Consider the following 72089-nt stretch of genomic DNA (forward strand, 5'->3'; position numbering starts at 1 on the left):
GCTACACCTCTTATGCTCACATCAAAATCATTTATATAAATGATGAAAAGCAGTGTACCCAGCATCAATCCTTGTGGCACTCCACTGGTCACAGGCCTCCAGTCTAAAAAACAACCCTCCATCATCACCCTCTGTCTTCTACATTTGTGCTAGTTCTGTATCCAAATGGCTAGTTCTCCCTGTATTCCATGAGATCTAACCTTGCTCACCAGTCCACCATGAGGAACCACGTCGAACGCCTTGCTGAAGACCATATAGACCATATAGATCATGGTACAATTACAGCATTTAAAAGGCTTCTGGATGGGTATACGAATAGGAAGGGTTTAGAGGGATATGGGCCAAGTGCTGGCAAATGGTACTAGATTAGGTTAAGATATCCGGTCGGCATGGACGGGTTGGGCCAAAGGGTCTGTTTCCATGCTGTATAATGGATAATCCAAGATAGGGACGGAAAATATTTCTGCCCTCATCAATCCACTTTGCTACTTCTTCAAAATACTCAATCAAGTTTGTGAGACATGATTTCCCATGCACAAAGCCATGATGACTATCCCTAATCAGTCCTGCCTTTCCAAATACTTGTACATCCTGTCTCTCAGGATTCCCCCCAACAAGTTGCCCACTAATGATTCAGTCTCACTGATCTATAGTTCCCTGGCTTTTCCTTACCATTTTTCTTAAACAGTGGCACCACGTTAGCCAACCTCCAGTCTTCCGGCACCTTACCTGTGACTATCGATGATACAACTATCTCAGCAATGGGCCCAGCAATCACTTCCCTAGCTTCTCACAGAGATCTAGGGTACACATGATACAGGTCTTGGGAATTTTATGCGTTTCAAGACATCCAGCACCTCCTCCTCTGTAATATGGAATTGTTTCAAGATGTCACCATCTATTTCCCCACATTCTATATCTTCCATGACCTTTTCCACAGTAAACGCTGATACACTGTTTAGTACTGCCCCCATCTCCCATGGATCCGCACATCGCTGCCTTGCTGAGCTTTGAGGGGCCCTATTCTCTCTGTAGTTATTCTTTTGTCCTTAATATATTTACAAAGTTCCTTTGGATTCTCCTTAACCCTTTTTGCCAAAGCTATCTCATGTCCCCTTTTTGTCATCCTGATTTCTGGCTTAAGTATATTCCTAATTGCTTTTATACTCTTCTGAGGATTCATTTGATCTATCCTGTCTATACCTGATATATGCTTCCTTCTTTTTCTGAACCAAAACCTCAAGTTATCCAGCTTTCCCTACACCTACCAGACTTTACTTTCACCTAAACAGGAATATGCTGTCCCTGGACTCTCGTTATCTCATTTTTAAAGGCTTCCCATTTTCTAGCGGCCCCTTTACCTGCGAACATCTTCCCCCAATCAGCTTTTGAAATTTCTTGCTTAACACCATTAAAATTAGCCTTCCTCCAATTTAGAACTTCAATTTTTAGATCCGGTCTATCCTTTTCAATCACTATTTTAAAACTAATCTGAATTATGGTACGTACAGGGAATGCTGGATGACTAAAGAAATTGAGGGTTTGGTTAAGAAAAAGAAGGAAGCATATGTCAGGTATAGACAGGATAGATCGAGTAAACTCTTAGAAGAGTATAAAGGCAGTAGGAGTATACTTAAGAGGGAAATCAGCAGGGCAAAAAGGGGCCACCAGATAGCTTTGGCAAATACAATTAAGGAGAATCCAAAGGATTTTTACAAATACATTAACGACAAAAGGGTAACTAGGGAGAGAATAGGGCCCTATAAATATCAACAAGGTGGCCTTTGTATGGAGCCGCAGAAAATGGGGGAGATACTAAGCAAGTATTTTGCATTAGTATTTACTGTGGAAAAGGATATGGAAGATATAAAATGTAGGGAAGTAGATGGTGACACCTTGCAAAATGTCCATATTACAGAGGAGGAAGTGCTGGATGTCTTGAAACGGGTAAAGGTGGATGAATCTCCAGGACCTGATCAGGTGTACCCTAGACCTCTGTGGGAAGCTGGAGAAGTGATTACTGGGCCTGTTGCTGAGATATTTGTATCATCGATAGTCACAGGTGAGGTGCCATCATGGAATACAGGGAGAACTAGCCATTTGGATACAGAACTGGCTCAAAGGTAGAAGACAGAGGGTGGTGGTGGAGGGTTGTTTTTCAGACTGGAGGCCTGTGACCAGTGGAGTGCCATAAGGATCAGTGCTGGGTCCTCTACTTTTTGTCATTTACATAAATGATTTGGATGCGAACATAAGAGATACAGTTAGTAAGTTTGCAGATTACACCAAAATTGGAGGTGTATTGGATAGCGAAGAAGGTTACCCTCAAATTACAACAGAATCTTGACCAGATGGGCCAACGGAATGAGAAGTGGCAGATGAAGTTTAATTCAGATAAATGCAAGGTGCTGCATTTTGGGAAAGCAAATCTTAGCAGGACTTATGCACTTAATGGTAAGGACCTATGGAGTGTTGCTGAACAAAGAGACCTTGGAGTGTAGGTTCATAGCTCCTTGAAAGCGAAATCGCAGGTAGATAGGATAGTGAGGAAGGCATTGTTATGCTTTCTTTTATTGGTCAGAGTATTGAGTACAGGAGTTGGGTGATCATGTTGCAGCTGTACAGGATATTGGTCAGGCCATTGTTGGAATATTGTGTGCAATTCTGGTCTCCTTCCTATTGGAAAGACGTTGTGAAACTTGAAAGGGTTCAGAAAAGATTTACAAGGATGTTGCCAGGGTTGGAGGATTTGAGCTATAGGAGAGGTTGAATAGGCTGGGGTTTTTTTTCCCTGGAGCATTGGAGGCTAAAGGGTGACCTTATAGAGGTTTACAAAATTATGAGGGGCATGGATAGGATAAATAGACAAAGTCTTTTCTGTGGGGTCGGTGAGTCCAGAACTAGAGGGCATTGGTTTTGGGTGAGAGGGGAAAGATATAAAAGAGACCTTAGGGGCAACTTTTTCATGCAGAGGGTGGTATATGTATGGAATGAGCTACCAGAGGGAATGGTGGAGGCTGGTACAATTGCAACATTTAAAAGGCATTTAGGTGGGTATATGAATAGGAAGAGTTTGGAGGGATATAGGCCGGGTGCTGGCAGGTGGACTAGATTGGGTTGGGATATCTGGTCAGCATGGACGGGTTGGACCGAAGGGTCTGTTTTCATGCTGTACATCTCTATGACTCTCGCTGGCCCCAAAATGCTCCCCCACTGACATCTCAGTCACCTGCCCTGCCTCATTTCCCAAGACTAGGTCATGTTTTGCACATTCTCTAGTCGTTACATCCATATACTGAATCAGGACATTTTCTTGTACACAGTTAACAAATTCCTCTCCATCTAAACCCTTAAAACTATGGCAGTCTAAGTTTACGTTTGGAAAGTTAAAATCCCCTATCATACCTGAATTGAAAATAAAGCTTCCTTGACGCTGTCCCCATCCAACACCCCCAGAATAGGCATAGTTTAGGATTAGATGAATAGTAAAGCTTTTCCCCTACTCTTTTAAAGTGAAAGTACAGCTGTTGCTACACTGTTCCCAACAAATTGATTCCAACTTCAGGTGCCTGTCTATGTGGTGTTTGCACATACTCCCTGTATCTGCGTTGGTTTCCTCCGGGTGCTCCGGTTTCCTCCCACAATCCAAAGATGTGCAGGTTACGTGAATTGGCCATGCTAGGTTGCCCATAGTGTTCAGGGATGTGTAGGTTAGGTGCATTAGTCAGGGGTAAATATAGGATAATAGGGAAGAAAAATGGATCTGGTGGGTTACTCTTCGGAGAGTCAGTGTGGACCGGTTGGGCCGAATGGCCTGTTCCCACACTGTTGTGATTCTAATTCTAATTCTGAACCACCCTATTATTCTTACAGATAACTGAAATCTCCTTACAAATAGTTATAGTCTACTCTGTTAATAAGGTTTAAAATTTTATGAGCATTATGTTGGGGTAAAGATGTATAATAAAGAGGGAAAAAAATGAAATAAATATTTAACTAGTTAATTGACACCCATTTGGTATGGAAGAACAGTTGATGTGTCAAGACTGCAGCACGTGGGAGCTCCTGGATGCAAGTGTGCTCCAAAGCAAACACATCTGCAGTAAATGGCTACCGTTCAGATTCCTTTGGTTCAGAACTTAAGAGGTAGAAACTGAACTACACACACTGCAAATCCTCAGGGAGGGGTACAGTCGCCTGGATATTTTGTATCCAGTCTTTATGATAGGGTCTTCTGATTTGATCAGCAGCCAAATAAAGGAAAGCCTGTGTGCAAATTAGGCAGGCAAGCGAATCCAAAGGGCAGGAGCACAGGAGCCACAGCCTTTTCAATTGTCTAACAGGCTTGAAGAACTTTCTGGGTTTTTTTTTGGTTGAGAGTGAGTGTTCAAGTGTCAGTGAGATAACCAATCATGGCAATACAGTACTAGAAGTCTTCAAGTGGTGAGAACAAAGAGGGAGATAGTAGCAGTGAAGAATAGTATAATGAAGGGGAATTGGCACTGTCCTCTGCAGCATAGAACAAGAATCTAGGAGGCTGTGTTCCAGCCAGTGCCAGGATTCAGGACATCTGTCCAAGGATGGAGAAAATCTTACAGTGGGAGGGGGTGGATCCATTTGTTTGGTCATGTAGGTACCAGTGATATACGCAAGGAGAGAGGTTCTGCATAATCACCATGAGGAGCTAGGCCTCAAACTAAGAAGCAGATCCTCAAAGGTAATAATCTCTGGATTATTCCCTGAGCCACATGCAAATTGGCACAGGAAAGATAAGATTAGAAAAATGAATGTTTGAGTCAAAGGCTGGTGTGGGAAAAGTGGTTCATGGGGTTGTATTGCATAAGTAGGCACTGTATGATTGAGACAGTTTATACCTGAACCACACTGGTGCTAATGGTGGTCTCTGTGCTGATTAAATAGGGAAGTAGAGAGGATTTTAAAATAAATACTGAGGGCAAGGGATCAAAGTTGAGAAAATCTGGTAAATCAAAGAGTAGAGGCAAGCAAAGAGAGAAAAGTATTGAGATGTAAAATGATAAACAGAATTCAACAGGATGGGAGATTATAAATCTAAGAGTGAATGAAAAGGTAAGATTAGTGGTTACAAAATTAATAAGGTCAGAACTGAAGGTTTAATTATTGAACAAATGAATTGAAAGCACAAATAGAAATCAATTAGTATGATCTGGTAATGAGACTGGATGAATTAATGACTTAATAATGAAGGAGCCTGTAAGTAACAAAAACAATGACAGTTTGAATTTTACACCCAGTTTGAGAGAGAAGGGAATGGATCCAATGCTAATGTCTTCAGTTGAATGAGGGAAATTGAGAGGATAAGCTAGCTGAAGTAAATTAGGAGAAGGGATAGGTCAATGGAGGTGCACTGGCCAACACTTATAGGGATATTTCAAAGTGCACAAAAAGGCTATATTCCAATGAGAAAGAACAATTCTAAGAGGAGGACAACCCCCAGTAGTGGTCAATTAAGGAAAATAAAGTCTGTATCTCAAATTTAAAGAAAAGCATGTATTTATGAAAATATATGTGACAGGTCCATAGATCAGACAGAATATGAAGCAAAGTAAATATTATTCAAAGATTAAAAAGAAGGGAAATATTAGAGTAAGAGAATAAATTAGGTCAAAATATAAAACTTTAAGAGTTTCTATACATGTTTTAACAAAGTGAAATTGGGCTAATAGAAAGTGGGTCTGGGGGATTAATAATGGAAAATAAGGCGATGAGAGATGGGTCTAACAGGTATTTTATGTTAGTCTTCACTCATGTGAGAAATAGCTGTAAATCAAGAAATGGAAGGAATGAATTAACTGAAGAAAATTTCAATCACCAGGGAGATGGTACTGTTTGAAGAGGACTGTTGAAGACGATGTTGAAGCTGCTGACTGACAAATTATCTGAAGAAATAGAAAGTGAGATAGTAAATACATTAGTTTTAATTTTCCAAAGTTCTCTTGATCTGAGGAAGATTCCATTAGATTGGCATGTAGAGAATGTAACTCCTTTGTTCAAAACGGGATGAGACAGAAGCAGGAAACTAATGGTCAGGTAGCTTTATACCTTTTGTAGGGAAGATATTTGAAGGCATTATAGAGGAGACTTAGAAGTTCAAGGTAATCAGACAAAGTTAACATGTTTTTGTGAAGGGGAAATCATATACAGCAAACTTATTTGAAGAAGTGACATGAACTGTGGAAAAAGAGGTATATACTGTACTTAGATTTCTGGAAAGTATTAGAAACATCAAAGGTGCCACATCAAAGATTATTCCAGAAAATAAAGTTTCACAGTGTAAAAGGAAATATTTGGCACAGATAGAAGATATACCGGCTAACAGGAAATAGAGTAGGAATATTTTTTCTTCTTCTGGCTTGAAAGATGTAAAAAATGGTGTGCCACAAGAATTAATGATGGAACCTTCACATTTTACAATTTTAGTTGCTGACTTGAATGAAGTTTGTCAAATTTCTGACAATGCAAAGGTAGGTGGGAGGCTAATCATGAAAAGGACATAAGGAGTTTGCAAAGCCATTTGGAAAGGTTAAGAGAGTGGGCAAAGATCTTGAAAATGGATTATTGTATGGGAAAATATGAAACTTCCCATTTTTGCAGAAAGAATTTTAACTAAGCATATTGTCTAAGTTATGAGATTGCAGAGCACTGCGATACAGAGAGATCTAGTTTTCCAAGTGCATGAATTGCAAACATTATACAGTTGGAAGAAATTATACAGTATACAGGTAAAAGAAATTAGCAAAGACAATAAAATATCATTGCTTATCACAAGGGGAAGTGAATAAAAATATAGGGAGGTTATGCTTCACCTATACAGGACATCTTTGTACAGTTTGGTTTCCTCATTTAAGGAAGGAAGTAAAATTATTGGAAACAATTCAGAAGGTTGGCCAGAGTGATACTGGGAATGGGTGGGTGTGGTTTTGAGGAATGTTTTGACAGGTTAGGCTTTTATCTGCTCAAGGATCAGATATTTCTTGATTGATTGCTGTGACATTGTAGCATTATTATGGGTGGCCTATAGACTACTTCCACCAGCGACTTCTTCCCCTTACTATTCCTGATCTCCACCCAAATGGACTCAACATTTTGCTTCTTAGATCCAATATTATCTCTCACTATTACCCTATTCTCATCCTAATTAATCTCGTCACCACCCTGCAACTATGTTTCTATAATGGCAACTACATCATACCTCTTTGTACTGATTTGCACAACAAGTTCATCGTCTTTGTTTTGAATACTACGGGCATTCAGATAATGTGCCCTTATACTTATTGATCCTTTAGAACGTAGCAATCACCTTTTCATTTGCATATGATTCTGTTACCCAATTTTACTTTTTTCTTTTCTGATTTTTCCTCTGGTCTCTGCATTGCTGCCTTCTGCCTGGACTCCCATTCTCTTGCCACTTTAGCCTACCTTTCCTCACAGTTTCTGCTCTTTGCATTGACCTTTACACCAACTGCTATATCTTCTGACCTGATGCTCTGGTACCCAACCCCCTGCCAATCTAATTTAAAGCTTCCCCAATAGCTCTGGCAAACCTGTCTGCGAAGATATTGGTCCCCCTCAAGTTCAGGTGTAACCCATCCCTTTTGTACAGGTTGGCGCCTGGGAGACAACATACCATTCGGATTCTCGTTCTCGTCCACAGAATATCCTGTCTGTTGCTCCAACCAATGAATCTCCTATTATTAGTGCTCTCTTCTTCTGCCCTCTTCCCTTCTGAGCCACAGGGCCAGACTCAATGCCAGAGGCCTTGCCTCTATGGCTTTCCACTGGTAGACTCCCCCGCTGACAGTATCCAAAACAGTATATTGGTTATTGAGGAGAAGGGCCACAGGGGATCCCTGCACTGAATGCCTATTCCCTTTCCCTCTCCTGACGGTCTCCCAGCTACCTTCCTGTAACTCCTCCCCTCAAACTCCCGAATGATCTGGACTTCATCCAGCTCCAGCTGCCTAAAGTGGTCTGTGAGGAGCTGCAGCTGGGTGCACTTCTTGCAGGTCAAGTCAGCAGAGATGCTGGTAGTGACCCTGACCTCCCACATTCTGCAAGAGGAGCATGCAACTGCTCTTGCGTCCATCCATTAATGACGTGATATTCCAAGATCCTTTCTTGGTTTTGTGTGTGTGTGGTTTAGCCTGAATGGGTGATCCTGATGAGAGTGGTTTTCCAGGAGGATTTGGAGTGAGTCAGGTTGGTTTTAAGGTACCCTTCCGAGCCTATACCCCTGGTGGAATGAACAAAGCTAATCCTGAAGAAGGCTACTCAGACACAACTACAAACACCAAATCATACTTCTACCTTTATTACAAGTGAAACAGTTAATTTGGAACAGCCAGCTCTGTGATAGGTTGTGACTGGAAACCTTTGGCTATCGCAGTCATACCCCTGTTACCACTAGCTCATTGCAAAAGAGTGTGGAGAAGTCTCCCAGCTGTAGAAGGACCTGTGCAAGGTGTCTTTTAGAGAAGTAGAACTTCACACCACACCACCATGGCAGGTCAACATCTGTCTTCATTAATCAAGTGAGCTGGTTTAATTGAGGACAGTTCCCTAGTGCAATCATCCAACTGCCTTTACACACAGCCATCAGCTAATCTAGCATGGGAATCTTTGAGTCTGACTTTTTGAATGATAGCCCTTGCTCTCCATGTCACAGGATGCTGTGGTATGTAACATTTTAAATTATATAGAGCTGTGACCCTTTATCTCAATCCCTGGCAAATCACCCTGCCACCATAGCCCACAACTATGTGTTCATCAGGATGAGATTGACTTATTTTATAGCTAGTAATATTTAAACTACCATCTGGAAAGGGTAAAATTATGCCAAAGTGATCGTTAGATCATTCGAGCAACTTCCTTTATGCTCAGCATCACTTCTTCTCTATTCACTGCAATTCCAAGTCAATGGAATATGAGATGAAGTTGATTGCAAAGATCTGATGCAATACCTTTCAGAAACTCAACTGGACTTGTCACATAAACACAGTGGCTATAAGAGCAGGTCCAGAAGCTAAGAATACTGTGGTGACTAACTTACTTCCTGACTCCCCAAAGCCTGACCATCATCTACAAGGCACATGTCAGGAGTGTGATGGAATACTCCTCACTTACCTGGATGGATACAGCAACACTCAAGAAGCTTCACACCATCTAGAACAAAACAACCCTCTTGGCTGGCACTGCGTTCACAACCATCTACTCCCTCCACCACTGATGCTCAGTAGCAGCAAGGTTTACTATCTACAAAATGCTCGACAGAAATTCACCAAAGATCCTTCATCAATACCTTTCAATCCCACGATCACTTCCATGTAAAAGGACAAGGGCAGTATACATGGGAACCATCTGCAAGTTCCCCTCCAAGCCACTCACCACCCTGACTTGGAAATAGATTGCCATTCCTTCACTGTCATTGGTCAAAATCCTGGAATTCTTTCCCTAAGCACATTGTGGGTCAACCCACAGCAAATAGACTGCAGAGGCTCAAGCAGATAGCTCACCACTAACTTTCCAAGGGCAACTAGGGACAAGCAATAAATGCTGGCCAGCCAGTACACCTACGTCCTACAAATGAATAAAAAAAAATGTTGTAAATAATTGTAGTCCCAGCACTGATTTCTGTGAAGCCCTAATGGTTGCAGGTGGCCAACCTAAAAATGAACCATTTATCCCCATTTGCTGTTTCTGGCCCCTTAGTTTCTCTATCCATGCCAATCTACTACCTCGAACACCATGGGCTTTTATCATATGACTTAACCTTTTGTTCATCAAGGGCTTGTGGCTGAAACATTGACTCTCCTGCTCCTCAGATGCTGCCTGACCGGCTGTATTTTTTCCAGTGCCACACTTTTCGACTCTGATCACCAACATCTGCAGTCCTCACTTTCTCCTTTTTGTTAATTTTGTTGAACACCTTCTTGAAGTCCAAATATAATGCATCTACTAGCTCCCCTCTATCCACTCCAGCTAAGACTTCTTCAAAAAACCCAATTAGTCAGGCATAATTTTCCTTTCATAAAGCCATGCTGGCTCTGCTTGATTAGATTAGGTGATGGTATTCAAATAAATCACTGTCTATTCATTAATTTGAAATCTATCTGAAACATGCCATATAGAGTTATATAATTGCAATGTTTTTGTTTCTATGTTCATATATATCTACATGCATCTTCAATTTGACAGATTGTGTTTACAGCGACAATAATGCTGAGAACTAAACAGTAATCGCTTTGAATGCTTACAGTGCCTGCTTCATGCCAGGGAGAAAAAGAGCAAAGCTGAACTACCACAGTGCTTTTTTTTCTCTCTGTTAAATTTGTTTTAAATTCATTTACTTGCCTCCACAGTTGCTTTTACAGGAAGGCAGAAGTAAAGTGGTCAACGGCCATGAATTCATTTTAGTTCTTTCATTTATCAACTTCAGAATTTAAACCTTTAGACTTAGTACCTTTTGTGTCTTTTGTTTAAAAAAAACAAGTTACTTTTGACAAAATTGAAGAGTGCATAATAGCTTTTGCGAAACCACAGAGTAAGCTGAACTATTACCCAGCCTGACATAAATTTCGGTCATAGCACGAACACAGATGAAAGGAGTTGCGTATTTGCATTTTTCCAAGAAAGCTGTGTTTACCTCTATGATCCAGCACAAGCTCTCAACTCAGCTTTGCTCTGACCAATCACAACACTCACACTATTAATGCATTTAGCATGCCAAGCAACATGTTAATGATGTACAATCTCATTTGAATTCTCTGCTGCAATGAAACACTCCACAAAATCCATGGGAAATTGGCAGTAGAGACAGAGCAAAGCCCTGATGGAGACATTACAAAGCCAGATTCAGGAGGCAAAGATTGACAGTTGAAGCTTGACATAATACAGGGAAACATTTTTGGAACAACACAAAAAGTTCCACACTGAATAGTGCAGGAGAGGACCTGGGAGAAAACTGCTTCCTGAAATGTATTAATATTTTCTCAGCTGAGGCTGACTTGTTAGGTAGGGTCTGTTGTTGCCAACAGAGATGAGAAGAATCAGCTGATCAGAAACAATTAAGAGAGAAACGGAGAGTGCACCAGCTATGACTAGTGTGACCTATTTTTATGTCAAAGTGGCTGTAGCAGTAAGATATGATAATCATCAACAAGGAGAAGGTCAGAAGTGCATATTTATTAAAATTAGCTCTTTCTTTTTAATGTGAGTACAATCAGTTAGACAATTACATATGGATGCATGATGGAATTATTCTACTCAGTGCCCAATTTAATCAGCGATGCTGTTTTTGATTCTGATAAACCTCATACTACAGGTTAATAAACAATGATCATGTTGTCCAGAATGTTCACTTCCTTGAGCAAATCAATACAAGCATTAACCTGCATCAAAGTGTATAATAAATAGTTAAACAAACCTAATTACCACGCTCAGATTGTATTAATCAATAGACAACTGGGCTATTTTATGCATACCATCAGAAAGTAATGAACATGAAAAGGTCATTCATCGCACCGAGACCTCTCGTACCAACAGATCAGATAGATTCTATGCCATCACAGAATGTCCTCAATGAATTTAATCCCCTGAAGGGGGTAAACACAGAGAAATGAAACTGGCAGGTTAAACTATATGAAATTATTTCCATAGTCCCTGGGTTAATTAAGTAAAACATCTCAATTTCAACTAAATATCTTGAGAAAAGTTGCTGTTACATTTCTTGCTGTGGGTAACTGAAAGTTTTGACCATGTTCCCATGTGAAAATCATCCCAATGTCAATGCTTTTACTCACATGTAAAAAGCATGCAATCTCCCATCCAAATGACAGACTCTCTGATGGAGCATGAAAATCAATTCTGTTGCTGAGCAACATTTAAATTAAGCAGGCCTTTAAACTTCCTTATCAATGATGGAGAAAGACCAGAAGATAACCATCTAATAACCTGAGGCTACCAGAATGTGAATGGTAAATTAAATGACCAAGAACTGGAGGTTACAAACAATGAAGTTCAGGAAACTGCAGGTATATTAGACAGGCAGAAAGGCACCTTTTTTTTCAAAAGTGCATCCACATCCAATCTGCAGTTGGGATGGAAGGAATCTGCTTAGCAGTGGAGTGTGTTGGTCCTGGAGGGTTGGTAAGGTGACTGCAGGGGAGTTTGTGTCTGGGTGACTCAGAAATGCAGAGGGTTTTCTGTCAGGGGCTAATGGCCCTCCTCTGGGTGAACTTCCAAGGTTGGAGGGCCCAGCCACCAGAGGAGTGTCCTGAATGGGGACTTCTGATAGGGCTGCTTGCATCCTGGCACCACCCTGTCTTCTTATGAGGAAGGGGCACCTGGAGTGCTTGCCAGATTCTCCATCCCCCGCTGCCATGAGAGTAGGCGCATACGTCTCTCCAGCTGATCCTAAGAGTGGCTGATCCTGGCTCTCTATGACAACTGCCAACCTATCCAGGGAGGAAGATAGAAAATTGCACTGCTACAGCCTTTAAGCAATAAAGCCTATTGCATCCCACATACCAATTACAGGCTACTGTTCCTCTCTATGGATGAAATCTCTGATTGCTAACACCACAAGGCCCTAACCTTCCAGGGATTGAGCAGGTGCCTGGTCTCTTATAGCCCTCCAAGTGCCAGTGGCCTGGGACATTGCTCCTTGATCAACTGAGAGATGTCTTATGAAGAGAGATTTGAGCCAATATAAGCCAGTATTGTTTGGAAATTAGAAGAATAAGGTGAACTCCAATAGAGGAATATAAAAGGCAATTTAGCAAAACAGATTTAGAAAGGATATTTCCTCATGTGGGGCAGTCTAGAATGAGAGGACACAATTTTAGAATAAGGAGTTGCAGATTTAAAATAGAGATGAGGAGAAATTCCTTCAAAAGTGGAAATATACAGAGTTTTAATGAATAATGGGTTGAAAAGTTATGGAGAGCAGGCAGAAAAATGGAGTTGAGGCCAAGATAAGATTAGCCTTGAACTTTTGGAATAGTGAAGCGGGCTGGAGGGGCTGAACTGCCTCCTCCTACCCCTAGTTCTTATGTTCTTATTATCCTCACTTGCTTGGATTTATCGAATGATACGTGGATTTTGTCTTGATTAGTATCATTTATCATTAAAGCTATGTTTGCATTTCAGGACAAATATATTCTGTGCAATGTAAAGACAGACAAAATCCAAGCATACGGACAGCCTCCGATTGCAATGGGACTAATTGCAATTAGGTAACTTCTTTGCAGAGCAATGAAATTTCCTATACCTGCATTCTTTCTAATTTGCTACAGCAAGACTTATACATGTCTGCCACTTCTCTCTCTTGGCTTCTCCTCCTCTGTGTCAATATTTCAAATTCAGCTCAGGTGTATGTCTGCAATCTTCAGCTTGAGCTTGGACCGCCCTTCTGGGTTTGAACACGGAATGTTACATAAACGCTCAGTCTGATTCGGAGTTCTGTCTCCGAGTGGTAATATGACAATGTTGATGTGACAGGTTCATTGCACAATTCCAGCGGCAAAATGCGCAATGTTGTGTGTGAATTAGTTCAGTATGTGCCCATTCGGAATCACTCCTCTAATATGTTGCCAATTTGGGGCTTATCTTTTTCGAAGCCACTCTTAATTCACTCTTTAATCAACCTTCTGCAGTAAGCCACAGTCCTCATTTCGGAGAGGTACCTGCTGACAATATTGTCAGGGTAATCACTGGGAATACATTAGGATCTGAATCATGTGAAACGACATTTAACATATCAGAAATTAGCCAACTGGATTAAGTCTAACCACACCCAATCATAATTTAAGATCTGTAAAAATTCTGCCATGAAATTCACGTTAGAAGCTTTATCTTATCACCAATTTCCCGCTAAGGTGGATACGTTCTCAATGCGTAGACCCAATGCCAGAGATTATCACTCCGAAACTGATGTTCGACGTTGTTTAAAAGGTTTTCCGTCATGTATTCAGTCAAATCCCAACAGGCTACTTTGGACCAATATCAAATACCGTCTGCCTGCACCACAAAATAAATCAGAGATAATCATCACAAATACTAATTAGGAAAGCGGGTTGGTTTTCTAATGAATTGAATGTCAATTCATTTGGAGGGGAAAACGATTTCAACGAAGTAATGTTACACTTTTTAAAGAAAATAATGCTTTCTTTCCACCGTGGATTTTGAATGAGGGTAGGTGAAAAAAATCTCACAGCAGGGACAAGTTTAAGATGAGCAAACTATACAATTACTAGGCATCAGATGCTGGACAAAGCACTATCATGTAAACCGCGCGGATTGTTCTTATTCCCCCAAAAATCGGAAAATGAAACAGAACCCTTGCCTTAACATTAATCCTACACTTAACTCTTAAACTCTAATGGAACTTTTATCAATAGCTGGGGTATGCGGTGATCTGCTTGGAAATGTAGCGGAAGAAGGTTCAGTGAAAGCATTCAAGATGGGCGTTCGATGGTCATTTGGATAGAAATAGTGGGCAAGGGTATGGGGGAAGCATGAGATTGACACTGAGTGTTGTTGCTTGTTTGAAGGGCTGGTGCAGAGAGGATGGGCTGAATGGTCTCCGTCTGGGCAGTATCAGTTCTGTAGTTCTGTGTGAGGGTGACTGGGAGTCCTGTTCCTATTGAGAGACTTCAGGCATTTGTATTATTGTTATGGACCAGACCAATCCCCCTCAACATTTATTAATAAGATAGCCGAGATCCCAACTTGTTTTTATTTCAAAGGTAAGTGTAAGGCCTTGTGTTCCAGATGCAATTTGTTTGGCCAAACTACTTGACTTTAAACAAAATACACCTTATTTTTGCACTGCAGTTAAAATACGGCCAAAATAAAAATAAAAGAATTGACTTAACTGTAACTCTATTGACATTCTTAACGAAATAAAATATATATTAACTACTACTAAGCAATTATTCCAATATAGTAACATCCCACAAACACACCCTGACAAAGGCAAATTCAGTAAAATAGATTGTCTCACATATAATTCTAGCAGCAGGAAGAGAGTCCCAGTTTTAGCGGTAACAGAGAGTGGAATACGAGTTTCCACATCCAGCCTCAAGATCCTAGCAAGTGAAGCAAGCTAAAACTAAAAATCCTGGTTCTGTAGGAGCTTGGCACCACCCATTCAGGTTGCTTCTATTGTTTTAACTTGAAAAAAACTTAGGCTTCAAAAACTGTTTATTTTATTGGCTTTCAGCAGACCACATGTCACCTCTATCTCAATATTTCTTCATAAGAAAAAATAAAAATTCATTTTTAAAGCTCTGTATAACCATAATTATAGTTCAGTAAGTGCGAGGAGTTGGTGTGTTTTAATTCTATACAATTAGACAGGAAAGTGTGTTATATCTGCGGTAAGTCATTTAGTGGAAGTCCGTTAACTCAGTTGGAAGGCTGGCTAGTTTGCACGCAGAGCAATGCCGGCAGCATGGGTTCAATTCTTACATCAGCCAAGATGTGGAGGTGCCGGTATTAGACTAGGGTGGACAAAGGTTACCACGAGAAGCTCTCATTCTCAACCTCTCTCCCGGCCTGACCCTCAGCTTAAACGGCCCCAGTACTCCCTCCCTCTCTAATGAGAGATCGGATCAATGACCCTATAGGGCAATCACCACCTAAGGATCAATTATGTTTACCTTACTGTATTTAATGATCTGTTCACACATTTGAGCTAACCCTTCAAATTATAGAACCTCTCAAGCATGCTGCATGAGACACCTAAGATTTGAATTGCTCATGAACACCTTGGTTAAAAGAAAATTGGTATTTGACAATACCATAAGGGTCTTAGCACACCAAGGCACATTATTACCGTCACCACACTGAGCTACAAAACAAGATACTACAAATGCCTGAAAATGGAAATAAAATATAGCGAATGCTGCCAAGACTCAGTGGGCCTGACCCTCAGAACTGAGGAAAGGTCATCGACCTGAGACATTAGTTCTGTTTCTCTCTCCACACATGTTGCCAGACCTGCTGATAGTTACAATCTCTTAGTGTGTTCACGACAGGTCGCTGATGTCTGTATGCCGTATCGCATCTGGTTAACCAGTGAAATCAATTTTAATACCAATACAGAGGATGCAAAGGTTCCTCCCCGATAAAGGAAAAGTAATGTTCTAAATTGTGTTGATAGCATTGTCACAGCTGAATATAACGGCGGAAAAGGTCTCGTCAAACCGCTATCCCAGCAGCAGACTATCAGTGAAATCTGAACTCCTGCAAATCACTCGCTGTCTGACATTGGCGGAAAGATTGGCCGAAGAATCAAGCTCTAATTTCAAAATCGCGTGGCTAACCGTTATTTTAAAACAGAATTAAATTTGAGAAACACAGAAATTGTCTGCACGTCTTGCCGAATGAGGTGGTTTGTTGTTTAGTGCATTTGACAAAAGCTAACTTTTGATATACGTTTTAATCATCGCAACATCTATTTCTAACTCTGGGACAGGAGTCAGCATCCGAAGAATTAGGGTCTGGGTCACCTCGCAGTAAAGAGGTGCTACCGTCTCGCTGCCGGTTTCATTACATCCAAACAACATGGTGAAGTATCTCACTTACAACGCCAGCATTACAAGTGAGTGCGGTTACTGGCTGGGGCTTATAACCCCTCCCAGTTAAAGACACGACATCTATACTGAGAAGACACGTCGTTTCATTGACGTGTACTTGTTTACTGAAAACCTGCAACGTGGAGGAAGAAATAGAGGAGAGTTGATAACTTAAAAGTTCTTTAGATTACAAATGTTTATCAGAATGGAAGTATGCATCTCCCGTAATATTTAAAGCCATTTGTTCCCATTTTCCAATCTCTACCCAGAGCTCGGTCATCTTTATTATGAACCTTAATTGATATGTATGATAGAGAGAGAGAGGGAGACTTTATTTCAAACGAGTCAATCACATATCATTCCCCTGAATTACATTAAGCTGGAATATTAGTAAGTAAAAGTGTATACGATATTCTGTGTGACACATGCTTGAGGATATCAATGGGTTTGATTAGATAAGTATATGCCTTTTCCTTGTGTGCTCCTGGATTTAGGCGAATCGACTGATTACCTTTCTTGTGTCCAGTTTAATTAAAGTAGTTATGATTAAGGTTGGGTTATAGGGACAATTTAAAAAGGGACAATTTAGTGAGCATTTTGGATGAATCCATTCCCTTTCCTCTCATGAGCGGTTCCTCCGTTTACTGGAAGTCGAAAGCAAAGGCCATGTGTTCCACACTTTGGGTAGACAGGGCCTTTTCTCCTCTGACGTGCAAAAGTTAAGAAGATTGGAAAGACTACTTTCAGTTTATCTCTTACATCTTCTTATCTACTCCTGCCCCAAGATTCTAAATTCTCCCCTGAAATTGTGGATTGTGGGTGAAATGAATTCGTACAGCTTTTCACACAAAACTTGACGTTATATATTTTGTGTATAAGAATCGTTCTAGGTCGTCATCTTTGTAACTGATGTGTGTTTTGGTTTCTTGTATTGACCGAAAATTTTCCTTACCCTGAAGAAAAAGTAAATGACTTTGTGAGGCAGCACGGTTGCACAGTGGTTAGCACTACTGTCTTACAAAAAAGGGTCTCAGGGTCTCAGGTTCAATTCCAAACTCGGCAACTGTGCGGAGTGCTCTGGTTTCCTCCCACAATCACAAAATGCGTAGCTCAGGTGAATTGGCCATGCTAAATTGCCCATAGTGTTAGGGAAATGGGTCTGGATGGGTTACTCTTCGGAGGCTCTGTTTGAGCTGAAGGGCCTATTTCCACACTGTAGGTAATCTAATCTCTTCATTCAAATGGGGCCCAGTCTCACGCACTAACCATTTCCTCTCGTTCATACCGTTTTGAGTTCGGAACATTGGACGTGAATCGGAACAAATATTATCATTTCCGCGTTTAGTTGTCCATTTTCGCTCATGTAACTCAAAGAGTTAAGCAAACACGTTTAACACTTCATCCCAGTGGTGTGTTTTGAATCGCAGAGATGCTGTTGAGAACATACATTCCAATATTTCAGCTATTAGGAGGCAAATCCTGCTGGTATTTCCGAAGGAGCATGTGGGGAAGCGTTCAGAATTCAATCTTCAAAATCAAGTGCCGCCCTATTAAAAATGCTAATACTTCCCACTTGGCGCTCCGACCAGCCCATCATGTGTTTTGCCTCTGCACAGTGATAGCATGTTTTGAAGTAGTCACCAAGTGCCAACAACAACATGCAAAATGCGTAAAGGCTGGAGAGAAAAGGGGGGGGGGGGGGGGGGGGGGGGGGGGGGGGGGCGGGGGGAGAAGGGGCCAGTGAAGCGAAGCCCACTGCTCTCTCAGTGGATGTGACTTTGAGATGACATTGACGCTTTGTAGATGAGAGTGACAGCCGGCTGGGCGCCGCACGCTACGTTGTCGCTGGAGGGAGCAGAGAGAGTTGCGCGGGAGCCTCATCCCTCCTTGCTCCCTGCCCCTCCGCTTCCCTCCGCTCGGCGAAGCTAAAGCGGAACACTCGCAGCAGCACACACTCACAGCAACACACTGTTGGGCAGAGAATGCTCTGAGCTCGGAGGGGGAGGGGGAGGGGGCTCGCAAAACTGGGGGGAGAAAAAGCCAGCGGCAACGACAAAGACTTGGTCCTCGACAGGAGTAAGGGACAAACAACTTGGAGCAGTAAACACGGGCTCAGCCCGCGCTGTGCAACAGTAAGTGAACCTTATAACACCCCCAGATATTTATCGATGTGAAAAGAGAAAGAGGGGGAAGGCGGTGAGGGGGTTGGGGAGGGGGAGAGTAAGCGTTAGCTAGATATAACAATTAAGCTAAATTGAATTGAGTTGAGCTAACTTGAAATACAACAAAAATCGCACTTGTTTGAAAACATCCGTGCCACATTGTGCTGCTGTGTCGTGTTACCGATGGATTCCGTAAGAAAACTTTGAATGTGTCAGAATGTGCCGGACTCTGTGGGAATTTCTAAGGCGTTAGAAGGGTCGAGGCGATTTCATCTCCAGAAAATTCAACGGCGGCTGGGATGGGCTTGGGGGGGGGGGGGGGGAGTTTGCTGGCGATCTTTTCCATGGATCAATTCAAAGCGACAAGGGGATATTTTTGATCCATATCAGGAATAGGCAGATTGACAGGTGAAATGTCAGAGTTCGAGGCTCCCCAAGTCCATGCAGCTGTACCTGGGCTCTGCGTAAATGTGACCGCGATCACTCACTTTGTGACAATGTCCAGGAGACGAACACAAGGATTAAGGAAGAGACAGGTCGATTGTGAGGAGCTGACACAGGGCTCGGAGCGAAGGAGCACTGTGGAATGTGTAGCTGGCAGTGAGGGACAGACTTGTGGGCGTGTGGAGGCGATGCTTTCGCGGGTGGTGTCAGTTTCACCTTATCTTTAGTAGCCAGCCCTGGATGGGGAACGGTGTTGAAGTGAGATGCCATTAAGCTAGAGGTGGGATTGTGCTGTGGTATCGATTTCAGAGAAACTCTTAACATGACGTGATATGCCCCAGTTCCAGCAAAACCAGAGTGGAAAAATACGTGCCCGTGGCTGTTTCTATCGTGACCTTGCCTTTCCTTATCTCGTTGCAGCCTCTCTTGGTTCTGACTCAGTCTGGCCGCTCGCTTCCACCGAGTCCGAGCCGTCTCTCTCTCTCTCTCTTCCCCCTGCCTCCAGGCTCCTCTCGGATTGGAGTTGATTTGTTTTCTCTCCCTGAGCTGGTCAGACAGAACCGCGAAGCTGCTTTCCACGTGGTCCGGTGCTGAAAATTTCCGACCGACTCCCCGACGCTCGGCGCCCAAGTTGAAAGGGATGACGACCGACGGCTCGAAGACGCCGGACGGGCAGATTTCCACCGAGCTCCACGAGGCGCCCACCTCGAACGACAAGCCGAAAACTCTGGTGGTGAAGGTGCAGAAGACCAGAACAATCCCGGAGAGGGAGAAATGGGGAGGAAGATTTGACTTCCTGCTCTCCTGCATTGGATATGCCATCGGTCTGGGAAACGTGTGGAGGTTTCCTTATCTTTGTGGGAAAAACGGCGGAGGTAAAGAGATGTTCTCTTCATTATACGCCTTCTAAATAAACCGATACTTCATCGCTCCTGGATTTGAGTTATAGGAAAGAAAGTTAATTTTGCCTCAAATATCAACTGTCTCAAAGGCTTTATGACCCATAGAATATTGTCAGATCCGCATTATTTTTAATATGTAGAATTTGAATAGTCAATTTCAAGTATATATATATATAAAACATAATCCAATACAATCGTTTTAGATCGGAAAAAAAAGTTTCACATATTGTAACGGTGCAATTTGTGTACTCATTGGCATGACCAACCCGTTTACTTTCCGTGTAACATTTTTTTTTGTCTGAAGCATCTAGATCTAACCATATCTTTATTTGAGAGGTCGCCTATTTTCTATCAGTATCTAAAATCCCGTTCACTGTCCTCCAAAGGAGCCTTTCTCATCCCTTACTTCCTGACCCTGATCTTTGCGGGGATGCCAATCTTCCTCCTGGAATGCTCGTTGGGCCAATACACGTCTGTCGGTGGACTGGGCATCTGGAGACTAGCGCCAATGTTCAAAGGTACGGTCTGCAAGCGCGGGGTGAGCACTTGGTCAGTGTGTAAAACAACAGAACACAGCGCTGCCTTTGGCCATCGCTGTTTCCGAGCTCAGTGTTCTCCAGGTAGCAGAATTGCAACCTCAGTTGAAATAATTTCTCTCAGTAGAGCGGCGGTAGTAATGCTTTCGTCATCGCTTCCAACCACTCTGTTGTGTTTATTTATTTTATAAAGCCTGGGCACCAACGTTCATTTCCCAGTGACACATTCCAATCGTTAAAGCCACTATAGTTTAACTGTGTTTCCAAGTTGAAAAAAAAAGTCAGCCACAATCACAGGATTTCCCAGAAACTATTCCCGATGATAATAATAACACGGTGAACAGGTACTTCATACTGTTAGCCCTTGTCCTGCCCCGGCCCAGCCGCCTTTCTTAACAGGCTTCTCCACACTATGGTACAATCTGTTGGCTGAGATGTGCTCTGTTTAACATGTCGGATTTCGCCATATCTCTTGTGCTTTCAGGTGTTGGTCTGGCCGCTGCAGTCCTCTCTTTTTGGCTCAACATCTACTACGTCGTCATCATTGCTTGGGCCATATATTACTTGTATAATTCATTCACATCAGTAAGTCGTTTCTGTTTATTGGCGAGTTCAATTCTCTTGGTTGTAATCTTGTCCTTTACGGACATATAGTCCCTATGCAATCAAACACCGCGTATTCAGTTTAAAATCAACCTGTTTGAGTATGGTATGAAATATGTCGGTGGGTCTTGAACCTGGAGCCTTTGGGGTCAGCGTTAGTGACACTATCACTGCCCCATATGACAGTGCTAAAGGATAGAATACAGCCACTGACAGCTGAGGGGGCGGGGGAGGTGGGTTGGAATGAACCAGAAAGTAAAGGTTACAAACAACAAAGAATCGTTAGTCACCATGCCAGAGTCAAGTGGCTCGTTGTTGAGAATCCAGCATGATGGTCAGCACTGCTGCCTCACAGTACCAGGGTCCGACGTTCGGTTCCAGCCTCGGGCGACTGCCTCAGTGGAGTTGGTACAGTGTCCAAAGATGTGCAGGTCAGGTGAATTGGCCATGCTAAGTTGCTCATAGTGTTAGGTGCATTAGTCAGAGGGAAATGGGTCTTAGTGGGTTACTCTTCGGAGGGTCGGTGTGGAATTGTTGGGCCGGAGGGTCTTTTCCCTGCACTGTAGGTAATCTATTTGCACTGTGTTTTATTCTAACCAGGAACTTCCTTGGCAAAGCTGTGGGAACGCCTGGAACACAGAGAGGTGTTTCTCAAACTACAGCATGACCAATACCACTAACCTCACCAGCCCCATTGTGGAATTCTGGGAGTAAGATAGCCTTTTACGTGTTTGAAATTTTTTTGGCCTTAATATTGCTATTTAAGCTTAACTGTTACAGAAATAGTCGGTCAGGAATAAAACATGCTATTGAGAAACGCGTAACTATATTCACAGACAAAACATGCACCAGTTAACAGAAGGACTGGACCAGCCTGGACAAATCAGACCTCCTCTTGCAATAACTCTGGCCATCGCTTGGGTCCTAGTGTATTTTTGCATTTGGAAAGGCGTCAGCTGGACAGGAAAGGTAAAGTGATCCCTTACTGAAAGAAATTGGTTCTCCAGCGTCGTTAGTGAGCCCTGCGGCATTAAACTAACTGCGACCAGATGGCGTTAGCTCCTCAGCTGAGACACGAAATCATTTGCCCCAAATGCTTACTCCACGCCTTTGGCTGACCATTTGGAGCATGCAGAGAGCGGCCGGATACAGATATTGTCAATCAACCCACTCGAACGCGTTATCACACTTCCCAGGAGCAAGTGGGACTCCTGACCCAGAGATAGGGACAGTACCACTGTACGACACACATTGGGTGTCCAAGGCGGCTATGCGGCCCATCGAGCCAGTGTTAATATTTTTTAAACTACGTCGACGGACAACAGTGGTCTCCCTATTGCTCTGAAAGCTCCATGGACTTTATCAAAGGTAGCCATTCTCTATGAGGCGGGTATAAACCAAATTTCAGGTGTATCCAAAAGTGGCAATGTAAGGCTTTCGGATCCCCAAACAATCCAAGCATCCTCGATCACACTGTATGGAGATCCCCGATCCCCACTTATCGCCACCGTTAGTTTTAATGGATGCAATATGCATATCTTATGCAGAACTCGAATTTTTCTCTTCCTCCTAAATCTAAGAGCTGCTCTCCCAATGGCATCACATAAAAAGTCCTGTTTAAATGAACAGGGAAATAAGTAATAAAGACTTCACGACATTTGAAGCAATTGTACACGTATCAGAGCCCCCAGAACAAACACAGGGATACACCTGACAGCCAGTGTTTGCGCTTCTGTGACATATTTTGCACGAATTTTAGGTCTAATCCTTTACAATACAGAAATAGAAGGATGTGTGAATCAAATCCTGATGTAGATGAAGTGTGTTAAAAGAAACATAAACGTTTACATAATCCTGAAGACTGGTGTCTTTCCACAGGTAGTTTATTTTTCAGCGATATATCCCTATGTTATGCTGCTTATTTTGTTTTTCCGTGGAGTGACGCTGCCTGGAGCTCGAGAAGGAATCTTGTTTTATATAACCCCCGATTTCAGCCGCCTTTCAGACTCAGAGGTACGTCAACGCCCATCTTTATGCTCGTGGTTTTTATTGAGAGAAGTGAAAGTACTATAGTTATCACTTACTGCCTGGAAAATCTCTCTCTCTCAGGTTTGGTTGGATGCAGCCACACAGATATTTTTCTCTTATGGCCTGGGTCTTGGTTCTTTGGTGGCTCTTGGAAGCTACAACACCTTCCACAACAATGTTTACAGGTAATGCTGCCCCAATCCTCTTATCGTTACAGGTTGCACATGTGCAGGCATCATTTTTCATACAGTAAACCGGTGTGGACCCAGAGTCACGCCACAAAGAAGGAGACCATTTGGCCCAGTGTGCCAGCAACAGCCCTTTATATCAGCCTCCCATTAGAACTTTTACTTTCCCCATTTTCTTGAAATACTTGCTTTCCTTTTAAAAATACTAATTGCGTGTTAGCGATCAAAGAGCTTCTACCTGCCCCTCCAGCTCTAATCGCACGACTTTTTTTGCTCTTGTAAACATGTGATATTTGGATGAATGTTACTGTTTGCACTTGCTCCTCCCCACCTCACCAGAACCTTCCGCAGGAGGGGTGCCTCTCCCCATGACCCTACATTTTACCACAGTATCAGCTGAACCACATCTTCCTTGGGGAATGAGCCCATAAATTGTTGCCCAGATTGCTTCAATGTTGTACAGCGCAGAAGGGTAGAACGTTATAGCACTGAAGGAAATCATCCACCCATTGTGTGCGCGCCAATACAAAAATCACTATTCAGTCTCCCTCACCTTCCAGCGCCCGTCCATTCCCCCACACTTATGGGTTAGGGCACTTTCACATTTTTGTTATATAGTTATGAGGCTTTCTGCTTATCCTCATTTGAAAGAGTGATAACGTTCCCCTCTAAACCTCTTCCCTTTTATCTAAATCAATGATCTCTTATTTCTGCAGTTCTGAACCAAGGGGGCTAGGGCCTTCCCCTTCGCTGAAAGAGACCTTGGAGTGCATGTTCATAGTTCCCTGAAAGTGGAGTCGCAGGTAGACAGGGTAGAGAAGAAAGCATTTGATCTGCTTGCCTTTATTGGTCAATGCATTGAGTATATGAGTTGGAAGGTCATGCTGCGTCTGTACGGGACGTTGGTGAGGCTACGTTTGGAATCTTGTGTTCAGTTCTGGTCTCCCTGCTATAGGAAAGATGATGTAAAACTTGAAAGGGTTCAGAAAAAAAAAGAAGGATGCTACCAGGGTTAGAGGACTTGAGTTTGGGCAGTGGCTGAATAGGCTGGGGCTGATTTTTCTGGAGGATGGAAGGTTGAGGGGTGACCTCATAGAGGTTTATAAATTCACAACAGAAATGGATAGGACAAATAACCAACGTCTTTTCCCCAGGGTAGGGGAGTCCAAAACTAGAGGGCACAGGTTTAAGTGAGAGGGGAAAGGTTCAAAAGGGACCTAAGGAGCGACACTTTTTGCAGAAGGTATGTATGGAATGAACTGCCAGGGGGAGTGGTGGAGGTGGGGACAATTGGAACATTTAAAAGGCATTTGGATGGGTATATGAATAGGAAGGGTTTAGAGGGATATGGGCCAAATGCTGGCAAATGAGACTAGATTTACGTAGGATTTCTGGTCCGCATGGGCGAGTTGGACCAAAGGGTTTGTTTCCGTGCTGTACATCTCTATGACTCTAAACCGCTCATGATTTTATACAATTCAGTTTGATCTTCCTTCAGCTCCCGCTTCCAACGAAAAAGCTCCTATATCGTCCAATCTCTTCTCCTAGTGAAAACTCTGCAGCTCAGGAAACATCCTGGTAAATATCCTGGATGGCCTCTGAGGTGGAATTTAGTTAAATCCGGTGGAAGTTAAGTCCCGATGTTTTGTTTGCCCCCTTAATACAGGACTGCCTCACTTCATTACAGCTAGTTAGATTATGCTGAGCAGATGCTTTCAGAAATTTAAATCTTTTAACATCAGTGCTCAATGCGTATCCATTGCTGGTTTACAACGGTGTAGTATTTTTTTGCGACGGTATCTCGTAATAATGTTTACTTCGAACTGACCTCAGTCACTTGGAGGTGGATTTGGCTTCTGCATTATTGGGAGCGGTATGTACCTGCGTCTTACTCTCCCCAATCTACTTAATTGAATGGGATGGAGACCCGTTAGAGAACAGCTTGAAATTTGAAATTATACGATAATTTTTATTTCTAACTACCTCACAATTAAGAGAATACTAAGAGCTAACTCCTGCACAGGAGACAGCTTTCATAGAGTCCCCACAGTGTGGAAACAGACCCTTCGGCCCAACAGGTCCACACCGACCCTCCGAAGAGTAACCCACCAGACCCATTCCCCCTACCCTATATTTACCTTACCTACACGCCCCTAAACGCAATGGGCAATTTATCATGGCAAATTCACCTAACCTGCACATCTTTGGACCGTGGGAGGAAACCGGAACACCCGGAGGAAACCCACACAGACCCGGGTCCCTGGCGCAGTGAGGCAGCAGTGCTAACCTCTGAGCCACCGTGTCACTCCAGCTGACTTGCTTCCCAGCCTTTATTAATGCCATGACCAATTATTTGGATCCACACAGGGACCCTAGATGCTAAGACCCTTTCTAACCCAGTTGTGATATAGTCTCCTGCTGTATAATATGGCTTCATCTGATCTGACATATCAGTTTGGCGAGTCACAAGCGGGAGCTCAATTTCCACTATGGCATGGCATCGCTCCATTCATGTCCATTAGTGGTTTCTAGTCGTTACAACCTTTAGGGACAAAATCAATGTTTCTTTTTCTCTTTCCCTTATTTCAGGGACGCGATTGTGGTCTGCTGCATAAATTCCACCACCAGTATGTTTGCTGGGTTTGTTATTTTCTCCATCGTGGGCTTTATGGCACATGTGACAAAGAAGTCTATCGCGGACGTGGCTGCTTCAGGTATGTTACAGCGTCTTTACGCTGTTTCACAGGTTAACCCAACCTCCAGTGCAAACATTTAGACACACATTGACTTGCTTGGAGCAATAAAGACGCGGGTAATGTCCTCGGCGTCAATCCATGAATATTTGTCGTTGTAGACAAGACGCTATGATTTATTTGCCTATTACTCGCCCTCGAAAAGCGGTTTCGGATGACCTGGCTTTTGAAATCCGGTGATAAAATGATATGCTTCTGATATTGGAATAGTATTGCCCGCCTGTATTCAACATTCTTCCATCCCTCATCTTATAAATACTCAAGAATAGGACAAGTCTCGGTTTATGCAGCTCATTCTGAACAAATGTGAACTAGCCCAAAGGGATCAAATCCACTCTGAAAGAGTTTCATCGTCGTTGGGCCACGGAAGAGGATAGAGTGTCTGAGCTAATATTGCTCACGCAGAAGACAATTTGCTGGAGGCCATTTTCACAAAGTATTGGTGAAGTGATTTGGCCTTTTAGTCAATCTGGAAAAGCTGGAGGTGATCTAACTGCCTGCGTCTCAGAACACATACTCCTCAACCTTCATCAACACGGAGTGTACCGCACTGATAATCCGGGACACTAATCCTTATCCAAATGTGGGCTCAAAGACTTGGAAGTCTCCAGTGATATTCAGAAGGCAAAACCTAACTTGTACAACCTTTATCGCCAATCCCGATGTGAGGTCCAACTTTAAAAATAGAGGCCATGGTGTCGCAGTGAATGAAGTCGCTATACCGAAACGCAACACCAATCTAACACAGCGCAGTACATATTCCAAATGCGTTATTCCTACACAATTCTTCATGTCAAACAGCATGCGGAGATTCAACACTGACAGGTACCCCAGAGGAGCAACAAGCAGCATTCATGCTGTCATGTAAATGAGACTAAACCTAAAAATACCACTTGGCAGATTTTTAAAATAAGTTGGATGAAGGACAACACTCCCTTAATGACCAAGCAAGAAGATCAAGCGAAAAAAACAAAAGGTGCAATTGAAATTTTCAGATATTATGTTTTATTCCTATGTTCCTGGAAGGATTTAAAGATCTCCGGCTGCAAATCTGAAACGAATAGTTTCTCAGTTATTGCTATTATTTCAACTAGGTCACCAATATGTATTAAATCTGTCAGGGTGAATGTGTGTTTAGTACATGTAACTTAATGTTTGGAATTCAGATGTAATGGCAACCAATCGAAATGCAGAGTCATGGTTTTCTTCAAGAAGTCTTCAATGAGGTGCAATATCCAATCAGTAATCGTACATGGTTTCCTGTGAATTCCCTAATAATCATTTGAAATATATCACATCAGACAGAAAATAGCCAAGAAGCCACTGGAGGATAATATAGGATGTAAAGCTTTATAGTTTTTTTTCTGCAGTTTAAAAGTACTTTCTTCTTCTTGGCATGAACTTTAATTGACTTCACCAGTTTCCAGTCTCCTCTCCCCCCACTCCATCCCAGATGCAGCCCTCCAATTCGGCACCACCCTTTTGACCTGTCCTATTTGTCCATTTCCCTTCTCACCACTCCAGGACATCCTCCCCACTGACCTATTACCCCTCACCTGCCTTCCAAGCTACCTCCTTCCCAGCCCCATTCCTCCACTTATTCTCAGCCTCCTTCCCCCTCCACATTCTTGATGAAGGGTTTATGCCCGAAACGTTGATTCTCCAGCTCCTCGGATGCTGCCTGATCTACTGTGCTTTTCCAGCGTCACACTTTTCAACTTTGACTCTCCAGCATCTGTAGTCCTCACCTTCTCCTATGAACTTTAATAGGTTGATTCTTGATCATGAATCTATGCATGGCCTGTGAGCAGTCAATTTCTCTCATTTAGTTCTTTCTAAAACATTGAGTTCATTTTAATAATGTGTGCCCACAGTGAATGTTAGCTTACAGAAATTATATTAGAACATATTTATCATGTAGATATGTTTGCTGTTGAAAGTAAGGCAGATATTATTTCATGTTCTTTTATTTTCAAAGGTCCTGGTCTGGCATTTTTAGCATACCCTGAAGCAGTGACACAATTACCCATATCTCCACTGTGGTCTATTCTTTTCTTTTCAATGTTACTGATGCTTGGGATTGACAGCCAGGTATGTTTCAGTTTTAGCCCTTTTTAAGAATTGTAGTATCTATTGGGTCAGTGATAAGAATTATTGATTGCTAATTTTTGAATAGAGTTTTGAATCGGGAAACTTCAGGCTCTTTTTCTTAAAAAAGTTACAGTTCATTAACATTTTCAAAAAGAATATGTAGAACTGGCTCAACAACAATCTTTATACATGTCCACAATTGATGTGGATGAGGGTATAGAAGGATGGGTTAACAAACTTGCAGATGACAGTAAGGTCAGTGGAGTTGTGGATCGTGCCAAAGGATGTTGTAGGTTACAGAGAGACGTAGATATGCTGCAGAGCTGGGCGGAGAGATGGCAAATGGAGTTTAATGTGAAAAAGTGTGAAGTGATTCACTTTGGAAGGAGCAACAGGAATAAAGAGTACTAGGCTAATGGTAAGATTCTTGGTAGTGTGGATGAGCAGTGAGATCTCGGCGTCCAGGTGCATAGATCCCTGAAAGTTGCCATCTAGGTTGATAAGGTTATTAAAAAGGCATATGGTGTGTTAACTTTTATTGGTGGTGGGATTGAGTTTTGGAGCCATGAGGTAATGTTACAGCAGTACAAAACTCTGGTGTTGTCACACTTGGATATTGGAGTACAGTTGTGGTCACCGCATTATAGGAAGGATGTAGAAGCTTTGGAAAGCATTCAGGGGAAATTTACAAGGGTGTTGCCTGATGTGGAAAGAAGGAAATGCTGAGGGACTTCAGGCTGTTTTTGTTAGAGAGAACATTGAGAGGTGACGTAATTGAGACATAAGATAATCAAAGGGTTAGATAGGGGTGACAGTGAGAGCTATTTTCCTCAAATAGTGATGGCTAGCATGAGGGGACATAGCTTTAAATTGAGGGGTAATCGATATAAGACAATGTAGAGGGACACCCTGCCTGCAACAGAAGTAGACTCACCAACCTTAAGGACATTTAAATGGTCATTGGATAAACATATGGATGAAAATGGAATAGTATAGGTTAGATGGGCTTCAGATTGGTTTCACAGGTCAGCGCAACATCCAGGGCCAAAGGGCCCAAACTGCGCTGTAATGTTCTATGTTCTATGATGTTCTGAACTGCTGTTGCTAATAACATTTAACATTTGTTCAAGCAGTTAAACATTTAAAAGCATGTTACTTGAACAAATTTGAATTGTTAGATTTACAGTATAAAAAGCACTTCACTTTACACACAATGAAAATCAGGTTGATTATACAGGTATTTAATATTATAACACAGAATTAAAACGTAGAGCTGCTTGGTTGAGTCACAGATGCATTCTACAATTTGCTTGAAATATTCTGTGTGATTTAGGGGGATAAACACCAAGAATGCCTTTACTGATTGGATCTGACAGGTACAAACATGTCCTAGCTTTGCTTCAGCCACACATCAGCACTGAACAGCCTCCTGTTGCTAAGGGTAACATTACTGATTAGCCCCTGGCTGTGCTCTTGCTACAATCTCTAGAATGAAGAGCTGTAATAAAAATTGCATTTCTTAGCAAAATCCATGTTTTGTGTGTCAACATTGGTCCAAGCTGGTCTGTCTAAATATGCCAATGTGAAGAATTGTTCCGTTCTCAATTCAAGTTTCCACTGAAAACTGTGCTTCAAAAATAGTCTAAATAAATTCATGCTCGGTCCCTTGGTTGGGAAGATTCCATTTGAAGTAAGAAGAGACAGGCTTTGCAGATGGCAAATGCAGCAGTGTGGTCAACATTTAATAGCAAGAGTGATTGAGACAGGCAGTTTTTTTTAACATTTGCCAGCATTCATGTAGAAAAGCACACAAGACATTCAGCTACAAAGCAGACAATAAAACTGTTTTGTCTCTATATTTTCATATCAATGAATTTATTTATAAATGAACAATAAACATTAAAAAAAAAATTCAAGCTGAGTTTTTTTCCTTTTCACATTGTTCTAGCAAGACAGTTCGATATTGTTCTCGCTGAACCTTGTACTTTGATTTTTCAGCTGTAGGTTGGTATACCAGCATGCCCAGTGCATAATGGAGGAGTTAGATGGAAATTTACATATGCCACTTTTCATGCAATGAGTTGCCAAAGTCAGGTGTGCTAGCAGAAGAAGTTGAGTGAAGATGAGATTCTTTTCCAGGAACCTGAGGAGCAAATCCATCTCGAGTTTGTGTTAATCGCCTTTCATCGTCAAAGCTCAAATATCATTCCCAGATAACATTTCCAATTATAAAATTCATAGACTGACAGAAAATAACAGTAGGGAATTCATTTTCCTATAGTACATAAGCCTATTTTTCAGTACTTTTCTCCACACTTGTTGTAAAACTGCTGTGTGGCCGACCTGCAGATTTGCCCAGTTTTGCTTGGAGGGTGTTGTTAGAGGTAGAATCATAGAATCCCTACGGTGTGGAAGCAGGGAAATCAGCCCATCATGTCCACACCGAACCTTTGAAGAGCTTCCTATCCAGGCTGACCCCCAATCATACCCCTGTAATCCTGTATTTCCCATGGCTAATCCATCTAACCTACATATTCCTGGACACTATGGGCAATTTAGCATAGTCAATCCACCTAACCTGCACATTTTTAGACTGTGAAAAGAAGCACATGAAGGAAATCCATGCAGACATGGGGAGATTGTGCAAACTCCACACAGATGGTCACCTAAGGGTGGAATCAAACCTGGGTTCCTGGTGCTATCAGGCAGCAGTGCTAACCACTGAGTCACCATGGGTAGTCATCAAGATATGTAGAAGATGGCAAAAATTAAACAAGAAGAAAATGTACTTTAAAGGTAGAATAAGTTTAAAGGTCACAAGCCTATTTGGAGAACACACTGCAACTCAATGGAAGCAAAAAATAAATTGTAAATAAAAATGAGAATGAAACATTCGGGAAACTAAAGGGAGACATTGGGTGAGACTAAGAAAATATTTCCCCAGAAAGTTTTGTTTATTATCCTATCTAGACAGAACTCTGCCCTTTCTAAAATGCACTCCCTTTAGATTACTAATTAATTGCCAAAAAAATGTTGTCAGGAAGCTATGATGATTAATGACTTAATAACAGAGGAACACCCAAGTTGGTGTCTTTCATTTTATATTTGTTAATACATTTTGCATTTATATCTAGGCTACTGCTGATTCCAAACAAGGGCTTAATCTGTCTAACAGCAAAATTAATTAATTAAGAAGCACTAATACTCATTCATTTTCAGTTTTGCACCGTGGAAGGCTTTATAACTGCTTTGGTGGATGAGTTTCCCAAATTGTTACGTGGAAGAAGAGAGATTTTCATTGCGGTGGTCTGTATTATTTCATATTTGATAGGACTCTCCAACATTACCCAGGTAAATTACAATAATTTCAATGAAATGGCTTTAAACATGAAATTTTTATGTATAGATCATTTTCATCTGAAAGAACAGCAAATAGTGTAATGGTGTTTGCTGCTGTGGATTTCAACTACGGTGGTGGCTCAGCTGAAATTGAAAAAAAAAAGCAAGTCTGCAACATTCATGTATGAAATTTATATTTTTCACAGATTTCTGGTCTATTCTATATCATAGAGTGAATTTTAATTTCAACCATTCAATGAAAATAGGATAGCAGCTTAAAAATGTAACTGGGTTGTGTGTCCTTGTTTGTTGCTGTACTCCATATGGTGATGGTAAAATCTTAGTAGAAGCCAAGGGGTTCTTGTGTTGTAGTGATAGTGCTCCTATATCTAGGTCAAAAGTCTGGGTTCAAATCCCACCTGCCATGGAAGTGTACCATGGGTTAGTTAAAACTAATATTCTGTGAATACCTTTGACTTGACCATGAGTGCCCACTCCTGTCAATTTTACTTTAAAGTTGGATTCCTATTAAATATGCAAGACTCCACCTGAAAATTTGATGGATAAATAGAGTATGCACCATACAATTGTATCCTTTGTATTGCAATGAAGCAGTATAATTAATGGAACTTCAAACCCCATTAAAACACTCTAGCATGCTACCAGCAACCCATGAATATCAGGACAATCTTCACACCTCCCTCACAAATAAGAATTAATCTCTAACTGAATCAATGTCTCTTAGTGACTACAGTTCAACTTTAAAGAGGCAGTTCCGGTTAAGTGTAGCAATACTTTACCTGGTATCATTATAAAATAGTATATCATGTTATTTCCAATGAACAATATTGCCGCAAGTCTTGCATGGATCATTTCAAATTTAAACAATATAGAAATATAACAAATCCTGAAAGTAGATCTAATTGTTTTGTCAAATCTATACTACTTTACTCTTTCTACAGTAATAGTTTCACTTGATGAATTAATCAAATAGCATAACATTCTTAGAGTTCTGTTCCATTGACCTGCAAAACAGCAGGGAGACTTGCTGCAATTTTTCTGTCTGTAAATGTACAAGGGGTCTCAAAAATTTCTAACTACTATAAAGTGAAGAGCTGAGACACAACCCATGAAATTACCCAGTAATAATATAAATTAAAAACATCATAAGATGGTCATTGCCATTTATTTAAATATTGTGATGTTAATAAAAGATTAATTAATTGTCAAGATTAATAAATGTTACTTTTGTTAATTTAGATTTAGGTTAATTTTAAATGTGCAACTGGATTGTTTAGAGAATTATTAGACTGTCTTTTACCTGGTTCAGAATGAGCAATGAGAGTTTCCTTCCCCTGAGGATGTCAAACAAAATGTGTTTATGTTTTCTCAATCCATCCTTAATGGGTATAAGTTGAGACCACATAAATTGGCTGTATTTAGCTAGTCAGTTATTAACACTACCATTTATACAGATGTAGTCACACTGTATTTATGGAATAGCATTTCTTCTTCTGAGGCTAGCGTTCAGACTTGGACAATATAGATACATTATTTAGTTATAATATTTGAAAATTTGATATGGTGTTCAGATTTCAGAACCAAAGGTAGTGTAGTGAAAGCTTTAAGCAACATCTCACATTAAAAAAAATCTGTACATAAAGTATTCAAAAGCATAAGCCAGATTTTGAAACTATAGGCTTCATTTTCGAATGTACAGAACATAAATGGTCTATCCCACATTGTTTCCATACACTGATCAATGGAAACAGTTACTAAGATTTACTGTATTATAGCTCTTAACATTTTTGAACATCCTGCTCAGGTCCCTCAACCTTCTAAGTATTGTGAAAAGCCCCAAATTCTTAAGATTTATTCATATCTCTAACAAGCACCCCTAATAAAATAACCTTGAATTTCTTCAATATCTTTTAAGTCCTTCCTACAATGGTGGCTAAAATTCTACCCAGTACTCCAAATGGGTCTCATCAATAAACGCTAACTTAACATGACTTGTTTGCTTTTGGATTATGTGCCTCTGGATATAAAATCAAGTGCTCTGTTTGTCTTTTCATGGCTTTATTCACTTTGATTCTCTTTTAATTTTGAAATGTTCTCATTCAGGTTGCTCTTCTTGAACAACATTATTATTTGCACCTTTATTTTAAAACTTTATGTAATTTCCCTAATATTCCATGGTACTCCAATTTGTAATATAACCTGAGATTCATCACATAGATCAGAACTTATGACAGGAAATCCGTTTCCTCATTTTTGCTCATTGTAATGTACCTCGTTTGTTCTCTTTCTAACTCCAATTTAACTATTTCCAAACACTGATTTATGATTCTAATTGTAGCAAAAAACTTTTAGAAAATTGATTTTTGAATGCCTAAACTAAATTTCATCAAGAAAATAGTATGTTTGATTTCTTACATTTAGGACAAACAGGCTATTATTGATGTTTGAATTGAGTTACTTTGATTATAATATAATATATATTTAGTATAGAATTGTCATATTATTATATGGCAACTATTTGTAGAAGTATGCATAATTAGTCACAACTGACTTGGCAAATCTATTATACAGCATTTTCAATGAGTAACTTATTATTAAGACTGTACATAATTGCTTAACTTAGAAATTAAAATGTTTGAAAATAATATGGGCTTGTCCCATAGAAAACTGTACAGGTAAACAATCAGATTACTGGTGACTATTAATCATTGTTAGCATATAGAGTTAATAAGTGTCTATGCTTAAATACTGGAGAGGCATCTGCAGAATATGTATGCAACCACAGAGGTAAATATCTAAACTTCGTCAAAACATCTTTAAAATGTATCAGATATATTGTACAAAATATAATATGGCAATGTTATTTGTGTGTTGTAAAGTTTTGCATATGTTATAGGTTTATTTTGATCAGAATTATCCATGAAACACCTATTGCTCGGATAGTTAATCCACCATTTATATTTAAGGTCAATAAAATGATATAATTAGAATGCCAGATATAATCCACAACATCTGTGCAGAACAAAGAGATGCTGAAGTATCATAAGGACTTAAACATTAAAGTTATATAACCAATGTATTTTTTTCCCCTCTAGGGTGGCCTGTATGTCTTTAAGCTTTTTGACTACTACTCTGCTAGTGGAATGTCTTTGCTCTTTCTTGTTTTCTTTGAAACCATCTCAATTTCCTGGTGCTATGGTAAGAATTATGATTTTTTAAATATGCTTTCATACTGTGAACCATTGTGCTGAAAGTATTTGAGCTGAGCTGAAAGATACCAGCATTTTTTCTTTTTGTGATCGTGAATTCACAATCATTTGTTTCACCAGGCATCGCAGCTTGAAAGGCAAAATGGGGAAAAAGTTTGATACCAGCTAGCTTGATATTGGGTCACATTATTGAAGATCTTGCTCAAATATACTCTGAAAAAGGTTATTAAAACAATTTGGGAATCAAAATTGAGCTAGGTAATTGGGTTTGTTTCAATGCAAAATCAATAGTAACATCCAACCACATATTAAATATTCAGGTTCCTGACTTTGTTTTGCAAGAATTACATGGAATATGTACAATTTAGTTAAATTTAGTCAGAAAATCCTAGACTTTAATCCCAAAGTGTACTATTTTTACATAATTTTACAACAGTTCCATTACTTAGGTGAAACAATGTAGAAGTTGTGTTCCAAAGAAATTGTATTTGTTTGAAGAGTTATGGAATCCCTTAGATTATAATAATTTCAAACCTTTAGCAGAAAAATTCAATTAAGTCTGTTTTCTGAAACATTTTACTCATCTTTTTCAAACATACTTGTTTATATGCTCAGTATGCAAAGTAACCTACACCTAAATTATTAACACAAATGCTTGCTCGTTCACTTGAGATCCAAATTAGCAATCATTACATCAATTTGGAATGGAATTCAAAAATTGACAGGAAAGCTACAATTTTGCATATCTCTGGTCTAACTAACAGTTGACAGTTGGCCTTGTCCATTTTAGCATGTATGAGCCATGTGTCAATAACTTCATTCATTTTTTGCATAAACAGGTTTGTTAAAGGGTACAAAATGGAAAAAATTGTCAACATGAGGATTTTCATTTGGATAGGAATAAAATTTCTAAACACTGTATAACAGACTTCTCTTCAGGAACATGGCAATGATGCTTTTTGGCTTAGAAATAGAACTGTTGTTTGACCGCAATTTATTAAAACAAATCAACAGATCAATACATTGCTATTGGTGCCATAAATAACCTCTATGAACTTGATGCCAATACAGACTATCAATGTCAGACAACTAGAAAAAAAAAATCAACATGTCAGATATTTTAAAGGTTATGTAAAACAAAACATTGATTACTGACTGACTCCTGGCAATCTGAATTTTCACTGAAAGGTGAACTCATTGATATTATAGCCTATTGTCCTGCAAGAGTATTTTCAAGATTTTCCCTGTTTAAGAATATGGACAATTTGCATTATCCACAATCCACAATCCTCTAAACGCAGATCAAAACTAATGGTAAAAACCTGAGTAATTAAGAAAGAACATTCTGTAACTAATCAAAAATCTCAGACCAACAGATTTAACTTGGATTGATAGACTACAAAATACGCTGAACTGTACAATTGTTGGCCTGGCAATTTAACTTCATTAATCTTGTGCTTTTTATCTGCTATCTTGCTACCATTATAAATGGTAACATTCCTCAGTCAATCAACATTTTATACTTTGGTCAAACTATGATGTAGTATTGTTCCATATCTTGGCTTATCTTAAAAGCTTGACCCAGGGCTGTTTTACTGATTTTACATCTCTGCCTTCAATTCATGTATTCACAATCTGGTGAATGGCACACTAATGTATCTCTGCAGGTATTTGAGGAAGAAATGCCCCAGACCTCTGGCACTCAGAGGGCTGCCGGAGACCAGGCACCTTATCAGCCATAGGCAGAAGATTAATAGCTTCATAAAATGCATAGACAGTAACAGGATCAGCATAAATGTTTGAAAGAGAGACTTGGTAAACTGGATCAAAGTTTAGAGGAGTTCATTGACATTATCAGAACAATGCTGGTTCGAGCGTGCATGCACTTGTCTGTCTCCACAGAGACGTTGGCAGCTGCATTGGAAAACCAGGCCCAGCAGAATGCCCAGTGGCTGCTGGAAATGCAAACAGACCTGCACTCTATCGCTTCAGTCATTGGTGCTCAGCATCAGCAGTAAGCCAACAGGGGGACAAGGGACCTCAACCTTCTTGCAGGTAGCTCTTCCTCTCAAAGAGTCAGCATGGTGTCAGTAGGTACTCACACAGAGCAGTGACCACACATAGCTCCCTGCACTTCCCCTACCCTCACCATGAGAAGCACCTCGAAAGACAATACAAATGTACCAACTCATTTACCTCCAAATGGTATTCCCCAACCCTGTGAATTTTACAGCTGAGGAGAGTGAGCCTGCATCTGAGCAGAGCACTCTCAGCACTTCTGTGCTCTGTAGCTAAAACACCACTGGGGTCATATGGCCAAGTCTTCCAGTCCAACAGGCTCCAGTACAGAGCAGATACCTTTCAACCAATTGCCCCTGGATGTAGTGGGGAGTTTAAGGAAAAACAAAACTTTCTGACTACACATAGCTAGCATTGCACTGTAAATGGAATCTTGTGTCTGTGAATATATATTCACATTAAAGCAGTATGGTCTGATCAACTGTAATTTTAGCTGTAAGACAAGGTAATTCAGAATAAAGCAGACCCTTCATACATCCCATCAGAACAGATAATATTGTCATTCTCGAATGTGAGAGCGGCCAATGCTGTAATGCATTCAAAAAGTCAATAAAGGTAACTTTTATTGCACAATAGGGAAGATGAAGAAAGAACAAACAGAGAAACTTCATTTGCTTTTGTGCATAAATAGAATCTGATGCCCTTGCAACAAAAAAATCCACATGTAACAAATGCCTTCACCCAAATCAGATCTTTTGGAAGTGGGTATTAATTAAGTTTAGCTTGATGCACCTGATGCTGCATTGCTGTATCACATGAAAGTAATGTCCTTCACAAATAACCTCCTGATCTTATAACTTGGAAGACCACTGCAGCACTGCCAGCTTCTCGTATCTTCTGATTGCATGCCCTAATTGTTCAGAGCACAGCATGCTAAGCTCATTCAAGTGAATTTTAGGTCCCTCCAGATTAATCCAAGCATCAGAATCTCCTTGAGTAGCTGTATCCATGATGGGCCTAATGGAAAATGGGGCTGCACTGGGATCTGTGCTCCGTCTTGGCCAACCGATTCCATAAAAGCACCATCAGTTATGTTTGGAGAAGGTAATCCTTGAATCCCTGTGGACATCCTTATATGGCATTTAGCCCTTCACATGTGTCAGGGATTTGAATGATATCAAGAATATTGGCATCATGGCAGCTGCCAGGATACCTGGTGCAGATCTGGGATGAGATAGTCTCCCAAACCTTCAAAGCACAAATGCTGCTCCAGCAGATGACAGCATTCTGTAATGGTGCCCCAGGGCATGCTTTGCCTGCATCTGCACTGAATTTAGGTAATGTGAAGGAAATGACAGCAAGGTTGTCAATGCATGAGCCCCACATGCAGAGCAATTTTAATGGCAGATTTCTAATTAGCTTTATGGAAGCCTGGTTGATGCAATAACCTTTGAAGGGCCGATCATCATCCAAAGGAACACACCATCTAACAAAACAAACAACCCTCCCCCAAATGTGAGTGTGCTGGCAGCCATTTTTCATCCTTATTCCATCATTCAGATTTGGTTGAAGTTGAAATGGTGTTCAGGTTGCACTCGTGAGAATAAGTTCCAGGCTCTGCCTAACCTTTCACCTAACCTTATGTATAGCTGTCTCTTCCATCCCCATCTGCTGTGAGGCATCCCCTGTTTCCAGCCAGCCATTTTATTTAATTATCAATATCCCCATATTCCCGAGCTCAATACTGCAATCTATTACTCCCTCATTGACACCACAGTGACAGTAACTTGTGAAAATCTTCCCTCATGCTGTACCCCATATACTCCATACTCTGACAGATCCCATCTTGGAGCTCTTCCCTCATAGTCATTACACCTTCTGCATCCCAGCATAATTGCTCCAATCTCCAAACTTGAGTTACCCATTTTCCCCAGCACAGCATGCCTTTTGATAATCCACCTTGATGTCTACTATCCAAATCCCCAGGACAGACCATAGCCCAACCCTCTAACTGACCTGTGAGGACAGCGCCAACTGAGGATTGTCCAGAGCTCTGACTGTTTTAGTTACAGCTCCCTGGCAACCTTACCTGTAAACCCTGGACTGGTCAAGGCTTGCAGGATTATCCAATCTCTAAAATGGTAAAACACAGATCCATGGACTTTGAGTGTAATGAGGCTGCATTTGCTAACGCCATGGAGCATGTGCAGTATACTCAAGGGAGGTGCTTGCACATGTGCTGAAGACTGAGATTTGTTGAAAAGTGTCTGCATGTACGTCTTTGCCTTCAGAGACATGTCTTCAACCTTTTTGGTTAGAACTTTAGTTATAATTTTTTAAATATAAGATTTTAATTGTTTTCGTCTCTAAAGATTCGGCGGGGGAAGACATTGACAGAGAGAGAGAGATCGAGCATGTGGGACAGAGATCAGACTATGTCTGTTGTGACTTGTGGGCTTAATCATTTCCCTAGCCCTGTCTATTCTCCCCCCCCCGCCACCGCCAGGTCCTTTCTTTCACCCCAGTCCAGGCTCCAGGCTCCAGGTAGCATTCAGAATTTTAAATCAGGAATTAGCATCATCTAGGTTCATGTGAGAACCTTGTACTGCAAATCAACGAGGCAAAATTAGCTAATATTGAAATGCAAATGCAATGAAATAGGGTCCTCAGTAATTACCAGTGAGATTAGACCAAACCATTGGAACCTGATTGGGCAGATCAGACATTATTTTCTCAACGTCAGGGATCTAATCTTTGATTCTTGCCACATTTCCCCCAAATGTTTTTTTTTTAATTTACCTATGGCCTACATGTGTTGCTGGCTGGTCAGCATTTATTCCTGATGAAGAGCTTTTGCCCGAAACATCAATTTTCCAGCTCCTCGGATGCTGCCTGACCTGCTGTGCTTTTCCAGCACCACACTAATCTAGACCCTGATCTCCAACATCTGCAATCCTCACTTTTGCCTAGCATTTATTGCCCATCCCTAGCTGCCCTTGAGAAGTGGTGGTGAGCTGCTCTCTTGAACCACTGCAGTCCACCTGCTGTGGGTTGACACACAGTTCATTAGGGAGGAATTCCTTGATTTTGACCCAGCGACAGTGAAGGAACAGCAATATATTTTCAAGTCAGGATAGTGAGTGGCTTGGAGGGGACTTTGCAGGTGGTGGCGTTCCCATTTATCTGCTGTCCCATCTTACTTTATGGAAGTGCTCGTGGGTTGGAATGTCTAAAAATCTTCTGTGAATTTCTGTAAAGCATCTTGGAGAAAGTAAACACTGTTGTTACTGAGCGTTGATGATGGAAGGAGTAGAAGTTAGGGTGGTATGATGGCTCAGTGGTTGCCTCACAGTGCCAGGGACCTGAGTTCAGTTCTCACCTCAGACGCTTGTCTGTGTGGAGTTTGCACATTCTCCCTTTGTCTGTGTGGGTTTCCTTCGGGTGCTCAGGTTTTCTCCCACAATCCAAAGATGCGCAGGTCAGGTGAATTGGCGATGCTAAAACGCCCATGGTGTTAGGTGAAGGGGTAAATGTAGGGGAATGGGTCTGGGTGGGGTACTCTTCGGAAGACTTGTTGGGCCAAATGGCCTATTTCCTCACTGTAAGTAATCTAATCTAATCTAAGTTTGTGAATGTGTGTAAATCAGATGGGCTACTTTGTCCTGGATGGTGTGAAGGTTCTTGAGTGTTATTGGAGCTGCCTCCATCTAGGCAGCTGGGGACTATTCCTTACTAATTCCTTGTAGATGATGGATAGGCTCTGGAGAGTTAAGTCACAATATTCCTAGTTTCTGACATGCTCTTGTAGCCACTATGTTTATGTGGCAAATCCAGTTAAGTGTTTGGTCAATGGTAACTCCAAAGACATTGATAGTGGGGGATTCAGTGAGGGCAAGGGGCAGTGGTTAGATTGTCACTTATTGGCGATAGTCATTGACTGGCATTTGTTTGGCATTGATATTACTTGTCACTTGTCAGCCTAAGTCTAGATATTTTCCAGATCTTGTTGCATATGAACATGGACTCCTTCAGTATTTGAGGAGTCACGATTACTGCTGAACACTGAGCAATCATCAATGAACATTCCTACTACTGACCTTATGATGGAGGGAAGGTTATTGATGAAGAAGCTGAAGGGCCTAGGACACTATACTGAGGAACTCCTGCAGAGATGCTCTGGAGCTGAAATTACTGACCACAACCATCTTCCTATGTGCCAGATACGACTCCAACCAGAGGAGAGTTTGCCTCCTGATACCCATTGACTCCAGTTTTGCTAGGGCTCCATGATGCTACACTCAGTTAAATACGGCCTTGGTGTCAAGGGCTATTACTCACATCTCACTTCTGGAATTCAGGTCTTTTGTCCATGTTTGAACCAAGGCTGTAATGAAGTTAGGAGCTGAGTGATCGTGGCAGAACACAAACTGAGCATCACTGAAGGGTTTATTGCTGAACAGATGCTGCTTGATAGCATTGTTGATGACATCTTCAATCACTCTCCTGATGATCAAGAGTAGACTGATGGGGTGGTAATTGGTTGGGTTAAATTTGTCCTGCTTTTTTTGTGTACAAGACATACATGGGCAATTTTCCACATTGCTGGGTAGGTGCCAGTGTTGTAACTGTACTGGAAGAGCTTGACTAGTGGAGCAGCAAGTTCTGGAAAGCATAAGTCTTCAGTACTATTGCCAAATGATGTCAGGGCCCATTACCTTTGCAGTATCTAGTGCCTCCAACTATTTCTTGATATCATATAAAATGAATCAAAATCGTTGAAGACTGGTATCTGTGATGCTGGAGGGCCACTGGAGGAGGCTGAGATGGAACATATGGCACTTCTGGTTGAAGATTGCTGTGAATATTGCAGCCTTATCTTTTTCACAATAGTGTGTTGAAGATGGGGATATTTGTGGAATCTCCTCCTCCACTGAGTTATTTAATTGTCCACCACCATTCACTACTGATAGGACTATAGAGTTTAGATCTGAACCGTTGGTTGTGGGATTGCTTAGCTCTGTCTACCATTTGCTGCTTGTGCTGTTTGGCATGCAAGTAGCCCAATTTGGTGGCTTCAGCAAGTTGACACCTCATTTTTAGACATGCCTGGTGCTACTCCTGGCATGCCCTCCTGTACTCTCCATTGAACCAGGGTTGATCCCTGGCTTGATGGTAGTGGTTGAGTGGAAAAATACTGGGCCCATGAGATTGAAGAATGTGCTGGAGTACAATTCTGCTGCCAGGTCCATGCTGCTCAAGGGCTGGGAAGGTCTCCCATATCTTTCAGCTTTTATTCATCGGTTCCACTCTTTCCAAAGATGTAGGTGCATGACCAAGAAGATAAAAGTGAAATTAAATGTTGGCCGATTCGCTTTCAAACTTTTGGCCCAATAAAATGCCTCTTCATTCATATGTGCCCTTTTCTCAATGGAATTGAATCTCAGCCCTGCATTCTATTAACACCAACATGCAGCAGAAAGAAACAATCTGACCCTAAAGTATATCCCAAAGGATTTTACAACAAATGCTAATTGTTCTTCAACTTCATAACTTGAATCATATTTGATAATATCCTTAGATTTACAACAATTTCTGATATTAGATTAGATTAGATTACAGTGTGGAAACAGGCCCTTCGGCCCAACAAGTCCACACTGACCCGCCGAAGCGAAACCCACCCATACCCCTACATTTACCCCTTACCTAACACTACAGGCAATATAGTATGGCCAATTCACCTGACCCTGCACATCTTTGGATGGTGGGAGGAAACCGGAGCACCCGGAGGAAACCCACGCAGACACGGGGAGAACGTGCAAACTCCACACAGTCAGTCGCCTGAGGCGGGAATTGAACCCGGGTCTCTGGCGCTGTGAGGCGCCAGTGCTAACCACTGTGCCACCGTGCCGCCCACAAGATCAGCATATCTTCTTGATATGCTGATCTCACCTCAGCAAGTTGGAACAACTCTCCCAATGAATGGATGAGAAAGTTAGTTGATGAAAGAATTGTTAGATACATAAAGTCTGCCAAGTGTTGGAAGTCTCAGATTGATGGAGGCATGTATAATTTTGTCATTTAAGAAACATTTGGACAGGTACATGGTTGGGATAGGTATGGAGGGATATGGGCTGAAAATGTGTTGCTGGTAAAGTACAGCAGGTCAAGCAGCATCCAAGGAACAGGAGAATCAACGTTTCGGGCATAAGCCCTTCATCAGGCCCGAAATGTCGATTCTCCTATTCCTTGGATGCTGCCTGACCTGCTGTGCTTTACCAGCAACACATTTTCAGCTCTGATCTCCAGCATCTGCAGACCTCACTTTCTCCATGGAGGGATATGGACCAAGCACAGACAAATGGGACTAGATTAATTGTGAAAACTGGGCAGTATGGACAAGTTGGGACTAAGCTGTAAACCTCTATGACTGTATGACACTCCTCTGTGTAATCTTCCAGAAGATGACAGAGTGAATCATACTCTTCAAGTAGGCAGGTCTGCATTATTAAATGTGGATTCAAAGAAATTCTAAACAAATACCAACATATCTACAATATGACTCTGAAAACTTCACTATAGTTCAGGACAACAAATAAACAAAAACACAAGGTATAGGGTCAGGAGAAAATTATATGGCTCATCAAGCATCTTCACCATTCAGGATGGGTCTTGGACTCCATTTCTACTTTTGAGTCAACTCTGCAATTCCTGAATAGGTATGTTCATAGATTGCTAGGCAATAGTGGACCTAAGGCAACTTCATTCTTCGTAGACATGAACAATCTACAGCAGGCATCTTATAGTACAGGAGAAATATCATCAGTGCAGCCTTCACAAAATTCTTTAAATATGGTAGCAGGAAAAATGGCCCAACAATATCATCCTTTCCCAAACCAACTTGTCGAGCATTAATGCCTTCTCACTCAAAAGTAGTTCCATCAGGCAGGACATGTTAAATGTATACTGGATATCAACTCTCAAAGCAATTGCTCTACTTGGAATTCAGCCATGGCAGAAGGTTCCCAGTAAGCTGATGGAAACACTTTAGGGATACCTTCAAATGATCCCTGAAGAAGTCAAACATACCCATGGACTCATGAGAGACCATGGCCTGTGACTGCTCAAAAAGAGAAAGCTGGACCCCTTGCTGTGATACTTGTATCATCGATAGGCATGGGTAAGATGCTGGAAGACTGGAGAGTGGCCAATGTGGTGCCATTAATTATGAAAGGTGGTAAGGAAAAGACAGGAAACTACAGACCAGAGAACCTGATGTCAATCATGGGTAAGTTTTTGGAGGGGATTTTGAGGGATCGGATTTACATGTATTTGGAAAGGTAAGGAGAGGTTGGGATAGTCATCAAGGCTTTGTGCATGAGAAGTCGTGTCTCACTAACTTGATTGGGTGCTTTGAGGAAATGACAGAGGGTTGATGAAGGCAACGCAGGGATGTGGTCAATATGAACTTCAGCAAGGCGTTCATCAAGATTCCACATGGTAGACCGATTATCAAGTTAAGCTCACGTGGAATCCAGAGAGAACTAGTCATTTAGATACAAAATTGGCTTGAAGGTAGGAGACAAAGAATGGTGGTGCAGGGTTGCTTTTTCAGACTGGAGGCCTGTGACCAGTGGTGTGCTGCAAGGATCTTTGCTTTTTGTTATTTGTATAAATGGGTTGGATGTGAGCATAGGAAGAATCATTGGTAAGTTTGCAGATGACACCAAAATTGATGGTGTAGCCGTCAGTGAGGAAAATTATCTCAGAGCACAATGGGACCTTGATCAAATGGGCTGATGGATGAGGAGTGGCAGGTGGAGTTTAGTTTAGATAAGTGTGGGGTGTTACATTTTGGTAAGGCAAATTATGACTGGAATTGTGATAGGGCCCAGGGGAGTGTTGTTGAGCAAAGAGACCTTGGGGTGCAAATTTATAGCTCCATGAAGTGCAGTCTCAGCTAGACAGGGTAAGAAAGAAGGCATTTGGTACGCTTGCCTTTATTGGTCAGTGCATTGAGTATAGGGGTTGGAAGGTCATGTTGCCACTTTGGAATACTAAGTTCAATTCTGGTCTCCTTGCCATAGGAAAGATGTTGTTAAACTTGAAATGGTGCAGAAAATATTTACAAGGATGTTGCCAGGGTTGGAGAGTTTCAGCTATACAGAGAGGTTGATTAGGTCGGGGCTGTTTTCCTTGACTTTTGGAGGCTGAGGGGTGACCTTCTAGAGGTTTATAAAATCATGAAGGGCATGGATAGGTTAAATAGACTTTTTCCCAGATTAGGGGAGTTCAAAACTAGAGGGCATAGATTTAAGGTGAGAGGGGAAAGATTTAAAAGGCAACCTTTTCATGCAGAGGGTGATGCATGTATGGAATGAGACTGGTACAATTACGACATTTAAAAATATCTGGATGGGTACTTGAATAGGAAGGGTTTGGAAGGTTATGGGCCAAACACTCACAAATGGGACTAGATTAATTTAGGATGTAGGTGTGGACGAGTTGGACCGAAGGGTCCATTTGCATTTCTATGACACTATGACATGGAGTGTCTACTCTGTTAAACTCCTTTATAATCTTGTATGTGACAATTAGATCACTTCTCTTTCTTCTAAACTCCAGAGAATACAGAACTATCAACAATGGACAATATCTACATTCATTTTGCACAGTTTTCTGTACAGATCTAAAACTAAACATTTTTTTCATTTGTAACTATTTAAATTCTGATAGAGTCACAGAGTCAGAGATTTGTATAGCATAGAAACAGACCCTTTGGTCTACCCTGTCCATGCCGATTAGATATCCCAACCCAATCTAGTCCCACCTGCCAGCACCTAGCCCATATCCCTCCAAACCCTTTCTATTTATATACCCATCCAGATGCCTTGGTGTCCATATATATAGATATATATATATATATAGATATATATATACCTATAGATAGGGGATAGGTATATGGAGGATAGTGGGTTAGTATAGGTTAGGTGGGCTTGGATCGGCGAAACATCGAGGGCCAAAGGGCCTGTACTGCGCTGTATTCTTCTATGTTCTATGTTCTATGTTCTATGCAACAATACTAGTGTCAGGACAGCCCAGGGATCTGACCTCTACCTCATCTGTGAACATATGGGAGCAAGCTCTGAGACAATTTCCAAAGCTTGTCTCAGGCGTCTTTCCAGTTTGAACTGCTTTACTTATTTAATGTAAATCAGGAAAAACATTGTAGCCTGACTGCAGAGCGATAGTCAGGTTCTGACTCTGGGTTCATGGTAGTTTGCTACTATAGCATAAATATGAGGAAAAGCTACTTGACAGTGATGATAAAGTTGGAGGGTAAATGCTCACAAATGCTGCTTTGAGTTGTTGCTAAGCTTCAGTGTCGGTCAGCTCAGTCTTACGTTAATTACTAATTCTTATAATGTTAGTGGCTGGCCTAACAACATTTTATGGGTACATTCATTGCCACTAATCCCTCTTCTAGGTACTGGGGGTGCAGGAATGAAATCAGGAAACACTTTATCCAATAAACGGTTGGACAAACCTGGTGCTCACGCCACAAAAAGCAATGAATGCTGAGTCAATGAAGATGTTCACTATTAAATTTGATTGATATTTATTAATTAAAGATAATCATGGAAGTGAAACAAAGGCAGGTAAATGAAGTTGAGGTGCAGACTAGGCATAGTCTATATGTATTACAAAGCAGACTTCTAGGGTGGAAAGATCTACTTCTGTGTTCTTACAGCAGCGGAGAAATTAATATGCTTACACTTAAACAAGTTGTTACTGCAAAACGAATCGAGAAAAAACATTCAAGACAAAATGTACCCTGGTATTCTGTGACATAGTTTCAAGGCCATTGAAATAAATTGCTTAATGAACAGAAGGTCAAGGAAAAATGCAGCACAGCATGGCATCTGACCTTAATATGACCAGAAACAATGGAATTCAGATTCAACTGATACTAACAGAGCATCATACTGTGCAGCTAATACTCTAATAATGGCAGCTTCAGTATAATTGCAGTTCTAGGATTATAGTCATAGAAATGGCACCAATATATAATGCTTCCATTAAATTATCTGCAGCTGTCATCAAATTAATACAGCTTTTGTGTGTATGATGCTATCTTATCTTATATTGTCAATCAGGAAATCTATTAGTGATATCCATCTTTATTATGCAGCTGTAGTAGCCATAAATGCAAAAAAGTGAATTGAGGCAAACATTCCATCTTTTAGGGCAAGTTATATGCTTTATTTGAGGATATTTATTCGCGACGAAGAACATTTCAATGTTAATCAGCTCTTATTGCTTTGTCTGCTATGCTTATACTTTGTCTGCTATGCTTATACATTGTGGAGAGGGTGGCTTTTAATTTTGGTGTAAGATCCATGACAAAAGAAGTGGAAACTCTAGCGGACACTTAGCCTTCTCGCAATCTTTTTACCAAGGCAGACTTTAAACAGGACTTTAACTGGGGGTGGCACAATGGCTAGCACTGTTGCCTCACAGCAATAGAGTCCCAGGTTCGATTCCAGCCGCGGGCCACTGTCTGTGTGGAGCTCACACATTCTCCCCATGTCTGCGTGGGTTTCCTCCAGGTGCTCCAGTTTCCTCCCACAGTCCAAAGATATGCAGGTCAGGTGAATTGGCCATGCTAAATTGCCCATAGTGTTAGGTGCGTTAGTCAGAGGGGAATGGGTCTGGGTGGGTTACTCTTCGGAGGGTCAGTGTGGACTGGTTGGGCTGATGGGCCTGTTTCCACACTGTACGGACTCTAATCTAATTTCCCATCCTTTATTATTCAACTCCCTCTGAGAACAAGGCATGATTCAAACCATCAGGATAATCAATCTTCAAAATTGAAATAGAACATGCCGGTAATATTCAATCATTCCTGCAGCATTTATGGAGAGAGAAACATAATCAGTGTTTCTGGTCAATGACGTCTCATCAGAATTTATAGTTGAAAAGCAAGTTGCACATTATTAATGGCATAACATATTCAGTTATTTTAATAGTAAAACTTAAGCAATTTCCTTTTCATTGCTTGTATTGTTAAGGGAAAGGTGAGGGACTATTTTCCACTGAAAATCAGAAGAGAAATGGGTTTACAGAAAGAACCAAAATGGAACTGACATCTAAAACATGGAAGTTTGAAGAAACTATATAAAATAGACAACAGCATTTCAGCTGCCAATTGGACAGAATTGTTTTAGATTAGATTCCCTACAGTTTGGAAACAGGCCCTTCACCCCAACAAGTCCACACTGACCCTCCGAAGAGTAACCCCCCCAGACCCGTTTTTCCCTCTGACTAATGCACCTAACACTATGGGCAATTTAACATGGCCAAGTCATCTGACCTGCACATCTTTGGACTGTGGGAGGAAACCAGAGCACCCCGAGGAAACCCACGCAGACACGGGGAGAACGTGCAAACTCCACACAGTTGCCCGAGGCTGGAATCGAAACTGGGCCTGGTGCTGTGAGGCTGCAGTGCTAACCACTGAGCCACCGTGCTGCCCCACTTTGTAACTGTTCCAATAATGTTTGGAATTTGGAAGAAAGAAATACTCCTGCATAAAATCTCACAGGCTGGGATAGACAAAAATGAAAAAGAATTGAAGAGATTAGTGGCCCAGTTCTAATACTTGGGAATAAAACTGAAAATATAAGGCTGATGAGTTTTTGACTGAGGAAAATTTCTGAATTTGGATCAAGACAACAAATCAGTAACAATCTAGAAATTGTCAACATGATTGTTTACCAGGGATAACAGCCAAGCAACATGAGAACACTACTTTTATTGCAGGACACTTAAGGAAACAATGGAGAATCAAATAGTATCTGACTCAATATTTCAGCCAAAAATCTCATGAGAAATGTCTTCAACTCAGTATTTGCTGTATAGCTCAGTTGGCTGGGCAATGTAGAGTAGCACTAGACAGCATGGTTCAACTTCTACACCAGTTGAGGTTAGCGCAAAGGACTCTCCATCTCAATCTCTCTCCTTGATTGAGGCATGGTGACCCTCAGGTTAAATCACCACCGGTCATCGCTCACTAATGGGAGAGTAGGACCATTGTGACTTTTACTAATTGCATAGCATCATATCACAATATATCGTCTGCACCCTTATGCTTTTCAACTGTGCGACAAGATTGTTCTTAAACAGCTCACCCTTCTTACTTTAAAGCATTAATCCTATTACTCATTCAGTTCATGGGAAAAAATTCTGCTGCTTGCTGCAAACTCCGAGAGGAGCATTCAAAATGATTGCCAATCAAACATGAAATTCATTTGAATGAAACAATGCTTTTTTTTTGCAAACCATGCCTCACGAACTTGCTTGTGTTTTTTGAAGAAATAACGAAGAGGATTGATCAGGAGAGAGCAGTAGATGTGATCTATAGGGACTTCAGTAAGGCGTTTGACAAGGTTCCTCATGGTGAACTGGTTAGCAAGGTTAGATCTCATGGAATACAGGGAGAACTAGCCATTTGATATAGAACTGGCTTGAAGTTAGAAAACAGGGTGGTGGTGGAGGGTTGTTTTTCAGACTGGAGGCCTGTGACCAGTGGTGTGCCACAAGGATCGGTGCTGGGTCCATACTTCTCATCATTTACATAAATGATTTGGATGTGAACAAAGGAGGTATAGTTAGTAGTTTGCAGATGACACCAAAATTGGAGGTGTAGTGGACAGTGAAGAAGGTTACCTCAGAATAGAGCAGGATCTTGATCAGATGGGCTAATGGGTTGAGGGGTGGCAGGTGGAGTTTAATTTGGATAAATGAAAGGTGCAGCATTTTGCTACTGCAAATCAGAGCAGGACATATATACTTAATGGTGAGGTCCTGGGGAGTGCTGCTGAACAAAGAGACCTTGAAGTGCGGGTTCGTGGCTCCTTAAAAGTAGAGTCACAAGTAGTTAGGATAGTGAAAAGGGCGTTTAGTATGCTTTCCTTTATTGGACACAACATTGAGTATAGGAGTTGGGAGGTCATCTTGTGCCTGTACAGGACATTGGTTAGGCCACTTGTGAAATATTACATGTAATTCTGGTCTCCCCCCTATCGGAAAGATGTTGTGAAACTTGGATGGGTTCAGAAAAGATTGATAAGAATGTTGTCAGGGTTGGAGGATTTGAGCCACAGGGAGGCTGAATAGGCTGGGGCTGTTTTCCCTGGAGAGTCAAATGCTGAGGGGTGACGTTATAGAGGTTTATAAAACCATGAGTGGCATAGATAGGGTAAATAGACAAGGTCTTTTCCCTGGGGTGGGGAATCTAGAACAAGAGGGCATAGGTTTAGGGCGAGAGGGGAAAAGTTTAAAAGGGACCTAAGAGGCAACTTTTTCACGCAGAGGGTGGTGCATATAAGGAATGAGCTACCACAAGAAGTCATGGAGGCAGTTACAATTACAACATTTAAAGGCATCTGGATGGTTTTATGAATTGGAAGGGTTTACAGGGATATGGGCCAAGTGCTGTCAAATGGATACTAAATTAGGTTAGGATATCTGGTCAGCACGGATGAGTTGGACTGAAGTTACTGTGCTGTACATCTCTGTGACTCTATGACTCTCAATGTTTATCTAAGAACAAATTCTTAGAAACTAATCGGTTTTCAAATACTGTAGTCAATCTTTGGCATTTTCTTGGCTTTCACTATGTTTATTTGGAATAAAAAGCAATGGAAAGGTATGGTATGATATTGATATACAGTTTGTCACCAGGACTAGAATATCTGACAAACTAATTTCCACCTCAGCCTATTTGTTTCACGATTTGCTGGAACAGAAGATTTACTTTGACTGAGATTCCATTCAGACCCAGTGGGAGGTTACAAATCATGCTATCTTTTCACCATTGAAATAAGACAAAAGTCCATGTTTTGTCTTTGTTCTATGAGAGAAGCAGTTAGATTGGAAGGCAAATAATGGAAGCCAGCAATAATCAATTACAGCAGATAGACACTTACTGATGATCTGAGAGAGTGGAACTGCTGAGCATGTAAATCTAGAATTTTGAAATTAATAACTGAGTGATAAATTTGGGCAACTTTGAAAAGAATAATGGATAATTAATCCAAAAAATGTACCATAATTATCAAATGGTCCATTATTAGTTACTGAAAAGCAGTTTGTTTCATTCACAAGTTAACCATAAACATGCAGTTCAAGTGCACCTTGTTCAGAAATAGTCAACTATGAAAGATTAACCTATTTCTACTTGTGAAAGATATACCTCTGACATCCAGTTTGATAAACAGTCTCTACAAAAATATGTTTGTTTAAACTACACAGTTTACAAATCCCATCTGTTCTCAGAATGTCATTATGCTATATTGATTTGTCCACACTGCTTTAAAAATACCCAGCAATAAATTGTGTGCTATGAAACATGCATATGAGTGCCTACTTAGTTTTCAGATCACATCTTAATTAATCTGCACTGTTGGAGAAAACAAATGCTATCAATATCATATTCAGGTGCAGAATACCTGTTATAACATTTTCACAGTTTTAATTCACATACTGATTCTACCCTTTACACAGAGGGCAGTAACATTTTATTTATTCAGTAAGTTAACAGATTTACTTATTGAATTATTACATTCAAATTAACTCAGTGTTGAGTGTGCTTGTTTCTATAAGGACATGAATGTGCTTCATATCACTATATTTGCTTATTTACTATCTGAATATCAGTAAATTAACATTTTCTTTCTTCAGGCGTGAACAGATTCTTTGACAACATTGGGGAGATGGTTGGCCACAAACCCTGTCTGTGGTGGAAACTCTGCTGGTCATTTTTCACTCCAATTATTGTGGGGGTAAGGCAAAGCTTGCTATCTTAATGTAAAATTATTCATTTTTAGTGAATACAAACTGCTCATGTGTTCCATTACAATCATCACAAAACTTACTTCACAAGTCAGTCATAAGGTCAGTGGCCACAAATTGCAAATGTCTTCAGGACAGCCTCAGTTGCTGGAATAGTTTTAGAGCAGCGTACACAATGGAATGGGTTAGATTCTGCTGGGGCAGGAATGGAGAAGTGCAGAGGGAAACTATGGGCATTGAGTGACATACAGGTTTCCTGACGCATATCCTGGCATCGGTCAATTTCACCAGGATTCAGGAGGCAAGCCTGAGATCATAGCCAATCCATTATTTAGGCCAATTAACATTACTAAAGAGCTCATCAAGCACTTATTCAGGGGGATGTTGTGGTTTACATGAAGGCACACAGGCTGCATACAGCGCCTGGGACTAGCCAGCTGAAAGGAGCAGATACACAGTCATGGTCATCTGAAGGAATTTGTTGGGTCCAGGGTTTGAACCCATGTTTATATTCCAGTGTGGTACCGTGATCCCACCTGCATGTTCACATGGATTTAAAGATTCCATGGCAAGAAGAGCAGGTGAATTGTCCCTTGGTGCAAATCACAAGAAGCAGCTTATCTGGTCATTATCACATTGGGGTTTGTCGGAGTTTAGATTAGATTAGATTCCCTACAGTACAGAAATAGGCTCTTCGCCCTAACAAGTCCACATCGACCCTTTGAAGAGTAACCTATCCAGTCCCATATTTACCCAACACTACTGTTAGGTGCATTATCATTTATATAACACTATTCAGATATATTAAAGCACTAATGCCCTGTGAATGACCTTAGAAATGTTATCACTGTTGTAATTTAGAAAATGCTCTCTATTTTTACTTCAGGATTTTGTTGAACTGTGTCCATTTAATAGCAGTAACTATGATTCAAATAAATGGATTGTGTGCTTTGTAATGTTTTTGCATGATGAAATAAGGTGCTATATGAATCCTAGAATTCTTTGATTCCCAGGGTGTATTTCTCTTCAGTGCTATTGAAATGACACCACTTACGATGGGAAGTTATGTTTTTCCCAAGTGGGGCCAAGGTGTGGGCTGGTTTATGGCTTTATCATCCATGATGTTGATTCCTGGCTATATGGGTTACTTGTTCCTCACTTCAAAGGGCTCTTTAAAACAGGTATGTGAAAACAGTTAATATGCCACATTTGATACATTTTATTGTGAACATAACTCCTGAAAAGTAACCAGGATTCCAGCATCCAAATTGAAAAGTACAAAATTAAAATACTGCAAATGCTGAAATTCTGAAATAAACAGGAAATGCTGAAAACACAAAGCATCACAGGAGATAGAAAGACACAATAATGCCTGATCAGAATAGGACTTTTTTTTTGAGAATTACATTAGATTAGTTACAATGTGGAAACAGACCCTTCGGCCCAACAAATCCACACCGACCCGCAACCCACCCAGACCCATTCTCCTACATTTACCCCTTCACCTAACACTGCGGCCAGTTTAGCATGGCCAATTCACCTAACCTGCACATTTTTGGACTGTGGGAGGAAACCGGAGCACCCGGAGGAAACCCATGCAGACACGGGGAGAATGTGCAAACTCCACACAGACAGTTGCCTGAGGCGGGAATTGAACCAGGATCTCTGGCGCTGTGAGGCACCAGTGCTAACCACTGTGCCACCGTGCCACCCAAACTCATTGGGTTATAAATCCTATGCAAACATCTATGAATTTTATCTTTCCAGCAGTTGTTTTGTTGATAAAACTTAAACATAAAGCTGGCTTCCTTATTCCTGTGTGAACCTTGATCCGGAGAGATCTGCTAAACATTAAATCCTGTGAAGTCTCCAAGTAACCTATATTGACCATATCCTCCTCTTCAGTGAAAGAAGAAAATACCAAAGTTTTTTTTAAAAATGTAGTTGCACATCTTTAATGATAAGCAAGTATCCTACTTGGTACGGAAATTTTCAGGACAGTCAGTCATTCACTTTCACAATCTTAGAGGTTTGGCCTTTTAGACCTCCATTCATTTACTGTACATAACTTGCTGATGTAAATATAAGGGTGGGTGCAAACAGGGTGTGAATTCTGCTGTATTTCTTGCATATTCACTTGCCTATCAGTTGATCCTTCAATCTGAGCTAAAGTGAAAGAGAAGGTATCCCAGGACAGGAAAAGTTGAATTTGAAGTTATCTCAACAGGACGGCATTTCCCCGGGTTCAATTGCCTTTATATGATCATTAAAGACCACTTCAGAATATCAAGTTTATTGAAGTGAATTAAGCATTTCATTTTTCACTTGGATGAAGTGCAAATGTCAACTAGAAAATACGTTTTTTTTTATTTTCAGTTAAACAGGTTGAGAGCTTCATCACATTCAAGATATCCCATTCAAATGTTTCTTATCATTTAATTATAAGATTGATATTGTTTGCTCAGAACAAACAGTAGCTTTGCACTTTTGTTAGCTAGGACTCCAGGCTTTTCCAAAAGAACTCCCATTCTTGACATGAGATTAGTGTTTAATATTTGAAGAATAGCCATTATTGTCCACAAAACCAAGCCTTTAAATGGGTTTTACTTTTATCTTTTTGATTCATAGCGTCTTCGACTTATGACTCAACCAACTGAGGACACAAAGCGCCGGGAGAATGGACCAGACCAGCCAGAGCATGGCAACACTCCAAGCGATGAAGCCTATATGTAGATTATTTATTAAATATAAGATACTAACACTGCCCAGAAAATGAATCTTTCACCGGTTGATCGAGACCAAGGACTGTAGTTACATTATTGTGCACCTACCTCCTATCACAAATATGATCAATAGTTATACAGGCTATAAACCTTTGTTGATGGACATCAGTAAAATGCTTAACAAAAAATGTTTCAGATCAGGTTTTGATAACAATGTAATTTTGGCAGAGAACCATCAATAGAGGCAGACTGTTAGCATTTTTTTAAACTATAGTTTTCTTTTCAAAGAGCTGGCACAGACATGGTGGGCCAAATGGCTTCCTTCTGGGCTGTAAGACCCTTTGATTTTATGGCCACATAGACGTGATTATTTTATACACGTCAACATATTCAGTCTGTCAAGTTTATAGCATTAAGGCCATTAATCAGAATTATGGTTTTGCAATAAAATTATAGAATTTTCTTATCTACTCTTTAATGGTCCTGTCATATTTTCCAGAATAGTACTTGATTTTCTTCCTGTAATATTTACACTCTTGATAGTGGATGCTACAAACTGTAAGAATTCCCTGTCCACTTTACATCCACTTTTTTCAGCCCTTTCCCCATGTTTTCGTCTTCACCTACTGGTCCACCTAAGTAACACTGTCAGATGCCAATGTGAGGATTCACTTTTATTCTCCAGTGAGAGAAAGCAAAATATTGATACTAGAAGGAATGGAAATAAATTCTTCTCTATATTGTTAATAGCATTTTATAATTTAAATTAGTGTCCAAGGTAGTCCCAACCTTTAATTATGTTCATTTACTGTCTCTTGCTGAATAATGCATAGAAAGAACATTAATTTATTGCAATAACAATTGACAGCACAGATAATACAGACGGACATAAGAATCAAAGTTTTATAGGATAGGTCGGGTCGAAATGGGGAATGTAAAGGTAGATGTAAGTAGTCTGGGAGAAGAACAAGATGTTGCTGCACATGTAGAGGGAATGATAGAGGGGGAAATGCAGTATGCAGTATCACATTATATCACTGTCCTGGCTTCTCCAAATTTTTGTTCATTAGATGTTGGAAAATATTAGTTTTGTGTCATTTATTCATTTTCCCAAGCTAAACTATCACTAACCAAATTAGCACTTGGTGCTAAAACCAAGGCATTAATATTGTAACTCAGCTTTGACTAATGAATTACCCAAGTATACCAAATCCTCATTTTCTTTCCTTTCAAACACCCATGGTCAAAAGCAGCCATTATATCTCAATTAGGTAAGCATTTGAATATATTTAAATATTTGTATTAATTTCAGCATTATCTTTCATTTCAGCTAGTATTGAGTAAGTAGTCAGAGCAAGTGTTTTGAAATTGCTACATTTGAAGATCCAGAAGCGGGCATTAACAGTGTACTTTATAATGCAGGGAGTGGTCAATGACTATTGATTTCATAATATCATGTAGCAGTCGATCAAGGCAGTGCTTCAACAATTTTCTACTTTGAGACAGACATCAGCTTGTGTCTATGGCAGCTACGCAAATGTGACAGGGAAACAGAACTACGGAAGAAAATTTAGTATATTGTACAATGTATTCTAAGTAAAAGCATAGAAAGTACATGTGCATTGATTAATCACTGGTTGCTTTTAAAGGAATTATTACAACTATATCTGTCAAAATGTTATTGTATAGCAAGTGTGTAAAAATTAAGTGTAAATGTCTGCATCTTATTTAATGTAGTTTTGTCAAAAAAATAATAATTCTTCCATCATAGACCTTAACACTGCAATAACTCTTAACACAAACAAATTATTAAAGTGTTACTCTTTAAACGTCAGCTATGTATTTAATTTGTATAAAATATATTCAATATATAATGAGTCTAGTAAAAAGAGTATTGTTTTGTAGATTTATAAATGTTAAATTGATCAAATGTACAGTTTTCAACGTATATATTAAATGGTGTAGTTAAGTTCTAAATGGCGTTATTGATACCAGGGCATGATTGTCATACATATGTTGTCAATTTTTGGAAAGCAAATAAAAACTTTATCTTACACTGTAATTATATGGAAGTAAATGTATGTTAAAAATCTGATTAGCTTCCTTACATGAAGCAAAATATTTTCTGCAGTCAATGTCTTCACACAATGTTAAAAATCACAAAACACCAGCTTATAGTCCAACAGGTTTAATTGGAAGCACACTAGACTATAACCTGGTGTTGTGTGATTTTTAACTTTGTACACCCCAGTCCAACATCTCCAAATCTTCACACCATATCTGTGCTGTAGTTGGCACTTTCATTTATTTGTCACAACCTGAAAAAATGTCAGAAGCCTCTCACCTGAAGAATTTTAACCAACTCAAGGTGAGAAGCTTAAGTTAAATTTTCAATAAATTATCACCAGATGCACAATCTTTGCAAATAGAGTGACAGAGTCATAGAGCATGGAAACAGTCCCTGTGGTTCAACTCGTCCGTCTCAATCAGACATCCTAATCTGACCTAGTCCCGTTTATCAGTATTTGGCCCATATCCCTCTAAATCCTACCAAATCATATAACCAGCCAGATGCCTTCTGAAATGTTATAATTGTACCAGACTGCATAACTTCCTCTGGCAATGTCTTCCACCCTCTGCATGAATACATTACCCCTCAGGTCCTTTTTAAATCTTTCCCCTCTTATCTTACACCAATTCTCTGAAGTTTTGGATTCCCCCATCCTTGGAAAAAGACCTTGGCTATTCACTCTACCCATGTCCCTCATGATTTTATAAACCTCTGTAAGGTCATCCCTCAGCTTCTGATCCTTCGGGGAAAAAAAGCATCTTACATATTCAGCCTCTCCCAAAACTCCATCCTGCCAGTCTTGGCAACATCCTTGTAAATATTTTCTACACACTCTCAAGTTTAACAATATCCTTCCTCTGGAAGGGCATTCAGAATTGTACGCAGTATTCTAAAAGTGGCCTCATAGATATCCTGTACAGCCATAACATGATGTTGCAACTCCCATACTCAATGTTCTGAACAATGAAGGCAATGGTACCAAAAGCCTTCTTCACCACCCTATCAACCTGTGACTCCATTTTAAAGGAACAATGCACCTTAACCCTGGGTCTCTTCCCAGGGACATACCATTGAATGTAGAAGTCAATAGTTTCCCTTACCAAATGCAACACCCCACATTTACCTCAATTAAAGTCCACCTCCTTGGCCCATTGGTCTATGTAATCAAGGTCCCATTGTAGTCTGTGATAATCTTCTTCATTGTCCACTACATTACCTATTTTGGTGTCATAAATTAAGATAAAGTCCTTCTTGAAAGCCACATTTAATGATTTATTCCTATCTAAATGATTTTGTTATCAAGGAACATTGTATCACCAAGTGTCATGCTGAGCCATACAATCTATGATTAGTCCTTCAATTGTATTAAATTTGCTCAATTCAGTGGTAGTAGCACTGTTAGAAGCAATGATCCAATGAGAGTCACTGAACTCAGACCAAACTGGAGGAAACATATCTGCTCCTGATTTTGATTAATTAATGCTGTTGAGAAAGCTCAGGTTTATAATGATTGATAACAAGATCAGTGTCAGATCTGATATACCTCCTTGTTGATTAATCTGTTGCTACACACTACATAGAGTCTGATGGAATTCAATGTGAGCAAATGTGAGGTCTTACACTTTGGAAAAAAGAATACAAGCATGGACTACTTTCTAAACGGTGAGAAAATTCGTAAAGCCAAAGTACAAAGGGATCTGGGAGTGCTAGTTGAGGATTCTCTAAAGGTAAACATGCAGGTTGAATCTGTGATTAAGAAAGTGAATGCAATGTTGTCATTTATCTCAAGAGGGTTGGAATATAAAAAGCACCGTTGTGCTACTGAGACTTTATAAAGCTCTGGTTAGGCCCCATTTGGAGTACTGTGTCCAGTTTTGGCCCCCACACCTCAGGAATTAGAATTAGAGGGGGTAAATTCAGAACAGAAATGCGGAGACATTTCTTCAGCAAGAGAGTGGTGGGCCTATGGAATTAATTGCCGCTGAGTGCAGTGGAGGCCGGGACACTAAATGTCTTCAAGGCAGAGATTGATAAATTCTTGATGTCACAAGGAATTAAGGGCTACGGGGAGAATGCGGGTAAGTGGGGTTGAAATGCCCATCAGCCATGATTGAATGGCGGAGTGGACTCAATGGGCCGAATGGCCTTATTTCACTCCTATGTCTTATAGTCTTATAGAGTCACATATTAAGAATGGGCAAAATAAGGTAGAGCAAAATCCAAGATCGATTGTCCTAACAGATCTATAACACTAGAAAATTGAAAGCAAATCAATTTATTACAGTTAAATAGTTTGTCTGAAGTCAGTCAATCACACCATATCCATAGGATGATAAGCAGCTTATTGAAATTCAGTGACCCAAGCCGACAGTTTGCAGAAGCAGCTACTGCAAAGCTCAGTATGTCTTTCATGTACAGGCACTTGACTTCACTGTAAATTGATGTCCATCAGAGGTTTCTATAATATAACACAAAGTTGGATCCAAATGATCTAACTTCTTCCCCTATCCAAATAGATTAGTGCACAACCAACTTGAACAATCATGACACATGTATGAAATGTCCTCTCTTATACTGAAACTATATAAATAATAATAAGTTTATACTATCACTGTTGAGTCCATGCTTTTTATTATTTCGACTAAAAATATCATTGCTCCTACTACTGTCACCGCCACTGAGTTGAAAGAAAGAATAAAACTGAGGAGTTAAGTTGATACAGGCAGTCCCCGGGCTATGAATGGATTCTATTCTTGAATACATTTGGAAGTCAATTTGTATCCAAGTTGGAAGACATTATGACATAAAATAACCATTCACAAGAAAACCTGAATTTGGATCTTTAAACTTAATATTAATATAGGATCTCGTTCATAAGTACGAGCATTTGTAAATCAGGGACTGTCTGTAATCTGATTCCTTGGTATACTATTGCCAAACTATGATATTGCCTTCTGTAACTAGTATCACATACTTGGCCATTTCTTACAAAGCATAGTATTTTTCACACCACAGTATAACCCAAAATATTTTAAAGAAAAGACATAGGCATTTTTACAACATCTACACCACTGCCAGGCATCTGAAAGTGTGTCTACCTAATTAATATTTTTAAAGTGTGTTCATAATTGAAAAGTAGGAATCGTGGCAATCCCAAATAGCAAGCTCCCCATGTGCAATATCATCATAATGCCCAAATATTCTGGTTGTGAGTTGATTAGGGGACAACTGTTGGTCAGAACACTGGAGATAACTTCCCTATTATTCCTTGAAGTAGTCCTGTGAGGTAATTCACATCCACCTGAGAAAGTCACAAAGAAGACATCAATTCCTCAGAACTGCATTGACTTTCAACCTGGTTATTCAAGCACCTTATATTCAAGCACCTTAATGTTATTTGTTTTATAGTACAGATGCTTTTCAACTACAATCTGCAACTAAATATTCAATTCTAACAGAAAGCTTCAATTCTATACCACTGTATTTAAAAGGTAATCATTTCTCACATAAGCAATGATAAACCTTCCTCTGATTCACTTCTCTTTCAGCAGAAGTGGTTTCATTTTCCTGCCTAGTTTGATGCAATGTGTGGAATAGCTTTTATAGCTTGTTGGTCCAAACTGGTTCATTACCAATCACTATCTATAATTACATTGTGCTGAAAATGAGCAGCGTCTAGAAATCCTGCCACAAAACTGAATTCTACACCTAAGCCTAATTCTACACCATATTGGACAGCAACATTTAGTCATGGCTCTTTTGTACAATATCAACAACAATGATTTATATCTATACTGTCTGGAAAATTTATATTTATTCATACAGTCCCTTTGATGCACAACATGCTCCGTGGCATTTTCCAAAAATGTAATGAAACAAAATTAGGACTGCTAATTATGGAGTAAGGAAAAAACCGAATTTGCGAAGCTGGAGAGAGTTTCAGAGATAGGGAGGGGAAGATCATGGATTTGAAATAAAGAACACAATTTTTAAAACAGAGGCATTGTCTATCTGGGAGACAATACAGGAAAGTGAGCACATTGGTGAAAGGTAAGTGAGGTGCACAGCTGTGGGCACCACCATATAAGAAAAATGGAAATGCATGCTTAAAAATGCAGAAGCAGTTCACAAGAATGATTTATAGGAATGAGAAACTTCAGTTGTGAGGATAGATTGAAGAAGTTTGGACTGTCCTCTTTGGAGAGAAACCTAAGGCGAGATTTGATAGAGATTTTCAAATACATGGATGGGCTGGATCGACGTGGAAGTGCTCCCACTCATAAAAGGAACAAGCATAAGAGGACATAGTTTTAAAATGATGTGTAAATGAAGCAAGGGTGATGTAAGAAAACGTTTCTTTCACTCAGCAAATAGTTAGGGCATGGAATGTATTGGCTCGAAATGTGAGAGAGGCAGGTTCAACTGAGGCATTCAAGAAGGCATTGGATGATTATTTGGGTGGAAATGGAAATGGGGAGAAGGAAGGAGATTCGCATTAGGTAATAGAACTGGAGCAGGCATGATAGCCTGAATGGCCTCCTTCTGTGCCATAATGATTCAGTGATTCTGAAGAGTTAGGAACTCAGGCAGCAGAGTTTTCAATTACATCAGGTTTTCAGAGGATAAAAGGTGGGAACGTAACCATTTACACCTCCCCTAGACCCATCTTTTGATTTCTTTGTTTATCATATCAGCATCTTTTCCATAGAGCATTATGCCTTTCATTAATCCTGCATTCCACCTTATCACAAACATTCCTCTTTGTTCTCTCATCCTACCACATCAAGCCTTTTGTTTGTCTCTGTATTTCCTTATAAACTAAGTCTAACTTCCAGGAGCAAAGTATTGCAAATGCTGGAATCTGAACTGGAAACAAAAGAAATGCCTGAAATCACAGCAGGTCAGGCAGCATCCATGAAGAGAAAGAAAGCTAATGTTTTGAGTCCAGATGACTCTTCATCAGAGCTGACGTGAAGTGTGGAGGGGTGTGGTTGTAGGGCTGCGCGAGAAAGGATCTTGAGAGCAGAGTAACAAATCAGAATGCGAGAATGGCAGGACAATGGTGTGTCTGACTGCCAGACTGGGGGGAAAAAAACACAGTCCCACTGGACTGGAGAAAGGGGAGAAAGGCAGAAAATGCAACAAGCAAAGCTAAAAGTAAGGGAAGTAATGGGTTCACAATTTGAAGGTATTGAACTCAACATTGAGCCCTGAAGGTTGTAAACTGCCTAGTTTGAAGATGAGATGTTGCTCCTCAATTTGTGCTGTGATTTGTTGTGACAGAATAAACTGTCCATTCCCATCCACGACAAAGCCACTGACTCCCATAGCTACCTTCCCTACAGTTTGTCACACCCCACGTCCTGCAAGGACTCCATCCTATTCTCCCAATTCCTTTGCCTACATCGCATCTGTACAGATGATGCCACCTTCCAAAACAGCACTACTGACATGGCTTGCTTCTTCCATAACCATGGTTTCCCACCCACTGTGGTTGACAGAACCCTCAACCACATCCGACAAATCACCCATGCTTCTGTCTTTGCCGTGATCGGTTCCCCATTGCCCTCACTTTTCACCCCAACAGCCTCTGCATTCAAGCGATCATTCTCCACCATTTCAGACAACTCCAGCAGAACCCCACCACCAAACACATCTTCCCTTCACTCCCCCGTCTGTATTTTGCAGGGACTGTTCCCTACAGGACACACTAGCCCATTCCCTGACCACCACCACCAGCTGCCCCCACCTTCCCATGGCACGTTCCCATGTAACTCAGAAAGTGCAATACCTATCTCTTCACCTTCTCCCTGCTCACCATTCAATGGCCTGTATAGACTTTCCAGGTGAAGCAGCATTTCACATGTACCTCCTCCAACCTTATGTATTATTTTCACTGCACCAATCTACATTGGAAAAACCAAATGCGGACTGGGTGACCACTTTGCAGAACACCTCCAATCCATGTGCAATCATGACCCAGACCTTCCAGTAATCGGTCATTTTAACACTTGTCTGTCCTCGGTATGCTGCAATGCTCCAGCATATCACAGCGCAAACTGGAGGCACAACATCTCATCTTCAAACTAGGCAATTTACAACCTTCTGGGGTCAGAATTGAGTTCAACATCTTCAAATTGTGAAGCCATTTTATTTCAGTTTTGCTTGTTATATTCTCTTCCCCCAACTCAGTGGGACTGTCTGATTTTCCTCATTCCTGATTAAAGGCTTTGGCCCAAAACATCGATTTTCCTGCTCCTCAGATGCTGTGCTTTTCCAGCACCACTCTAATCTTGTCTGATTTTTCCAGTCTGGCAGTTAGACACACCATTGTTCTGCCATTCTCACATTCTGATCACTTAATCTGAACTATCAGGATCTTTTCTCCCGCAGCATTCCAATCAACCTCCCCCCACCAACCTGCCCCCTCCACACTTCACTTTGGTTCTGAAGAGTCATCAAGACTTGAAACGTTATCTTTCTCTTTCTCCATGGATGCTGCCTGACCCCCTGTGATCTCCAGCATTATTTGTTCTCTAAATTCCAGTTCTGGTTAGATTTTAGCTCCATTTCTCTCCTCACAGATGCTGCCTGTGCTGAATGTTCTCAATTTTCTGCTTTTGTTACTAGTGAAACTATACAGTTGGCATTATATTGAATAAATTAATGCAGATACAGTCCCAAAGAGTTGGGTCTTAAAGCTATAGAGGTTAACTTGAATAGGCCTCAAAAATGGAGAGGGTCTGGGATGTGTCATTAATGCTCACTTGTTCATTGCAATGAAAACAGGATTCCAACCCTATGCAGCATGTGCATTTCCATGATTGTTGCAGGCAATCAGTGCTTCCATGCTGTTCATTGGCTGCATGCATGAGTAAGGAGCCCAATATGATGAGTACCAAACACTTCCAACTTTACATTCATATAATTTTCCTCATACTTAGCACTGGAGTAAGTCTCACCCCCACATTCATAGGCTGCATAATTGGCAGCTATTCAGTCATGACAATTTATAGCGCCTTTCCTGTAATAAAACATTTTTTGGTGCTTCACTGAAATATTATAAGGCAAATTTAGGCACCAAGACACATAAAACAAGTTAATAGCAGAAAACTAAAATTAAAAGGTAAGTTTTGAGGATTATTTTGAAGGAAGAAAGAGACAGAGGGAGATGGAGATGTTAGATAGATTATTCCAGAGTTTATACTAGCCATGATGTGGAAGTGCCTGGGGTGGACAATGTCAGAGGTCACATGACACCTGGTTATAGTCCAACAACTTTATTTGAAATCACAAGCCTTAGAGCACTGCTCCTTCACACTTCAGCTGATGAAGGGGCAGCGCTCAAAAAGCTTGCGATTTCAAACAAACCTGTTGGACTATAACCTGGCATCCTGTGACTTCTGACCTTAAGTACAGAAGGCATAGTCATCAATCGTTGAGCAATTAAAATTAAGGTTGCTAAGGAAACCAAAATTAGATGAGTGCAATTGCCTGTGCATTGTGGGGCTGGAAGAGATTACAGAGATGGACGTGGAGGGGAGGAGACAAAGGGATTTGAAAACAAAAATGGAGAACTTTCAAAAAAAGGTGTTGTCTAACTTGGAATCAAAGTTGTTTGGTGACCACAAGTATAAACAAGACTTGGGGCAAGTCTGGTGGCACTGTGGTAGTGTTCAAAAGACCTGTGTTCAAGTTCTACCACTCCACAGATTGATCACTTTACACAAATAGGATTTGGAACAGATAAGGATTTCAGCAGTAGAGTTTGTGGGAATATAGGCAGAAGTGGGTGCTGCAGATGCTGGAGATTAGAGTCAAGATTAGCAGGTCAGGCAGCATCCAAGGAGCAGGAACATTGACGTTTCAGGCAAAAGCCCTTCATCAGGAAACAATTGTGGGAGTATAATCAGTTACACTTCTTCTAATTCAATCTTTTGTTTCTTTACTTATTCTTTGACTGCCATTTCACCCAAATACGTTGTGCAACATTTCCCTCTTTGATGTTGTGAAAGGGGGTACACAGAGGCGCATGGATTTATTGAGAAGAGTAGAAGCACATCTGCATGTTTTAAATCCTTTGGTGCCAACATGGGAAGGACCATTACTGGCACCATAGTCACACTCCACTATTTGAATGTGACTGCTGTTTGTAACATTAAATCCCCAACTTTACGTTACTTAAAAGTGAAAATTCACCTGTCATTTCCTAACCGATGTAACATCTTATATTATGAGGACTGCTGAAGTCTAATTACTGTACCTTTCTGATCAAGATATCCACTTAACTTGCCTGCAGCTCTCAAAATATTGATGCTATTTGTAGAGCTACAGATTTACTTCCTAATATCCAACAATGTAACAAGTTGCTTTGGTTCAGGCTGTCTACAATGTTGAAATGTGTTGGCTACAAAACAGAAAGAGCATACACTTTCAAAAAAATCAAACAATTCGCTGAATGGACTATGGTATAAACAGACTAGAGGATACCCAGTTTTCATGACAAAACAGTGTCACACAATTATAAAACAATTTGTTGATTCTCATTTTTAAGTATTGTGTAAAATGACCAATTGAGGATTTAGTGCATGAAAATATTGATATTTTAAAAGCTGCAAACACTGGTCATACTCAAATAGTTGAAGTCATAGGAATGGAGTATAAAATATATTTAACTTTGCATAGTAATAATAACCTTACCAATTATTGGGAAGTTTAAGATATTTTATCACCAGCAGCTGTTTGCATGATTGGCATAAAATCTCGTTCTGCAAGAGGAACTAATTCCCTCTTTCCATAGAGACAAAGAATTAGTTTTAAATTAGAACCATATGAAGAGTGCATTCACCCTGGAGTGAATACTGTCTCCCCCCGCCTTTGTTCAGCCTGTACTGAAGGATCGGGCACAGGGTGGGGGCTGGAATTAGAATCAAGGCCAGAAATCTGCAGCTGCTAGGGGCTCTTCTATGGGATTAAAAAAAATCCAACATGACCTCAGGACCATGTAGCTCGCAGGTGGCGGCAGCTATTTAACCACCCTGCCCCCCCCCCCACCAGTCAACAAATGGTCTTTCCCTCCTGCTATGAAAAATTATGCAGCTCAAACTTCATCAAGTTGGTAACTTTCCCTCAGATGAGCTGAACTAGGGAAATATTTGTGTTCCCTGCCGCACATTAAGGAAACGAAGCAAAAGCTAAACTAGTTCCAATCCCGCGGTTTGGAATCAAACGGAGGCTGACGGAGAAAGCTGCCGAATTGATGGTACAGCAGAGATTGCACTCCAGGCGGAATTCCCGCTCGCATTTCTTTGCTTCTGGGTCATTCTGTGAGTGCACACACTATTGTCTCTCTATCTGGGTCTTTCCAGTTGCTTTCTTATTCAGCGTAACCCCCCCTCTGCGGTTAGAACAGTCCGTTTCTCGCCGGACACTGTGTTGGCAGCGAGCTGGAAGACTTGGGTACCTCGCGAAAAAAAAAAGTTTGAGACAGCTGGTAAGAACAGGGGAAAATCCCCTTTCCGTATTTGTTGGCTCATTGGAAAGACCGTTTAACGATAATCCCTGTGATTTCCACATCCCTTCGTTTGGCCATCCACTCGGGATGTCTTTGATACTCATGTTATGAGCAGGGAAAGAGAGAGTGTATCTCCCTGACCCTCAGCATGAACTCCGGATACATCCAGAGAGGAACACAACCTCTGTTCAATCTGTGGGCCGGAGCAACAAGCCGCCGTGTGGAAAGTTAAATCTGATAGTGTTAGCAGCAATTCTAGCACTAATCCAACACACACACACACACACACATATATATGTATGTAAACTCTGCCTTCACAATTAGGGAGTAAATACTGTATAAGCCTTGGGGGGAAAAGCACAGTTTCTTCAGTTAAGAGGAGCCCGTTGCATGATTACACTTTGAGTGGCCGCACTGGAGATGCTATTAAACATTATTGAACTGGGCCCTCAGATGCAGTTTTGAAAGGGGGAGGGATTAGAGGGTAAACTAGGCAAAAGTGAGGTCTGCAGATGCTGGAAATCAGAGTCTGGATTAGAGTGGTGCTGGAAAAACACAGCAGGTCAGGCAGCATCCGAGGAGCAGGAAAATCGACGTTTCGGGCAAAAGCCCTTCAAGGGTAAAATGACGACCCTTTTGGTTCTACCCCTGGGTAACCACATGTGTTTCTAGGGCATGGTTCCCAGAGGAATTCTTGGTTGTTTTAAAATACTGATGGACAAAGGAGCCCCAGAGGGAAGTAAGATGTTTGACGACCAGGACTGTCCTCCCAGAATGGGTGGTAGAGGCAGTAATTCTTTGAATAGAGTGCAGGGACACCGGGGAAGGGGCAGGGAAAGGATCATTTAATCATGCTTTGAGAGAGGCTACACAGACACGATGGGTCGAATAGCTTCCTTCTGTGTTGTCCCCGTTTGAGAATTGTTTGGCAAGATTCGTAAAAATGTGTACTTGGGTCAACGTCTCTTTCGAGATACATTAAATGCAGTTGAAAACCGAAGCGCGTTAACTTCCACCTCTCTTGTTCATTTGTCTGCCCCGGTGTTTTGATTAGAAATAAAGTCATTTCGCCCTTTCATTGGGTAACTGACTATGCCTTTTTGGAATGAATTGCAGGAACTGCTTCTAACTGCTTCTTATCGGTATGTACCGGGCCGACCAAAGAGAAAAGTTACGTCTCAGGCTCCACTCTTTCGGTTTTTTTTATAATGTTTACAGATTTCGCAATGAATTTCCGCCCTCTCTGGCTGGTTTCCGTCTTCTGGGCGGCTCTCGCCTACTGCAGCCCTCTCCCCGTTAACGAGCCGGAAGAAACTTTCAGTCCCCTGCCAGAGGAACTTAAGCCGTCCCCACAGGAGCCTGGCGTCTTTCAGATTGTCGGTAAAATGTGCATTCATTTTCACATCCTGGGAAAGGGAAGCCAATAATGTGGGGGCGCAGTGGAATTCAAATCTGGAAGCTTTAGTTGTTTTCGTTTTAAATTTAAAAGATACGATGGAGGTCAGACATTGTAAAGTGTCTTTTAAAGCTAAGGACAAGGAAATTATAAAACTTCAATTATTTGTAAAAGGGTCACTCTGATTCTAGATGAGTAAGATATGAGTTAATCACACAGCAGGTGATGTTCAGATAATATGTATAACTCCCCTGGTATCTCCAGCTCATTTTAATTACAACTTCCACACAAAGTAAACTGTTTCTTCAACACGTACAACTATGTCATTGGTACACCACTAGAGCAGGTGAGATTTGAACTCATAACCTTCCACCTCCCAATGTGATACAATAAAACTCTGCACAATATATGCTGCAATTTTCCTTACTATCTGGGCCACTTTGTAATTAGACAATTATGAAACACATTTCACACCCATTGAGAGGAATACAGCATTAGACATGTCTGCTGATCCAAATTTTGAGGTGCTCAGGGAAACATGCAATCAAATCCAGAGTATCCATGAAAAGCTTATTCGGGAGAGCAGAACAAATCACCAGTGCAAAGTGTAGAGTTTATTCTCTACAAACAAAACAAACAGCCTGTTAACACACAAGTGGTCGTGGGGGGATGTTACTGAAGGGCTGGCTGACCTCTGAACTTGTTTTCTTTTGTCCTTGCACCTTATAGGGAACAGCCCATCACTGCACCAAACCTGTGTCTCCATTTTCTGCACCACTAACAAAAAAGTAGCTGCAATTGAACCAAAAGATGATATTGTGGCAAGTGTCTTCTTAAGGGATCAAGGGAGAAATGGGAACACCTATTTTCTGAGCAAGTGCTTAAATGTGTTCTGACAAAATGTGAATATAAATATATGAAAGAACACCGAGATAATGCAAAGTTAATTTAAAACTTCAATGAGTTGAACAGCATCCTTTCATGTAATTTTGACAGAAACAGAAAAAAAACTTTAAAAGTGGATTGGAGGTACAGTCATAATTCCTTCATTCTCCGTCCCCAGACACTCAGGTGTACAGGGAAAACCTTTGCTTTAGCCTCACACAGTTCCTTTCATTCTACTGAGTTTATTTTAGGACCAAGTGCAGTTCTGGCATTGATCTCCACAGCTGGCCCATTGCTTCCTATTTGCACAGCTGCAGTAAAGTGCATTGCCAGCAACATTCTCTGTGTCTGAACGACATTGGCAATAGGAAATAGACAAGAGCAGTAATTAAACCAACATAGAATTAACAACGAGGAACTAGAGGACAGGAAGTAATTTTTTTTAAATACACAAATGAAAACAGCATCATGTGAGGAAGAAGAACTCTTAAATTATAGAGCCAATAAGGAAGTAGGCTAGAGATGGGTAGTTAGGAATAAGCAGGAATCAACAAAGTGAGTGTAAAAGTGATTCTATGAATAATTGCTGGATGGTACAGAATACTGATAAAATGAGGCATGAAGTTGATGTTTTTATCTTACGCTCATTAGGACTGAGGTGCAAGAAACCAAATTTGAAAACCAAATACTGATTAATACAACATAAGAAGATGCTGATTGATCGGACCGTTGGTATGGAGATGCAGCAAGAACTGTTAACTGTCAATCTTAGACGGAAAACTGAGAGCAGATAGGTGGACTCTGGTCAGAGTGTTGTCATATAGAATACAGCAGGGATTGACCGTCTCCGCAATCCTTTTCTAATTACATGATGTATTATGCTAATAATAATTGTTATTAGAATGAAATAGATAAATAAAGATAATAGAGAGAAAAGAAGAAAATAGTAGAAAAATAAATGAGAACTCATAACATAAATAGGAAAGGATGAATAAGACATTTCCTTAAATTGTCGTTATAAGCAAAGGTCATTCTGAGACCAACATTCTTTGTTGTTAGATAATTCAATCTATCCTCACATGGAATCTACAATTTAAGGTAGAGCTTCTGAAATTCTCACCCATTCCATAAAGGAGGATCATCCTAAACTAGGTGCAAGATCAAATCTGATTATGACCAATTGCATCTGATCATGACTAGCTTACTGAAGAAATATGGATCAACATTTACAGAGACAGGTGTCATCCTTATGTTTTAATCTGAAATCTGAGGAGATTTGTTTGGATGGAGAAAGTTATTTACACTTTCTTGCAGGTCTAGTCTAGTGTTCACTTTATATTATTCTACAAACCTATGAACAAGGAACAATTGTAGGCCATTCAGCCCTTTGAGACTGCTCCACCATCCAATAAAATCATGGCTGATCAAACTTTACTCTCAACTCTACATTCTTGAAAACGCCCAATAATCTTTCATCTCCTTGGTGATCAAGAATTCATCTACCTCTGCCTTAAAAAATATTTAAAGATTTTCCATATACTGCCTTTTGAGGAAGGGAACTCCAAAGGCTCTCAACCCTCACAGAAAATAAATTTCATCATCTCTTTTTTTAAATGGGTGCCCATTATTATTAAACTATGACCCCTAGTTCGAGATTTTTCCACAAAAGGAAAATTGTTTTAACATCCATCCACCCACTCAAGTCCCCTCAGGATCTTTTAGAGGTCCCTTAACAATACCTTATATTTTTTTAATTAAGTCGCCTCTGACTCTTCTAAATGCTAGAGGATACAGGCCTAGCCTGTCCAACTTTTCCTCTTGAGGCAATCTACCCATTTCAATATGAATCTAGTAAACTTTCTTTGAATTAATTACAATGCATAAACATCCTTCTATAAATATAGTGACCTGCTACTGCACACTGTACTCTGGAATGCAGTCTCACCAATACCATGTATAACTGAAGCATAACCTCCCCACTATTGTATTCAGTTTCCCTAATAATAAACCATAATGTTCTATTATGTTCCCTGATTACTTGCTGTACCTGCATAGTAACCTTCTTTGATGGATACACTTCTCTGCATCTGGGAAAATGTCAAATTTCAGATTAGTTTATAGAAAGAGTACAAGTGAAATTGAAGCCATAAATGTGGAAATAATGACAAAACATATTTTTGGACATATAAAATACTTGCATATATTGAAATATTGCTTGAATTGTTGAATTGAGTTATTGTGCACATATTACCTGCATAATTTAGAAACAGTTTACATTCACTAAGAGTCTTTCACCTCTTCAGGATGTCCCACAAGGTTTCGTAGCCAACAAAATACCTTGGAAGTGGAGCAGAACACAGTAGCCGTATTTCACACCATGAGCTTGCACAAATGACAATGTGCTAAATGACCAGATTATGACCAAGGGGGCATAGCTTTAAATTAAGGGGGGGTAGGTATAGGACAGATGTTAGGGGTAGGTTCTTTACTCAGCGAGTCGTGAGTTCATGAAATGCCCTGCCAGTAGCAGTGGTGGACTCTCCCTCATTATGGGCATTTAAGCGGGCATTGGATAGGCATATGGAGGATAGTGGGCTAGTGTAGGTTAGGTGGGCTTGGATCGGCGCAACATCGAGGGCCAAAGGGCCTGTACTGTGCTGTATTCTTCTATGTTCTATGTTCTATTATCCAATTTTAGTGGCATTGGTCAGGAATAGATATTAGGCAGGGAAATCCCTTGTTCTTCACATACTGCCAGAGGATATTTTACATCCATTTGAGAGGGCCAATGGACTTCAGTTTCGCTTTCTGTAACTTTCATTCTAGTGGTGTTTCTTATTGCACAATGTCATCCTTTAAAGAAAGAAATGTATCAGTTTATTTACAGTCAACTGTAATTGTCCACACTAGTGGTTTAAGTAAAAATACTGTTGTTTTACAAGTCCACACTTTATATGTATCCCACAGAGATACCAAGTGAATTTGTAACATATGATGTGAACAAAGATGGATCAATCAGCCTCAATGAACTATCAAACATCACAGAAACAAATGAAAACGATGCCATCCAGCCATTCCACACTGCTGATATTGATGGTAAACAAATGTTCCATTTTTAATTATTTGAGCAATCGTAGTCAAAATCATAATTTGTGATGTGCCCCACAAAACTACAAGTGAAAATCTTTAATATTAGAGCAGTAGAAATAATCAACATGGACTATAACCCATTTAAAATATATTTTACAAAAACTCATACCAGTGAGAAAATAGTCTGTGTCACTGCATTGTGACTACTTGTAAACTGGATGACTCTATGTAGAACCAATGTTTGTGAAACAATCCATAGGATTTTATTTTCATTAGATAGATATCTACAAGCAACGTGAAAGTGATGTACCCAGAGGGAGTATTCTGTTCAGTTGTTTTTAAGTATACATGTAATTTGAGCTGTTGAAAAATAAACATTGTGACACTGACATGCTGGGGGAGATCTCTTTGTTTTCCACAGTAACTCCTGATTTACTTTGCCCATTTGCACTGTTTTTCAAAAAGTGTAGCTCATTGCCTGCCAGTACGGGAGAATTTCAGCACATAACCTAATGTGGTTTACCATCATAGTTGAATTCAAATTTGAGATGTAATGAAAGAAAGGTCTTCTCAAATACATACCATCCTATTTCTCTGAAATGAATTCTCCTAGGATAATGAGCATGAAACTTGAAAGTAGGCAGCT

General features: G+C 40.6%; 1 protein-coding gene across 2 annotated transcripts; it reads left to right on the top strand.

Moving 5' to 3' along the window:
• The first annotated feature begins 18407 nt into the window (after positions 1–18407).
• Positions 18408–56549, top strand: slc6a1b (solute carrier family 6 member 1b). 2 transcript variants are annotated; one of them, XM_043707930.1, is made up of 15 exons: positions 18419–18748; positions 19643–20097; positions 20511–20642; positions 21145–21245; positions 21864–21973; positions 22100–22232; positions 23142–23276; positions 23373–23476; positions 26069–26193; positions 28211–28323; positions 31543–31674; positions 34779–34881; positions 51654–51754; positions 52778–52945; positions 54393–56549. In XM_043707930.1, exons 2-15 carry the CDS (start codon positions 19863–19865, stop codon positions 54495–54497), a joined length of 1797 nt encoding a protein of 598 aa, XP_043563865.1. In that variant the 5' UTR covers positions 18419–18748; positions 19643–19862; the 3' UTR covers positions 54498–56549. The 2 variants fall into 2 exon arrangements, with proteins under 2 accessions (XP_043563866.1, XP_043563865.1); XM_043707931.1 differs by lacking the exons at positions 51654–51754; positions 52778–52945; positions 54393–56549 and adding an exon at positions 36795–37279 and having other exon boundaries at positions 18408–18748.
• The last annotated feature ends 15540 nt before the right edge of the window (positions 56550–72089 follow it).

Source organism: Chiloscyllium plagiosum, chromosome 18 (genome assembly GCF_004010195.1).
Source record: "Chiloscyllium plagiosum isolate BGI_BamShark_2017 chromosome 18, ASM401019v2, whole genome shotgun sequence".
NCBI classification, from domain to species: domain Eukaryota; kingdom Metazoa; phylum Chordata; class Chondrichthyes; order Orectolobiformes; family Hemiscylliidae; genus Chiloscyllium; species Chiloscyllium plagiosum.

Coding starts and splice junctions, on each gene's coding strand:
- slc6a1b (XM_043707930.1), top strand. CDS start 19,863: ATGACGACCGACGGCTCGAAGACGCCGGACGGGCAGATTTCCACCGAG. Junction 21,246..21,863: donor TGTATAATTCATTCACATCA/GTAAGTCGTTTC, acceptor TATTCTAACCAG/GAACTTCCTTGGCAAAGCTG. Junction 31,675..34,778: donor GACTCTCCAACATTACCCAG/GTAAATTACAAT, acceptor TTTCCCCTCTAG/GGTGGCCTGTATGTCTTTAA.